Here is a 72089-nt window from a genome sequence, read left to right on the forward strand (position 1 = left end):
CAAAATGGGAATACATGCTTATATTATTTGATATAAGGCTTTATTTGAAGAAACCCTAACATATTTCAGCCCTTGTGAACGCCACCTATACCGCATTTTCTCTCAATTTCCTTCACTAAATTTCAAAGGAAAATCATGGGATTTGGTTTGGATTTTTGGAGATTTTCAATCCTAAAGCATCCTAAGGTAAGATTCTAGCAAAAGAAGTGTGATTAAATTTTTAAGTTTTAAATTTTTATGGTTTTTATATGATCTAGGTCCAAAAGGAAGAGATTTAGAGCAAAAGGGAAGTGATCTCACATATTCAAGGTAAGTAAACCTAGTTTGAACCTTAATTTGAGCAAGACTTGTGTTGAATGAATTATTGCATGTTTGTATGTGATGATATGAGAGAGTTATTGGCTGTTTTTGATGTTTAATGATGTGTAATTTCCAGCCATGAGAAGTAGTGTATGGTTATGTGATGATTTAGTGAAGTTATGGAAGAATTAGTGTTGAAATTTTTGAAGTGTAGAGAATTGTTGAAAATGGATAGGTTTGATGCTATAATTAGTGAGATTTTGGCTCACAATTTGGTTGAATTAGAGAGTTGTGGAAGTGTAGCCAACATGGTAGTTGCATGTGCATATGAAGTGCTTGATGAGAATCCAAAGAGAAATTGCATGCATGAGTTGGCTAAACCCTAATAAAGAAAGGGTTAGAGAAAGGCAAGAATTGAAGTTTGATGATAATCAATGGAATTAGTTGTGTGATGGGTTTTTAATATATTGCATGTTTTCACAGGGGAGAATGATTAGTAAAGGTTAGGGAGTAAGTGGAGGTAAATAGGTATGGAAAAGCCTTAAAGTAGGCATGTTACCATGGTTGCCCTGTCAAATCCATGGCCTTCTGAGTGATTTTTGGGCATCTTACTATCGAACTGGGTTGAGACCTAAACATAAAAGTTGTAGCCCTTTCTTTAAGCTTTAAAATGAGACCAAGACCATAGCAATCCAATGTGTATAACTCGAGATATGCCTTCTTGAATATGATGTGTGTAGAATGATTATCTCAAAAGTGCTTCCACTTTATTAGTTTATTTGTGGTCTAATAATCTATGATTGATTCCAAGTATGAAAATGATGCTTAAAGGGTTGTGAAGCATGTTTGAATGAGTGGTCTTTGTGATTATTTAATGATTGTATGAACATATATATTTGATGTAATGAATGACTATGGAGGCTATGTGTAATATGTTATATATTACCTAAGTATGAGCTTGTGTATGTATAAACAAGCCTAAGGATGATATGTTTCTATGAATTTGTTATACATCCACGAAATTGTCATGATGAAATGATATGTTCATCGATGGAAAGTGTATGTTTTTAAAGAATGCAAGTGTAGAATTTCCGTAGCTTGGAAATTCATGTTGAAATGTGCATAGTATCTCTTTCTATTCTCTTCTACAACATACTATGATATAAGGTTTTTGCAATGGGAAACCCGTGAGTGACAGAGATGCCCACATACACGCCGCCACGAGCGAGCAACATCAGCAGAGAAATAGAGTATTTGTATAGTCCATAAGTAGTGTATGTGGATGAGGACTGTACCCAGTAGAGTATACCTACATGCATGCCGCCACAAGCAAGCAGCCACAGTAGAGAGATACAGTATTTGTACAGTCCGTGAGTAATGCATGTAGATGAGGACTGTACCTAGTCACATGGCTAGGGTTCCAAATCCATGCATCAACCTAGTCTGATCGGCAAACTAGAAAGACGAAAGAAAAGAAAGAGAAACAGAGAGAAAAGAAAGAGATACAACATAAGAGAAACAAAAACAGAAAAGAAAAGAAAGTTCCTTTCTCAGGAAAGTTTATTATTCTGCATATGTATTATGCTACTTACATGATTCAGTATTTTTATGTGCTCGACGATGTACAATTTTATTCATTGTCTTTGCACGTTGGTAAGTAGCAAATCAGAGTATCATAAAAAAATGCAGAATATCAGAAAAGAAAGCAGAATACCAGAAAGGAATGAAGAATATTAGCAAAGAATAAAGTGAGAAAAGGAAAATCAGAACATGAGTAACGGAGGAAGAACAGTCGTGCAGTTTGGTTTACTTACTGAGCAATTAGTGCTCACTTTGTTATTTTACTATTTTACAAGTACTAGATGATTTACGACCGGTGGGACGTCAAGAAGCGGAGGAGTTTGGTGGCACTGTTCAAGATTACCTTGTGCTTACTAAAGTATATCAGTATTTTGTGTATATATTTATATGAATTAAAAATTAGAATTTTTGGATTTTACATTATGTATATATGTTTATAAAAGTTATTTAGTGGATTTTATCTTATATTTCTCAAAGAATTACTAGCTATACAGTGTATTACATCATAGCAATTCCCAATCCAGTGCTGTTTTTGATCTATTGCATATGGATGTTTGGGGTCCATATAGGACCCCAACTCATGGTAATGCTAGGTATTTCCTCATTGTTGTAGATGATCACTCTAGAGTTACTTGGCTTTTCTTAATGCAATTCAAATCTTATTCTTTTGCCACCATACAACATTTCCTTCAAATGGTACAAACTCAATACCATTTAACCCTTAAATGTGTTAGGACTGATAATGGCCTTGAGTTTTTTAACAAGGATTGTCATACTTTATTCACTAGCAAATGCATTATACACCAAAGTTCTTGTGCCTATTCCGTTCAACAAAATGGAGTTGTTGAGAGGAAACATAGACATATCCTGCAAGTAGCTAGGGCCTTAAAATTGCAATCAAATGTTCCAACTCATCTATGGGGATACTGTGTACAAACAATAGTGTACCTTATGAATCGTTTTCCTACATCTGTCCTTCACAGTTTATCACCATTTGCAATTTTTTTTTTTTTGGAAAACCTCCTGTTTTGGATCATTTTAAAGTATTTGGCTATCTGGCTTATGCTACTGTCCTCACTTCTAAGGATAAACTGTCCCCAAGGTCTGTTCCTTGTGTTTTCTTAGGTTATTCTCTAATCCAAAAGGGTTATTTGCTTTACAATTTGTCTGCACCTACTGTTACTGTCTCTCAGGATGTTCTTTTCTATGAATCTATATTCCGCTTTACCTGGTCTCAAACATCACAACTTCTTTTTCTAGTTGACACTTCTTTCCTTGACTTGGAGTCAATTTCATCTCCTGTAATTCCTTCCCATACCGATGTTGTCCAGATCACAGAACCTTCTCCTTCTTTAGTTGCTTAGCCTGCTATACCTTCCCCCACTTCTCCTTTTTTTGATATAAACTCTTTACCTCAGCCTGTTAGGAGATCTATTAGAGTTTCCAAACCTCCCATTTGGACCTTAGACTTTATTTGCCCTTCTCTTTCCAATCCTTCAGCTAACCATATTTCCCACTTTCCTTATCCCATTTCCAACTTTGTTACTTATACACATATTTCACCTACTTACAAAGCCTATTTGTCCCAACAATCATTAGTAGAACCTAATAGTTTTTCTCAGTCTTCTAGGGATCCAAATTGGGTGGCTACTATGTAGCAAGAAATTAAGGCCTTGGAGCTCAATAATATTTGGTCCATAGTCCCTCTCCCTCCTGGAAAAGTTCCTATCAGTTGCAAGTGGGTATACAAACTCAAATACAAGGCTAATGGTTCTTCGGAAAGGCATAAGGCTCGGTTGGTTGCTAAGGGATATACTCAGCAGGCTGGTATAGATTATGCTAAGACTTTTTCCCTGGTTGTAAAAATGGTTACTGTTAAGACCATTTTATCATTGGCTTCCTTGCATGATTGGCCCTTTAATCAACTAGATGTTGACAATGCCTCTCTTCAAAGGGATTTACAAGAGGAAATTTACATGTCTTTGCCTCAAGGATTTGCTCAGCAGGGGTGGGGGGGTAGCACATTGTTTGTAGGCTTCAAAAATCCCTCTATGGATTGAAGCAGACTTCTAGAGCCTAGAACTTTAAGCTTACACAATCTCTTCTTACTGGAGGTTTCAATCAATCTAAGGCAGATTATTCCTTGTTCATTAAGAGGGCAGATTCTTGTATTGTCATACTCTTAGTATATGTTGATGATATAGTACTTACTGGAAACAATGTTAATATGATTAATCAAACCAAGAAAATGTTGCATTCTAATTTTCGATTGAAGGATTTGGGGATGTTGAGATATTTTTTGGGTTTTGAGGTTGCTAGATCTGTCAAGGAAATCAGTTTATACCAAAGGAAATATGCATTAGAGCTCATTTCAGAATCTGGTTTATCTGGTTCTAAGCCTTCTTCAGTCCTTATGGAATCAAATTTGAAGCTCACCTCTACTGCATATGATGCCTTATTTCCCACTACAAATGATCCTCTTCTTTCAGACCCATGTGTTTATCAGAGATTGGTGGGAAAATTGTTGTATTTGTGTATGACTCAACCTGATTTAAGTTACTCTGTCAACTTACTCAATCAGTTTATGCATCATCCTAAAAAGTCTCATATGGGAGCTGCACTTAAGATAGTTAAATATATTAAGTCAGCTCCAGGTTTGGGGTTGTTTTTTCCTACTGAAAACAATTTGAATCTATCGACCTTTTGTGATTCTGATTGGGGCTCTTGCCTCATGACAAAGAAATCGATTACAGGTTATTGTATATTTCTTGGTAAATCTTTGATCTCTTGGAAATCTAATAGACAAGCAACTATGTCTAAATCCTTTTCTGAAGCTGAGTATCAGGTGATGGCTTCTATTGTATGTGAGGTTATGTGGTTGGTGCAATTACTTATAGAACTGGGGTTTCCAAAGTTGATTCCTGTCCCACTTCATTGTGACAATCAGGTTGCGAATCACATTGCCTCAAATCCCATGTTTCATGAAAGGACAAAACATGTTGACATAGACTGCCACATTGTCCGGGAACAGCTCAAACTTGGCTTGATTCAGACTGCTTATGTGCCTTCTTTGGAGCAGCCTGCTGATCTGCTAACCAAAGCTCTTGGCAGCACTCTTCACTCCAAATTGTTACACAAGTTGGGGTTCTTGATGTCTATCACCCTCCAACTTGGGGGGAGGGGGCGCGCCGGGTGGGGGTGTTAATTGTATAAGTTGTACAATTAATTGTGGCTTAGTTTATACAGATAAGTAGTTTGATTAGTTGGGTAGTTAGCTGATTAGTTGACTTTATTGTAACTAGAGTTATTTGTTAACTCAAGCAAGTTGTATGGTTAATGATCGTAGTGTATAAGCAGTCCGCAATAAGAAAAGTAGAACAGTATGTTCCCCAATTTCTTTCTTCTTCATTGCTCTCAATTTCTCCAACAATTAGCTGACCATAACTTACAGGGTCAACTTGATTACTCTCTCTCTCTTTCTCTTAACACCTTAACCTTGAGTTGCAAGAGTATCCTAAGACAAGGAAAACTGATCTATTAGGAGTCTAAGACTACTAAACAGAAAGAATAAACTCATCTTTACATAAAGCAGATCCATTTTCTAAATGGCTGCAGCTCAATATCTTTATTTGTGGGTAGTCTTCAATTTATCATTGTTCTTGGCCTTGGCTAAAGAAGAAAACCAGTTCATCTACCATGGTTTCAACAACTCGAAACTGCAACTGGGTGGCTTGGCAAAGATTCTTCCCAATGGTCTATTGCGGCTCACAAACACTTCTGAGCTTGAAAGCGGTTATGCTTTCTACCCTTCTCCTTTCAAATTCAACTCATCTTCCTCTCAAACCCTTTCGTTTTCCACAACTTTCGTGTTTGCCATGGTTTCAAAAGCAGTTAATTTTGGAGGCAATGGCTTGGCTTTTTTCATCTCACCGTCTATGAACTTCACTGGCGCTGTCGCAGGTGCATATTTGGGGCTCTTCAATCTTACAAACAACGGCCAGCCTACCAACCACATCTTGGCGGTTGAGCTTGATACAGTAGAAAGCCCTGAATTTTATGACATAGATGGAAACCATGTTGGAATTGATGTGAACAGCCTCATCTCTAATCAGTCTGCTACAGCAAGTTACTTTTCCAATAAAGAAGAAAAGAACGAAACTTTGGAGTTAGGAAGTGGAAAACCAAACCAGATTTGGATAGACTATGATGGAACAGAAAAATTATTCAATGTAACAATAGCTCCACTGAAAATTCCAAAACCAAACAGGTCTCTGCTCTCAAAACATCTCGATCTTTCCGAAGTTCTATTGGAGTCTATGTATGTTGGTCTCTCTGCAGCAACTGGTACGCGGATAAGTGATCACTATATTCTCGGATGGAGCTTCAACAAAAGTGGACCAGCACAAAACCTTGATGTTTCAAAGCTTCCTCCTCCTCCTCCACCTGAGAAAACCAGTGAGGGCCTAGATCGAACTATTACTGTTTTGCTTGTGGCAATAGCGGTTGTGCTGATAACAGTTGGTGTAGCTATTTACATTGTGAGGAAGAAGAAATATGAAGAAGTATATGAGGACTGGGAAAAAGAATATGGTCCCCATAGGCTCTCCTATAAGAAGCTCTACAAAGCAACCAAAGGTTTCAAAGAAAAAGAGTTTATTGGTCAAGGAGGTTTTGGACAGGTGTACAGAGGTGTTCTTCCTTCTAATGTACAAATCGCAGTCAAGAGAATCAACCATAACTCAAACGAAGGGATGAAGCAATTTGTGGCCGAGATTGTGAGCATGAGAAGGCTAAGGCATAGGAATTTGGTTCAACTCCGGGGCTATTGCAGGCGTAGGGGGGAACTTCTATTGGTCTATGATTATATGCCTAATGGAAGCCTTGACAAAATCTTATATGTCGATACAAAAGCAAACCTTAATTGGTTTCAGAGATTCCGGATTCTCAGAGGAGTAGCTTCGGGCCTTCTTTATCTCCATGAAGAGTGGGAACAGGTTGTTCTGCATAGAGACATAAAAGCTGCCAACGTTCTTTTAGATGCCGATCTGAACGGAAAGTTAGGAGATTTTGGGCTTGCTAGATTACATGATCATGGTAGCAATGCACAAACCACCAGCCTGGTAGGAACTGTTGGTTATCTGGCTCCAGAGCTGCTTCAGACTGGAAAGGCAACTACTAGCACTGATGTATTTGCTTTTGGAGCTTTTATGCTTGAGGTTGCTTGTGGAAGGAGGCCTATAGAGCCTGGCATGGTAGATTTGGCTGCTTGGGTCATTGATTGCTGGAAAAGAGGAGCAATTCTAGGTGTTAGTGACCCTAGATTGGAAGGTATGTATGTGGAAGAGCAAATGGAGTTGGTTCTTAAACTTGGCCTCCTTTGTTCACACTCTAACCCCGAAACTAGGCCTAGCATGAAGCAGGTGACACAGTATCTGGATGGTGAAGCAAAATTGCCAAGTATAACACCAGAGAGCGCTGTGATAGGGGCAATAACAGCGAGGAATGAAGTTCCTGATATTGTTTTCTCATTTGATTCGTTGCCTGAAAGTACTTCTTCCCACACCTTGTCCAGTGTTGATTCAATCCTAGTGCTGGGCCGCTGAATCAAGAGTTTTATGCAATAGCTGCGTCCTTTGGACATGTTATGGTTGGAGGATACAGAGAATAAAGATTCTGAAATACTCTGTTTCTCTAACTTGTGAATTTGTAAAACTGGTACTACTTGTATCGCTATTGACTTGACTTGTTATTCTGTAAGATAATCTTGTTTTGCTGGCTAATAAACATTGATTCTAGTTTAGTTTAGCTTTTAACAGAAACCCAGAATGTGTATGTCTCCATATCATGATCAAAATAGCAAGCTGTGATATATAACCCATGAAAATGCTGTAGCCACATGGCTTAGAGTCAAGAAATAACTGTGTTGTAGGGTTTAAACAAAGGGCATCAGATTAATTTAAAAAGTTTCCCGCACCAGTCTCCACTTTTTGTCTCTTTTCATATATTATTCATTTAACAATATTTTTCCCTAAACGTGTTGAATGGTGATACCATGCTGGAAATGAAGAAGTTGGCAGAAAAATTTGAACCGCATGTTTTACCGCCGTTTGGTCTCTCACTGTTCATGCAGTTTTTGGGTCACTGTTATGGATTGGTTCAGTGATGTGTTCAGGTGTATTAGGTTTGGTTAAATGTAATTTTACCTATGCCTGTACGTGTATTAGTTGGTGTATTGTGTTTAAATTTGAAATTTGTAATTCCATTAGGTGAAACAGTGACGGGTGTTTTGTATAAGTTTATCCCTGTTTTTTGAATAAAAAACAGAGCATTATTTTCCAGTCTTGGTTCTCTTTCTTTCACCTGTTTCTCTTCTTTGTTTTCATGCAAAGCCAACAAAACGTATTGGTTTATTCAGCCAAGTTAAAAATATAAATCTGAAGTCCAAAATAATGTATATATGTGTAGTTCCAACTTCCAGCAGGGGAGATATTTGCATTAACTTTAGATAATAGAAGGCATTCATCTTTGGAAGTTCAACCTAGAGAGGTAAAGGGTACTTGACTTTCCAAATGTTGACTCGAAACTATAGTTTTAAGAAAAATGCAGCTACAAGAACTTCCATTTTCTTTCATCTAACGCATGTGAGCTAAGTTGGCATTCATTAACTATTATCTGGTGCCGGCAGGTTTTACTTTCAGGTAACACTTCCACGGTTCCACCATGCAACACTCTGTTTCTCTCTATAATCGATGTCTACTTGCATTGTTAACTTCCCTTCTAGGATTTCAAATGAAAACTAATTAAGGGTCATGAGTTTCCGGTATTTTCTTGCAATATTCTGTTTAATATATATATCTTGGGTTTCGGAAAGCCACTACACTGACTAAAAACTTAGCATTTGTCGGAAGATGATCAGTTACTCTCCAATCCTTCTCACAGTGGCCTGTCTACAAACCTCGTCTTTTGGGTTGGGTTTGACACTGTACATGTTGGAGTTGTCGACTACTTCAGCATTAATGGGTAACGGAGACGCACTCGGGGGTCCCGCTGCCCGGTCAGCGGGCGGGTGCCCCGCTCCCCGGTGAGCGGGCGGGGGTCGCGGGGGCAGCGCCCCCGAGCCCGTAGGCGGTTTTGGGCTTTTCCATGTATAACCGCTGTAGGATTCCTTTTAAGTTATTAATTCCTTTTTGGGTTGGGCTTAGGAATAGGAATTCTTGTAAAACTAGGTTTAATCCCTTAAACCTAGTATATAAACATACTTTTCTCTTGTTATGGGAGTGAGAACAATTCATTCATTGTAAACGAGAGAGGTGAGGCATATTGCAAATAATATTGACTCAGCTGGACGTAGCCTACATTGGGTGAATCAGGGTAAATCGCGCGTATTACATTCTTTGTTTACTGTTTGTTTTGTTTAACTATTATTATTTTGTTCCTGTTGCTTCTCTATTTCGTTCAGTACAAAGCCCTGATTTCCTGAAAATGATGCATTAGTTTAATAAAGATGGCAGTTACAAGCTTTGTGGAAATTTTTTATTACTTGTATGTTTGACTTGCCTACATTCTTTAAAAAATGAAAGCTTCATTGCTGGGTTGAGGAGACTATGAAATTTAAGTTGATGCCAGCAATTGTGACAAGTTCCATGGCTCTTGTTATAATATTACAGGTTATATTTATATGACAATGATTGTTGAGTATATGACTACTGCAAATACTGGTTAATATTATCTTCTGCCGGTGAGGTATTGGCAGAAGAAGAAATACGAAGAATTATGTGAAGACTGGGAAAGACATTATGGTCCTCATAGGTTCTCCTATAAGAATCTCTACAAAGCAACCAAAGGTTTCAATGACAAAGAGCTTATTGGAGAAGGAGGATTCGGTAAGGTTTACCGAGGTGTACTTCCTTCTTCCAATGAACAAATTGCAGTCAAGAAAGTCTCCCATGATTCCAAACAAGGGATGTCAGAATTTGTGGCCGAGATAGTCAGCATGGGAAGGCTAAGACATAGGAACTTGGTACAACTCCGTGGCTACTGCAGGAGAAGACAGGAACTTATATTAGTCTATGATTATATGGCTCACGGAAGTCTTGATAAAATGTTATATAGCGATACAAGACCAGGCCTTAATTGGTTTCAGCGATTTCGAATTCTCAGAGGAATAGCTTCTGGCCTTCTCTACCTTCATGAAGATTGGGAGCAAGTTGTTCTGCATAGAGATATAAAGCCTGGTAATATTCTTTTAGATGTTGACTTAAGTGGAAAATTAGGGGATTTCGGCCTTGCTAGGTTCTATGATCATGGTAGCAATCCAAAAACCACAAACCTGATAGGAACTTTGTGTTATCTGGCTCCAGAGCTTCTTAGGATTGGAAAGGCTACTACTGTTAGTGTTTTTGTAAATGCCGGTTGTCCAAAGAAAAGAGAGAGAGTGAATAAAAACTGGACTGCTTTTCATTAGACAGAAAACTGAATATAACATGCTGTTGTTTAATGTTCCAACTACTGTCAGAACTTTCACTTAATCTCAGCTAAACCACTCACTTCCAACAACTTCAAACAACTTCATTACAAAATAAGCTGAGTCAACTAATTCAAAATTAACACTAAAATATAAAAGCTACTGAACTTGGAACAGCACCATGCATGTCCATCCACAGCAGCAAAACAGCTTCAACTTACAACAAATCTTACTTCCAGCACAGCACCAATCTTCAACACTCCACCTTGGTGCTTTGGCTGGAAACACCAAGTTTTAGCCTAAAGGCTTCAAACTTGGATTTGCACAATGCCTTTGTCATTATGTCAGCAACCTGATCTTCCCCTCTATAGTGCACTAAGGTTACTTCCCCACTCTGTTCAGCTTCCCTAACAGCATGATACTTGATCTTAATATGCTTAGTTCTGCCGTGGAGTACAGGATTCTTTGCCATTGCCACAGCTGACTGGTTATCACATAGGATCAGCGTAGGACCACCCTGCACTTGGTGCAAGTCATCCAACATTTTCCTCAGCCACACAGCCTGGTTCACTGCTACTGCAGCAGAGACATATTCAGCTTCAACAGTAGACTGTGCCACGGTCTCTTGCTTCCTTGATAGCCAACTGATTGCACCCTTATTCAGATAAAACACATAACCAGAAGTGCTTCTTGCATCATCCAGGGATCCAGCCCAATCATTGTCAGTGTACCCCAACAATTTCAGACTTTCAACTTTCTTAAAACAGATGCCTAACATGATGGTTTCCTTTACATATCTCAACACACGTTTTGCAGCCTTAAGATGCAATTCACTTGGGTTGCTCATAAACCTTGAGAGATAACTTGCTGTGAACATAAGGTCAGGTCTGGTGGCTGTATAATACAGCAGACTTCCCACTAAGCTTCTTTATTTCCCTTCATTAACCCTCTTTGCACCATCTGTTTTGCTTAATTTCAGGTTGGGAACCAGAGGAGTATTCACTGGTTTGCAATTCTCCATTCCAAACCTTAAGAGAAGCTCGGTTGCATACCTTTGTTGACACACAAAAATCTCTCCATCATCCTGAGTTATCTCCATGTTAAGAAAGTACTTCATCAATCCCAAATCTGTCATTTCAAATTCAGCTTGCATATCTAACTTGAACTGGTCCAATTCATCAGGATTACTCCCTGTCACCAATAAGTCATCAACATAGAGGGAAACCACAACCACTCCTTTCTCAGTTTTCCTAATGTAGAGAGTGTGTTCATTAGGACTTCTAGTGTATCCAAGGCTGCACAAATGATCATTTATTCGGCTGTACTGACAGGCTATTCGCAAGTGTACGAAATCGTGCAAATAGTAAAACTCGAGTAAACGAGTGTCGAATCCCAAGGGAACTACCTACCAAGTACCATACTATTATATTCTATTGCTATTTGATTAAACTGAAGTTTAAGAATGAATTTAATGAAAAAGTAAATAAACTAACAACTAAAAATTAAGTACTGAATAAAAGTAGAACTTGTAAACACTTTGAAGTAAAAATCAATATGACTAAACCTAGGGCACAGATTTCACACCAATTTAATCCTATGCATTGACAATTATTGCTAACCCAATTAAGCTTATTCTAAAAGCCAAACTCTCTAATATTCCACTAACTTTCTCTCGAACAATTAGCGAATTAACCCTTTAGCAACAACCCAAAATATCTCTAAGTTGAATTTAGAAGCTAAGAGATCATTAAGTTCTATGGAATTTACCAGAGCCTCACAGATCGCGGTAACCTATCTCTAGCGTTCCCTCAATCTATGGTTTTATTACCTTGGACAAATTAGGTTTTATCTCTCGATCTCAACCCAACCCATGATATCATTCAACTCTCGGATCCTTAAGAATTGAAAGCATTATGCACAATAATAAAACTTAGAATTAAATCCTTAATAAGAATTAACAACAAATTAAATCAACACATATTCATAAATTGGGCTACATCTTTAGCCCTAGAAAGAGAATTAGTTCATAAATACAGTAATGAAAACCACCATGATATAGAATAACATGAGTTCAAGAACGGAAAATAGAAACACTTCTCTAATTTGTGAACGAGAATCGCAAGAATTCCGATCTTCAAAGTAGTGGCCGTCCTTTTTCCTTCTTCAAATCCCCCTAAAAACTAATTAAAAATCCTTATTTATAGTCTAGGGTTTTCAAGTTACTTAGGAAAAGAATTAAAATCCTTAACCCACTCAAATTCGGATTAGGAGAATGCAATAACCCAAATAGGCCCGAGACCCATCGCTGCGGCGATGAGAAACGATCGCTGTGGCGATCATTCTTTCTGTCCCCAGAGTCCGTGAACTTCAGAATTTGGTAAAGTCATCAACATGAACTTTGTAGCTCTTTGACTAAGCTTTCCAACGCCACCAGAATCGTCAATTTCAGATTACCACAGCTCAAGTTGTGATCAAAACATCGAAGCATGCTCATCTTAAAGGATTTCCAGATTTTACGTTGTAGTTTCGACGAGTCACAACTTTCTCGTTTCAACTCCGATTCTTGCACCGTTTGTTCCTACTTGTCACGAATTCCATCGACATCATTCTTTTTCTTTTAAATATCTGTTTGAACCTTAAAATACTCAAAATACACCCGTGATCCCGTAAAACATATTTATGAAATAATAAATTCAAATTCCAACAATTAAACACCTTTTTTCACAAATAATCCAATTGAATCACTAATAAAATGTATACTACCAGGCTCTAGGGGCCTGCTTCAAGCCATACAAGGCCTTCCTTAGAAGGTACACATAGTCCTCATTTCCCTCAACCTTGTAGCCTTCGGGTTGCTCTACATACAGCTCCTCTGAAATCCATCCAATCAAGAACGCTGACTTGACATCTAGCTGGAAAATTTTCCAGTTGAACTGAGCTGCAAGTGCCAACAACAGCCTGATTGTGTCTTGCATAGCAACCGAGGCAAAGGTTTCTGAAAAATCAATACCTGGTTGCTGTGCAAAACCCTTTACCACCAGCCTTGCTTTGTGCTTGTAGATTGAGCCATCAGGGTTGATTTTTAGTTTGAAAATCCATTTCACCTGAATGACTTTCCTTTTTTCAGGTCTTGGTACCAATTTCCAGGTTTGATTTTTATCAATCATACTCAGTTCTTCCTGCATTGCAGCCCTCCACAATTCAGATTTTGTAGCATCCAAGTAGCATCTTTGTTCCACCACTGTCATATTGCACCTGTCATACATATCAGCCAGAGTTCTAGTTCCTCTAACAGCATGTTCTTCTTCCTCATCTGAATCTGCCTCTTGAATTAGTCCCACACTTCTCTCATTCTGACTTGATTCAGCCTGCACATCAACCCTTTTTTCTTCCCAATTCTAGACTCCACATTCATCAACCTTTATGTCCCTTGTGATTACAATCCTTTTGGACTCAGGAACATAAACTCTATAAGCTTTAGAGTTGCTACTGTAGCCTATAAATATCCCAATTTCTGCCTTGTCATCCAACTTGGACCTTTTGCTGGCTGGGATCATCACATAGGCTATGCTTCCAAATTCTTTTAGGTTCCCTACTGCTGGCTTGACTCCAGTCCGTGCCTCAATTGGTGTTTGATGTTTGACTGCCCTGGTGGGCAGCCTATTCAGCAGGAAAACTGTTGTATTAACAGCTTCTGCCCAGAACATTTTAGGGAGGTTTTTTCTAGCCATCATACACTTGGCCATTTCCATAATGGTTTGGTTTCTTCTTTCATAAACACCATTCTGTTGAGGGGTGTATCGTGCTGTGAACTGCTGCTGTATTCCCGCTAGGCTACAGACTGTCTTGAACTCATTTGAAGTGTACTCTATTCCATTGTCTGTCTTTACTGCTTTGATCAAGGTTCTAGCTTCATTCTCCACTAGCAACTTAAATTGTTTGAACACAGCAGCCACTTCATTTTTCTGCTTCAAGAAATAAACCCAAGCCACCCTTGAGAAATCATCAATGAAGAGTACAAAGTACCTGCTGCCATTTAAAGATTTTGTCTTCATTGGACCACACACATCCGAGTAGATCAATTGCAGCTTGTGACTTGCTCTCCAGGCTTGATCCGAAGGGAATGATGGCCTGCTGAGTTTGCCAAGCTGGCAGGCTCTGCACAAAGTCCTTTTCTCTTCTATCTCGGGCAGGTCCAATACCATGTCCCTTGACTTGAGCTCTTTAATTCCAAGGTAATGAAAATGTCCAAGTCTTCTATGCCATAACTCAAACTCTTCAACCTTGGTGATTAATGCTGAGTTTTCTGGTTTTTTCCAGTCTAGAGGAAAGCTTTTACCAAGCATCCTTACACTCAACAACTCATTTCCCTCACTATCCTTTATTAGGGGTGTTCGGTTCCGGGTACCCTACACTTTTTGAAGGAACCGAAACCGGAACCGGAACCAACGGTTCCTTGAAATTTGGAACCAGAACCGGAACCGACGGTTCCGGTTCCTAGGTACCCAGAACCAGAACCTGTAACAATAGTTTCGGTTCCGGTTCTGGGTACCCTGTAAAATTACATGACCCCCCAAAAGTTTTTAAAATGGCAAAAAAACTTTAAAAAATTACAAATACCCCCCCACCTGGCACTTGTTAACAAAAATAAAATTACAAATTATAAATTCAAAATTACAAACTCCATTACTTTGTAAAGGTAGATTCTCAAAAGTTAAACCAACTTACTTTAAATGTTATGAAATATAAATATAAATGTATTCACATTACTTTTTCTACAAAAGTTTATATTAACTCCCCTAATCTTTAATTTTATTTTATATTAGTCTCGGTTCCTGGTTCCTGGTTCCGGTTCTGGTTCCTAACTATGGGAACCGGAACCGGAACCGCACAGTAACTGTTCCAAAAATTTGGAACCGGAACCTACCCATTGACGACTGGTTCTGGGTAGGAACCAGAACCAAATTCAAGGTACCCGTCGGTTCCGGTTCCAACCGGTTCTTTTGAACACCCCTATCCTTTATAATGCATGAATGGTTTTGGAAATGCAAGGTATAATTTTTCTCTAACATTTGACCTACACTTAGCAAATTTTGTGCAATTTTAGGTACAAATAGAACATTAGAAATAACCTTAGTCCCTGCCTGAGTTTGGACTGCTACATCTCCAATTCCTCTTGCTTCCACATAGTCCCCATTTCCAACCTTAACCTTGGAGCTGTAAGTCCTGTCCAGTCTAACAAAATTCTCCACATTTGCTGCCATGTGGTTAGTACATCCGCTATCTATCAGCTAAACATCTCTGTTGGTCTGCATAGAGTAGCATGAAGCTACAAACAGCTGTTCTGGTTCACTGGTCTGCTGCTGGTCATCTGCACTTTGTGCTTGCTTTGGTGGGTGTGCAGCCTTGTTCCTGCACACTTTTTCAATGTGGCCGAACTGCTTGCATCCCCTGCATTGAATCCCAGGCCTGAACCAGCACTTGCTGTCCTGATGTCCCTTCTTTTTCCAGTGGGAACATGGTGGATAATTTCTTCCTCCACTCTGTTTTCCCCACTGTCCACCAGCTCTCTCTTTTCCTCTCTTATCCCCAACATATTTTCTATTACTTCCCTGCATATTCACTCCCTTTTGAGCAGCCAACATAGCACCTTCATTTGAGTCCTCCTGCCTCATCAACCTTCTTTGTTCTTGGGCCTGCAAGGCATGGACCAATTCAGTGAGGCTGATTTGGGAGAGATCTTTTGAATCTTCTAAGGAAGATATCTTGGACTCAAACCTTTCCGAAAGGCTGACTAACACTTTCTCAACTATCATCTTGTCACTCATCTCAACTCCCAATAATCTGATTTTGTTCACCACACTCATGAGTCTATCTACATACTCTTTAACCTTCTCTACCTCCTGCACTCTCAGCATTTCAAACTCCCTGCGCAGGTTCATGACTTGCATATTACGGGTTGTATCACTTCCCATGAACTCTTCTCTTAGTCTATCCCAAGCTTCCTTTGCAGTTTCACACGCCATTATCCTTGTAAATACAAGGTCTGTTACTACCGAATGTATGTGAGAAAGAGCTCTTGGAGCTTTAGACATTTCCTCTTCATACATTCTCATTTGATTCAAAGTTGGGTTTGGACCAAGTTGTGGTGGCTGTTTCTCCACTTCCACATATTGCCATAGCCCTTGTCCTCTTAGGTAGGCTTTCATTCTAACAGCCCAAATGTGATAGTGGTCCCCATTGAACACTGAAGGTGAGAGAGACGCAGATTGAGAAGCCATGCGTAAAACTGGTTGCAGTTTTTTGAAAAATTTTGTTCTTGCGTAAGGCTGTAGTTTGATGGTGATTTGGGATGAGTTTTTTTGAGTGAACTTGTTAGACGATTGTTGGTTAATAGAGCTCTGATACCATGTTAGTGTTTTTGTAAATGCCGGTTGTCCAAAGAAAAGAGAGAGAGTGAATAAAAACTAGACTGCTTTTCATTAGACAGAAAACTATAACATGCTGTTGTTTAATGTTCCAACTACTGTCAGAACTTTCACTTAATCTTAGCTAAACCACTCACTTCCAACAACTTCAAACAACTTCATTACAAAATAAGCTGAGTCAACTAATTCAAAATTAACACTAAAATATAAAAGCCACTGAACTTGGAACAGCACCATGCACGTCCATCCACAGCAGCAAAACAGCTTCAACTTACAACAAATCTTACTTCCAGCACAGCACCAATCTTCAACAACTACAAGCACAGATGTGTTTGCTTTTGCGGCTTGTATGCTTGAGGCAGCTTGTGGGAGGAAGCCAATGGCTATAGATCCTGAAAACATAAATTTGGTTGACTGGGTTATTGATTGCTGGAAAAGAGGAAATATTCTTGATGCTACTGATCCAAGATTGGAAGGTCTTTACGCAGAGGAGCAAATGGAGTTAGTTCTGAAACTAGGCCTGTTTTGTTCACATCCAAACCCAGCAGCTAGGCCTAGCATGAGGCAGGTGATGCAGTATCTGGATGGTGATGTCATGTTACCACATATAACACCTGATGGCCCTTTGATTGCTGCATTCACCGCGAGTCATTAAGCTTCTAATGTTCCGGTGACTTTTACCGGATTGCTGGAAAGTGGTTCTTCCCACACCACATCAACTGTTGAATCAATTCTCATAGAAGGTCGTTGACTCAACTATCTTTTGGAGTTTCATGTACATGTCTTTCATCTAAAAGGTAACTATTTAGTCCATGATTCATGTAAGCCCAGACTTTAATATGAAAACTGACATTAACAGTAGAAAAGTGCTTGTGCCTAATCAAGGGTCATAAAGCTGCAGAAGACAAAACAAATAACAGAGTTGTAAGTTTAATCCCATATCTATGATCCTTTTTTGTTCATAAAGAATCTATTTTGCCTTGGTTAAGGTCTCATGGTTTCTTTCTTTTTCTCTGTTTTTGTGTTTTCACTTTAAATCTGTACTCGTGGAAAATAATATGAATGAAATTACACATCTCAAGAAGTGGTTTAAGCATCTCATTTGAAGTGACTTTTTCTAACTAAGATCATATACTAACCTCATGATATCATCTTGGAGTTTAGATCTCAGCATCTCAGGATTCACAACACATAATTTCTATCCTCTCAGCTACGCCAGTTCAGTACCCTGCATTTCTGAGGAAAAAAAAAAAAACACCCCCAGTTTAATGGCTAATATAGAATGCAAAGCAAGTGGCCAACACACATGGTTCTACTTAAAGACGACATGCTGCCTTTGTTTAACTGCTGCGAATGATATCTCATTCATTTCTAGGAAGACTTCTTGTGCCTTTGTAAGGATTATTTGTGGTTCATATCTTTGCCCCAAAGAAAGATACTCGATGTAAAGCATCATTGGCCCACTTCCTTCCAAGTCGGAGCTCGCATCCTTCTATACCATATGTCACAATATGTTCTTCCAACTCGAAGCTCCTATCCTTCTATACGACATGTCACACTATAATATATTTTATGCTCAAAAACTGTTTGTTAAAATTCCTTAGACAGAGCTTATTGGGTCCGGGCCTACGCTTGACGTGGCTATCATCAGGAAGCAATTAATTCGTTTCATTGAATGCAAATGCGGGCATCTGTTTGATCATTGAATTTGGAACCGGGGAGAGATGCACTGCACTTTGGGGCTTTAGATATTCTTAGTAATCAACGAACTTGTCATGCATGCCTACTTATTGTGTATATATCATCTCTTTAAAGCACCATTCAATAATGCAGGTGAATGGGCTATAGAAATGTAAATATCTGTTAGTTTTGCATGGAAACGAAAGAGAAAAACTGATGAACAAAAGAGAAATTAGGGACTGCAATAATGCTCAGCTTTTTATTCAAAAAACAAGGGTAAAATATATACACGCCAACGTTACTGTTTCAACTAAAACAATTCAAAATTCAAATTTAAACTTACTACACCTACTAATACACAAGCACGTGAGAAACTAAACTTAACCAAACTTAATACACCTAAACAAGTCACTGAACAAATCAAACACAATGACCAAAAAAACTGCTTCTACATGAATTACAGCAGATCAACAGGCGTTAAACTGCAGTTCAAAATTCTGCCACCTTTCTGCATTTCTAGCATGATATCACCTTTCAACACTCCTCCTTGATATCATTGCTGGAAACACCAAGTCTGAACTGAAGATATTCAAACTTAGCTTGGGACAACGGCTTAGTCAGAATATCAGCGACCTGTTCTTCTCCCTGGCAGTGTATCAACTCAACTTCATGATCTTGCACAGCTTCCCTTACTATGGTATTTTATCTTAATATGTTTGGTACGGCCATGATTAACTGGATTTTTTGCCATAGAAACTGTAGACAGATTGTCACAGAAAATTACAATAGGCTGTCTCTGAGTTTGGTTAAGATCATTNCTTTAAATGCGTACTCATGGAAAATAATATGAATGAAATTACACATCTCAAGCAGTGGTTTAACACCTCATTTGAAGTGACTTGTCCATAATATGAGTTAGCACTTAGAATGCAAAATTTGGAATATCCATTAAGATGTGTAACATTACAATGACTTTTTTCTAACTAATATCATATACTAACCTCATGAGTCATGATACCATCTTGGAGTTTAGATCTCAGCATCTCAGGATTACACAAAATTTCCATCCCCTCAGATACGCCAGTTCAGTACCCCGCATTTTTGAAAGAAAAAAAAAAATCACATCCAGTTTAATGGCTAATATAGAATGCAAAGCCAGTAGCCAACACACATCGTTCTACTAGAAGACAACATGCTGTCTTTGTTTCACTGCTGCGAACGACATCTCATTCATTTCTAGGACGACTTCTTGTGCCTTGTTAAGGACGATTTGTCGTTTATATCTTATTTGACTTGGATTATCGATCTTTGCCCCAAAGAAAGATACTCGGTGCAAAGCATCAATGGCCCACTTGCCTCCAAGTCGGAGCTCGAATCCTTCTAATGTCAGAATATGTTCTTCCAAGTCGAAGCTCGTATCCTTTGATACGACATGTCACACTATAAAACTATTTGTTAAAATTCCTTAGACAAAACTTATTGGGGCCGGGCCTACGCTTGACGTGGCTATCATCAGGAAGCAATGAATTCGTTCCCTTGAATACAAATGTGGGCATCTGTTTGATTATTGAATTTGGAACCATGGAGAGATGCACTTTACTTTTGGGGCTTTAGATATTTTTGGAACCTGTCTTTCATGCCTATTTTTTGTACATCACTTATAGTTGAAGTTTATTTCCTGTGAGTTATTAGTCATTGTACGTTATTTAATTTTACCCGGAAATTTAAGTTGAAGAAACTTCAAATTTTGGTGTCGTAAGTGACTTCTCAGAGGAGAAGCTTCGGGCCTTCTTTATCTCCACGAAGAGTAGGAACAGGTTGTTCTGCATAGAGACATAAAAGCTGCCAACGTTGTTAGATGCCGAACTGAACGGAAAGTCGGGAGATTTTGGGCTTGCTGGATTACATGATCCTGGTAGCAATCCACAAACCACCAGCCTGGTAGGAACTGTTGGTTATCTAGCTCCAGAGCTGCTTAAGACTGGAAAGGCAACTACTAGCACTGATGTATTTCCTTTTGGAGCTTTTATGCTTGAGATTGCTTGTGGAAGGAGGCCTATAGAGCCTGGAATATAGATTTGGCTGATTGGGTCATTGATTGCTGGAAAGAGGAGCAATTCTAGATGTTAGTGACCCTAGCTTTGAATGTATATATGTGGAAGAGCAAATGGAGTTGGTTCTTAAACTTGGTCTCTTTTGTTCAGACTCTTAACCCAGAAACTAGGCCTAGCATGAAGCAGGTGACGTAGTATCTGGATGGTGAAGCAAAATTGCCAAGTATAACACCAGATAGCGCTGTGATAGGCGCAATAACAGCGAGGTATGAAGCTCCTGATATTGTTTTGTCATTTGATTCGTTGCCTGGAAATATTTCTTCCCACACCTTGTCCACTGTTGATTCAATCCTCATGCTGGGCCGCTGAATCTAGAGTTTTATGCAATAGCTGCGTCCTTTGGACATATTATGGTTGGAGGGTAGAGAGAAATATTCAAAGATTCTGAAATACTCTGTTTCTCTAACTTGTGAATTTGTAAAACTGGTATTGACTTGACTTGTTATTCTGTAAGATAATCTTGTTTTGTTGGCTTATACACATCGACTCTAGTTTAGCTTTTAACAGAAACCCAGAATGTGTATGTCTCCATATCATTATAAAAACAGCAAGCTGTGATATATAACCCATGAAAACGCTGTAACTACATGGCTTAGAGTCAAGAAATAACTGTGTTGTAGGGTTTAAACAAAGGCATTAGACTAATTTAGTAAGTTTCCTGCACCAGTCTCGACTTTTTTCATATATTATTCATTTAACAATAGTTGAGTACTTGTATGTTTGACTTGCCTACATTCTTTAAACAATCAAAGCTTCATTGCTGGGTTGAGGAGACTATGAAATTTACGCTGATGTGACAAGTTCAATGGCTCTTGTTATAATATTGCAGGCTATATTTATATATATCAACGATTGTTCAGTATACGACTACCGCAAATACTAGTTAATATTACCTTCTGCGAGTGACTTATTGGCTTTCATCAATTCCTAGAATCATTCAGCAGGCGAAAACAAAAGAATGTTTAACGCCTCCATTCTTATTCTCTTTATATATCTATAAAAATTAGTATTCACTAACTAAACAAACTCCACAGGTTTAAGTATTACCGAGATTCTAAATATCAAATAAAGCATCATGCATAACCAATTAATGCATCATCATACTATATTATCTTCTTTGAACCTGCATTTCACTGGTAACACATTATGCTGATAATGAGGTAAGACACTATATCAGCTTCACTGTGCCACTTGATAAGCTGGGAAAACATTTGAGTCAAAAGTTGTCCTTTTCCTTTCATTATCATTGATCAAATAGATGAAAAGGATTTTTTCCTTAAACAAACAAATGTTACTTCAGGTGTTACCTTGCCGGCTACGTTATGCTCAAATAAATAAAATAAAATAAAATAAACCCTTAATTCGAATCTGTAGGCATATCTTTTAGAGTACGAAAAATAAGTCTTAAGAGTTAGAGATTAGTAAACAAGCAAAACATCTCTCTCTTTGCAAGCACCTCCTTATCTCAATGGCAGCAGCTCTCAGATCACTTCTTTTTTGTATAGTTTTCGATCTCTACTTGATTTCCATGACCTCAGCTCTAGATGAAAACCAGTTCATCTACCATGGCTTCAGCGAATCCAGGCTGCATCTGGATGGCACAGCAGAAATCCTCTCCAATGGTCTACTGCAGTTAACCAACGCTACCAAACTTCAAACCGGCCATGCTTTCTTCCCATCTTCATTCAAATTCAACGTATCATCCCATAAACCTCTTTCTTTTTCAACCAATTTTGTATTTGCCTAATTCCAGATCCTAATAATAAACTTAGTGGCCATGGCATGGCTTTTGTCATCTCACCATCCTTGGACTTAAGCAAAGGTATGACAACCGCATATTTGGGACTCTTCAATTCTTCAAACAATGGCCGGTCAACAAACCACATCTTGGCCGTTGAGCTTGATAATGTAGAAACCGCTGAATTTAATGATATAGATGGAAACCATGTGGGAATTGACGTAAACAACCTGGAGTCTAATGAATCTGCTACAGCAACTTATTTTTCCCATAAAGAAGTGAAGAACATATCCTTGGTGCTAGCAAGTGGAAATCCAATGCAGATATGGATTGACTACGATGAAAGCCTGAAATTACTCCATGTAACACTTGCTCAAATGGGAAACCCAAAACCAAACAGGCCTCTCTTGTCAACACCCATTGATCTTTCTCAAATTCTCTTGGACGCCATGCATGTTGGTTTCTCTGCATCAACTGGTACACGAGTGAATGACAATTATATTCTCGGATGGAGCTTCAACGGGAGTGGGGAAGCTCAAAACCTTGATATTTCCAAGCTTCCTTCACTTCCTGTCAGAGGATCAACAAAACGAATTTTAAAGATTATTGCTTCCCTCATAGCAGCAGTGGATGTGCTTATAGCAATTGGTGGAACAGTTTACATTTTTCAGAAGAAGAAATACGAAGAAGTATTGGAAGACTGGTAAAGACAATATGGTCCTCATAGGCTCTCCTATAAGAATCTCTACAAAGCAACCAAAGGTTTCAATGACAGAGCTTATTGGAGGAGGAGGATTCGGTAAGGTTTACCGAGGTGTACTTCCTTCTTCCAATGAACAAATTGCAGTAAAGAAAATCTCCCATGATTCCAAACAAGGGATGTCAGAATTTGTGGCCGAGATAGTCAGCATGAGAAGGCTAGGACATAGGAACTTGGTACAACTCCGCGGCTACTGCAGGAGAAGACAGGAACTTGTGTTAGTCTATGATTATATGGCTCACGGAAGTCTTGATAAAATGTTATATAGTGATACAAGACCAGGCCTTAACTGGTTTCAGCGATTTCGAATTCTCAGAGGAATAACTTCTGGCCTTCTCTGCCTTCATGAAGATGGGGAGCAAGTTGTTCTACATAGAGATATAAAGCCCGGTAATATTCTTTTAGATGTTGACTTAAGCGGAAAATTAGGGGATTTCGGCCTTGCAAGGTTCTATGATCATGGTAGCAATCCAAAAACCACAAACCTGATAGGAACTTTGGGTTATCCAGCTCCAGAGCTTCTTAGGACTGGAAAGGCTGCTACAAGCACAGATGTGTTTGCTTTTGGGGCTTGTGTGCTTGAGGTAGCTTGTGGGAGGAAGCCTATGGCTATAGATCCTGAAAACCTAATTTTGGTTGATTGGGTCATTGATTGCTGGAAAAGAGGAAAATATTCTTGATGCTACTGATCCAAGATTGGAAGGTCTTTATGCAAGGAGCAAATGGAGTTAGTTCTGAAACTAGGTCTGTTTTGTTCACATCCAAACCCAGCAGCTAGGCCTAGCATGAGGCAGGTGATGCAGTATCTGGATGGTGATGTCATGTTACCACATATAACACCTGATGGCCCTTTGATTGCTGCATTCACCGCGAGTCATTAAGCTTCTAATGTTCCGGTGACTTTTACCGGATTGCTGGAAAGTGGTTCTTCCCACACCACATCAACTGTTGAATCAATTCTCATAGAAGGTCGTTGACTCAACTATCTTTTGGAGTTTCATGTACATGTCTTTCATCTAAAAGGTAACTATTTAGTCCATGATTCATGTAAGCCCAGACTTTAATATGAAAACTGACATTAACAGTAGAAAAGTGCTTGTGCCTAATCAAGGGTCATAAAGCTGCAGAAGACAAAACAAATTATAGAGTTGTAAGTTTAATCCCATATCTATGATCCTTTTTTGTTCATAAATATTCTTTTTTGCCTTGGTTAAGGTCTCATGGTTTCTTTCTTTTTCTCTGTTTTTGTGTTTTCACTTTAAATCTGTACTCGTGGAAAATAATATGAATGAAATTACACATCTCAAGAAGTGGTTTAAGCATCTCATTTGAAGTGACTTTTTCTAACTAAGATCATATACTAACCTCATGATATCATCTTGGAGTTTAGATCTCAGCATCTCAGGATTCACAACACATAATTTCTATCCTCTCAGCTACGCCAGTTCAGTACCCTGCATTTCTGAGGAAAAAAAAAAAAACACCCCCAGTTTAATGGCTAATATAGAATGCAAAGCAAGTGGCCAACACACATGGTTCTACTTAAAGACGACATGCTGCCTTTGTTTAACTGCTGCGAATGATATCTCATTCATTTCTAGGAAGACTTCTTGTGCCTTTGTAAGGATTATTTGTGGTTCATATCTTTGCCCCAAAGAAAGATACTCGATGTAAAGCATCATTGGCCCACTTCCTTCCAAGTCGGAGCTCGCATCCTTCTATACCATATGTCACAATATGTTCTTCCAACTCGAAGCTCCTATCCTTCTATACGACATGTCACACTATAATATATTTTATGCTCAAAAACTGTTTGTTAAAATTCCTTAGACAGAGCTTATTGGGTCCGGGCCTACGCTTGACGTGGCTATCATCAGGAAGCAATTAATTCGTTTCATTGAATGCAAATGCGGGCATCTGTTTGATCATTGAATTTGGAACCGGGGAGAGATGCACTGCACTTTGGGGCTTTAGATATTCTTAGTAATCAACGAACTTGTCATGCATGCCTACTTATTGTGTATATATCATCTCTTTAAAGCACCATTCAATAATGCAGGTGAATGGGCTATAGAAATGTAAATATCTGTTAGTTTTGCATGGAAACGAAAGAGAAAAACTGATGAACAAAAGAGAAATTAGGGACTGCAATAATGCTCAGCTTTTTATTCAAAAAACAAGGGTAAAATATATACACGCCAACGTTACTGTTTCAACTAAAACAATTCAAAATTCAAATTTAAACTTACTACACCTACTAATACACAAGCACGTGAGAAACTAAACTTAACCAAACTTAATACACCTAAACAAGTCACTGAACAAATCAAACACAATGACCAAAAAAACTGCTTCTACATGAATTACAGCAGATCAACAGGCGTTAAACTGCAGTTCAAAATTCTGCCACCTTTCTGCATTTCTAGCATGATATCACCTTTCAACACTCCTCCTTGATATCATTGCTGGAAACACCAAGTCTGAACTGAAGATATTCAAACTTAGCTTGGGACAACGGCTTAGTCAGAATATCAGCGACCTGTTCTTCTCCCTGGCAGTGTATCAACTCAACTTCATGATCTTGCACAGCTTCCCTTACTATGGTATTTTATCTTAATATGTTTGGTACGGCCATGATTAACTGGATTTTTTGCCATAGAAACTGTAGACAGATTGTCACAGAAAATTACAATAGGCTGTCTCTGAGTTTGGTTAAGATCATTTAAAATTTTCCTGAGCCAAATGGCTTGGTTCACGATAGCAGCAACAGAGATGTATTCTGCTTCTGCTGTTGACTGAGCTACCGTTGCCTGCCTTTTGGATAGCCAACACACAGCACCAGAATTTAAGAAAAATACATAGCCGGATGTACTCTTCATGTCATCTATTGATCCAGCCCAGTCATTGTCCAATATCCCACAAGTTGAAAACTTTCAGATTTCCTGAACCACACACCAAGTCCAGGATTACCTTTAATATATCTGAGCACCCTCTTAGCTGCTCTGAAATGATTTACACTTGGATTAGTCATAAATCTGGAGAGGAGACTTGTAGCATACATTAAGTCAGGCCTGGTTGCTGTTAGATACAGCAAACAGCCTATTAAGCTTCTGTACAAACTCTCATCCACCCTGACAGCCCCGTCCTCTTTGCTCAATTTCTGAGTAGCAACCAGAGGTGTATTGACTGGCTTGCATTTATCCATGCCAAATCGTTTAAGAACCTCCACAACATACCTCCTCTGATTGACAAATATCTCACTTGAAGTTTGATTAATTTCCATACCCAGAAAATAAGACATTATCCCGAGATCTGTCATTTCAAACTCACAATTCATTGCTTCCTTAAATTCATCCACCTTACTTGGACTACTGCCGATGATAAGAAGGTCATCAACATATAGTGAAACAATGATCAATTCACCCTCCACGTTTCTTACATATAGTGTATGTTCATTTGGACTTCTCAAGTAACCCAAGCCACTCAAGTATTCATTGATCCTGCTGTACCAGGCTCTAGGAGCCTGTTTTAGGCCATACAAGGCCTTCCTCATAAGATACACTTTATTCTCCTGGCCTTGAACTTGGTACCCATCCGGTTGCTCAACATAGATCTCTTCATTGAGCCATCCATTTAAAAACGCAGACTTGACATCCAGTTGGAATATTTTCCAACCGAATTGAGCCGCAAGAGCAAGTAACAACCTGATTGTGTCAAGCCTTGCTATCAGTGCAAATGTATCATGAAAATCAATTCCATATTGTTGAGCAAACCCCTTGACAACCAACCTTGTTTTGTGCTTATGTACTGAACCATCAGGACTATATTTCTTCTTGAAGATCCAATTGACTTGAATCACATTTCTATCCTTTGGTCTGTCCACAAGCTTCCAAGTCTGATTTTTTTCTATCATTGCCAACTCCTCCTGCATAGCAACTCTCCAAGCTTCAGACTTTGCTGCTTTAGTGAAGTTAGTTGGTTCAAGTGTGGCCAAATTACACCTCTCATAAACCTCAGCCAATGAACGAGTACCTCTAACCGGGAGCTCTTCTTCAGTTTCACTTGCATCTTCTTCAGCAGCTTCATCACCAACCACATCAATCTGCCATGTACTTTCTTTTTTATTAACTTTGTTCTCTTCCCAATTCCAAACACCTTTCTCATCAACCCTTATATCTCTAGTGACATGTATCTTTTTGGTTTCTGGATTATACACTCTACAAGCCTTGAAATTATTACTATATCCAATGAAAATGCCTATAGTTGCTTTGTCATCCAGCTTCTTCCTCTTGGCTGTTGGAACTAATACATAACAGGTGCTGCCAAAGACCCTTAAATGATCCACAGCAGGTTTGATCCCATACCAAGCTTCATAAGGAGTTTGGTTGATCAAGGCTTTTGTGGGAAGCCTATTTAGTAAATAAACCGTAGTGTTTACAGCTTCTGCCCAAAAACTTTTTGGCAGTTTCTTCTCAGCCAACATGCATCTTCCCATCTCGACAACGGTTCTATTCCTTCTCTCACTTACTCCATTCTATTGTGGAGTATAAGGAATGCTGAATTGGTGCTTGATTCCTGCCTCTATGCAGATTGTTTCAAACTCTTTTGATGTGTATTCACTCCCATTGTCACTCATAACCATTTTGATACTCAAACCAGTTTGGTTTTCAACCAATAGCTTAAACCTTTCAAAAACTCCAGCTACTTCATTTTTTAGCTTCAAGAAATACACCCAACACATTCTAGTTTTATCATCAATGAACAATACAAAATAACAACTCCCATTCAAGGAAGGTGTTTGCATAGGGCCACATACGTCTGTGTGAATGAGTTGGAGTTTTTCTGAAGCTCTCCAAGCTTGGTTCATGGGAAAGGATGGTCTGCTCAGCTTGCCAAGATGACATGCATGACACATGGTGTTAACTTCATCAATTTCGGGCAGGTTCAGAACCATCTGTTTGGTCTAAGCTTGCTTGAGACTATGATAGTGATAATGGCCAAAACACGTGTGCCATATTTCAGACTCATCTAGCTTAGCACTATGAGCTCTGAATTCTGAATTTTTCCAGTCAATGGGAAAGCTTTTTTCCATCATTCTAACTCTCATGAGTTCACTACCCTCACTATCTAATATCTTACAAGATTGATCCTGAAAATATAGGACATGTTTTCTCTCTAACATTTGTCCTACACTAAGTAAACTTTGATTTAATTCAGGAACATAAAGCACATCAGAAATCAGCTTAGTACCTGATTGAGTTTGCACAGCCACATCACCTCTCCCTTTAACATCCACAAATTCTCCATTCCCTATCTTGACTTTGGATTGAAATGCCATGTCCAAGCTGGTGAAGCTTTGCAAGTTTGGAGTCATATGACTTGTGCATCCACTATCAATCAACCAGGTTTCATTGCATGATGAGGCAGGCCCGCAGGATGCCACAAATAATTGCTCAGCTTCCTACCCTTGCTGCAAATCTTCAACCATTTGAGCTTGCTGCTAAGAGGATTCCCCTTTATTTTTACAAACTCTCTCTATATGGCCGAATTGTTTGCAGGCTCTACACTGAATTCCTGGTCTGAACCAACACTGTTTTTCTAAGTGTCCCTTCTTCTTGCAGTGGGAATACGGTGGATACTCTTTTATCCCACCATGTTTATTCCACTGAACGTTAGCTTTCTCTTTCCCCTTCTTATCTCCTGCATTTCTCTTATTTCCAGCCTGCACAAACTTCCTTTTATGTGTTGCAACCATAGCACCTTCACCTGAGTCTTCCAGCCTTAAAAGCCTCATTTGTTCTTGAGCTTGTAAAGAATGGACCAGCTCAATTAGAGTTATTTGAGCCTCAAGAGAGGAGATTTTAGCCTCAAACCTTTCAGGTAGGCTTACTAACACTTTCTCCATAATTCTTTTATCCGTCAATTCCACCCCAAGCAATCTAATTTTATTAACCACACTCATTAATCTATCAACGTACTCCCTTACCTTCTCAGTTTCTTGCATTTTCAGTAACTCAAATTCTCTTCTCATGTTCAACACCTACATGCCCCTTGTTGTATCACTACCCGTATTCTCTTCTCTCAACTTATCCCATGCTTCTTTTGGTGTTTCATACGCCATGATCCTTGTGAATACAAGGTCAGTTACTGCTGCATGAATGTGAGAGAGAGCTCTCGGTGCTTTGGTAGCCTCTTCTTCATGCATCCTGATTTGATTCAGGGTGGGATTTGGTCCCAAGGGAGGCAGTTGACAATTCTCTTCCATGTACTGTCACAGACCCTGTCCACGAAGGAATGCTTTCATCTTGACTATCCACATGTGGTATTGATCACCATTAAAGACTAGAGGTGTGAGAGAGACTAGAGGTTGTGCCATTGAAACTGAATATTTTGAGTTTTAACAAAAAGAGTAATGAAAACCGGGGTTGAAAGTGCGAAGAAAGAGGATTAATTATCAGGCTCTCTAAGATCACTTAAAGCTCTGATACCAATTGTTAGTTTTGCATGGAAACGAAAGAGAAAAACTGATGAACAAAAGAGAAATTAGGGACTGCAATAATACTATATTTTTTATTCAAAAAACAAGGGTAAAATATATACACCCCAACGTTACTGTTTCAACTAAAACAATTCAAAATTCAAATTTAAACTTACTACACCTACTAATACACGTACAAGCACATGAGAAACTACACTTAACCAAACTTAATACACCTAAACAAGTCACTGAACAAATCAAACACAATGACCAAAAAAACTGCTTCTGCATGAATTACGGGAGATCAACAGGCGTTAAACTGCGGTTCAAAATTCTGCCACTTTCTGCATTTCCAGCATCATTTCACTTTTCAACAATATCATCTCTTTAATGCATGAAAAGGAATTGAAGTAGACATCCCACATTTCACTTCTACGGTTGTACCTAATTTCTATGCTAAAATATGGCTCTGGTCACACACGCGTTTTAAGAGTTGAATCAAAGTTTGATGCAGACTGCATGCCAACTCAAAGTCAATGGTGACTTAAGATTTCTTGAGTTTGTTTGTATTGAAACTTCAACCGATGGTGAAAACAAAAGAGGTATACTTGCATTATTCAAAGTTTAAATAATAAAACAAATCAGAATCAGAATCCTTAAATCTTGGAAGCACAAGAGTCTTGATCCTATCCGAAAATCTGGATCTTCCTATATACTTAATCCGAATCCAATCCGGATTTTTGGATATCTGGTTTTTTTTGAAGCAGAGCGGATCTGGATTGGATACCGGATATCGGATTTTTTTACACACCCCTACACAAGATGGACAACACAACTTCTTTTTTATCAATCACAAGGAAGAATTTCTACTAGAAGATATTATTATGCTCTTGTTAGTCCTTCATTGAATTCAGCATAATTCACATCATTTTTTTTTTTTTATCTATTAATTTTGAAGGGGAAAACTAGAAAAGGTAATTTGTGAATTTCCTTCTTTGAATATGCCATGATTCTGGCATACAGGATCATTTTAACAGATTACTGCAGTTCAGAGTTCCCATAAGATGGTCTTTTACTATGCCTTTTAAAAAGTTGGGAAGCAGTGAATCTACATTAACTATAACCTTGAATTAATTGACGTCTAGAATAATATATCAGTTCCAACTTTTTCTTGCAACTAAAGGCAAATAAAGTAAACAACATTAAGAACATAAATTGGTTAAGAAGGAGTCATTTTCTTGGGTCATCAGTGTTGGTTCACATGGAACAGCTGGAGAGTGATAAAGGAGAGAAATTTTGCAATGGAAAGGGACGGCTACAACTGTAAAAATGAGTGCTTTGTTTTTATTCATAAAACATGGATAACATATATACAAAACAATCCACAGTTCTTACCTAAACAACCTAATGCAGTGGATGAGATTTTACATATTTGAATTTAAAATAAACTTACAACAAAAATGTCTTAATCTCAACTAAACATGTCACAAAAACATCACAATGATGTATCAAACACAGCAACTTTAACCACTACACCTAAACATAAACCTGAGTTCTTGGCGCCAAAAAGTTGTTTAAAATCCTAACTAAATAATTCCGCATTACCAGCTAATTATCACCATATTCAACACTCCTCCTTGATAATCTTGCTGGAAACACCAAGTTTGAGTTTAAATTCTCAAACTTGGCTTTAGATAAAGCCTTGGCCATAATGTGAACCACCTAGTCTTCACCCCTACAATGGATCAATTTATCCTCTCCATTACTTTCTGCCTCTCTCATAACATGAAACTTAATTTTAATATGCTTGGTTCTGCCATGTAAGATAGGATTTTTTGCCATTGCTACAGCTGACTAATTATTATAGAAAATCATAGTTGGATCCTTCTGAGTTTGCTTCAAATCCACCAAAATTTTCCTAAGCCATATGGCTTGGTTTACGGCAGCAGTAGCATAATTGTATTCTGCTTCTGCTGTGGACTAAGCTATGATTTCTTGTTTTTTGGACGACAAACATATGGCTCCTGAATTCAAGAAGAAGACATAGCCTGAAGTACTTCTCATATCATCAATGCATCTAGCCCAATCATTGTTAGAATGCCCAACAAGCTTAAGGTTTTCAGACTTCTTAAACCATACACCAAGATCAGAACTTCCTTTAATGTACCTCAGCACCCTCTTGGCTACCTTGAGATGAACTTCACTTAGGTTGCTCATGAACCTGGAGAGAAGGCTTGTTGCAAACATTAAGTCATGTCTGGTGGCAATCAAGTACAATAGACAACCAATTAGACTTCTATAAATTCTTCATCAATCTTCACAGCCCCATCATCTTTGCTCAGGTTCAAGTTTACAACCAGTAGAGTGTCTACTGGTCTGCACCTGTCCATGTTGAATTTGTTTAGGATTTCATTAGTATATTTTCTTTGGCTAACAAATATCCCATGTTAAGTTTGGTTGATCTCCATTCCAAGGAAATAGGACATTTCCCCTAAACCAGTCATTTCAAACTCATTGTGCATTGCCATCTTAAACTCCTCCAGCTAAATTGGACTGCTTCCCATGATGAGTAAATAATCTACATATAATGATACAATAATGAACTCCCTTTCCAGCTCTCACACATACAGTGTGTGTTCATTTGGGTTCCTCATATATCCCAAGCTAATCAAATGATCATTGATTCTACTATACCAAGCTCTAGGGGCCTGCTTTAGTCCATATAATGCCTTCCTCAACAAATAAACTTTGTTCTCCTGCCCTTCCACTTCATATCCCTCCGGTTGCTCCACATATATTTCTTCATTGAGCCAACCATTTAGGAATGCAGACTTGACATCTAACTGATAGATTCTCCATTCAAATGGGGCTACAAAGTAAGAAGAAGTCTAATTGTATCATGCCTGGCCACAGGTGCAAATGTATCCGAGAAGTCTACTCCAAATTGCTGAGCAAACCCCTTGACAACCAACCTTGCTTTATGTCTATAAAATGATCCATCATGTTTTTATTTTCTTTTGTAAATTCATTTAACTTGGATTACCTTTCTGGTTGCAAGTTTGTCTACCAATTCCAAGGTGCCATTCTTTTCAATCATGTTTAGCTCCTCCTCCATTGCATTCCTCCAAATAACTGACTTAGCAGCTTCTTTGTAGTATGCAGGTTCAAGTAAGGTTGTATTACACCTTTCATAAACCTCTACTAGAGGTCTAGTACCTCTAACTGGAAAGTCATCATTAGAATCTATCTCCTCTTGATCATCATTTTTGCTCACTGCTGGATCTGTCAACTGCCCCTTTAAGTCTTCTTCAATCTCATTTTTATCCCAGTTCTAAACACCATTTTCATCTACTTTCACATCTCTAGTGATGTGAATTTTCTTAGTTTCTGGAACATAGACTCTGTAGGCCTTGGACTGCTCACTATAGCCAATAAAGATTCCTATCATGGCTTTGTCATCCAACTTGCTTCTCCTAACTGCTGGGATGAGTGCATAACATATACTTCCAAAGATTCTCAGATTTTCAATCATAGGCTTCACTCCATACCAAGCCTCATAGGGAGTTTGATTAAGTAAGGCCTTGGTGGGAAGTCTATTGAGCAAATAAACCCCTGTGTTCACTGCCTCTATCCAAAAGGACTTGGGCAACTTCTTTACAGCAACCATACACCTAGCCATCTCCATAACAATCCTATTTTTTCTCTCACTGACTCCATTTTGCTGTGGAGTATAGGGACTACTAAATTGATGCATAATTCGAACCTGCCTGCAAATTGATTCAAACTCATTTGAAGTGTACTCACTCCCATTATTACTTCTTACTATTTTGATACTAAGACCAGTTTGGTTTTCAACTTGTAGCTTGAATCTTCCAAACACAGTTGCAACTTCATTCTTTTGTTTTAAAAAATAGACCCAGCACATCCTAGACCAATCATCAATTAACAAGGCAAAATAATTGCTCCCATTTAGTGAAGGTGTCTTCATAGGTCCACACACATCTGTGTGGATAAGTTGGAGCTTCTCAGCAGCTCTCCAAGCTTTGTTCACAGGAAATGGCTATCTACTCATCTTGCCTAGTTGATAAGGAGCACATACAACCTTAGCTTCTTTGATTTCTGGTAGGTTACGGACAAGATTTTTGGTCTGAATTTCTCTAAGACCATGATAGTTGAAATGGCCAAATCTTTTATGCCATAACTTAGGCTCATTTACTTCAGCAGTATAGGCTTTAGGTTCTGGTTTTTTCAGCCTAATAGGGAAGCTTTTTCCCATCATTTTAACCTTCATTAGTTCACTACCTTCACAGTCCAGAATCGTGCAAGGTTGGTCCTGGAAATGCAGGACATAATTCCTTTCTAACATTTGTCCTACACTAAGTAAATTGTGACTTATATTTGGCACATACAAGACATTAGGGATCAGTTTAATAATTGACCTTGTCTGCACAGCAACATCTCCTCTCCCTTTGACATCCACAAACTCTCCATTTCCAACTTTAACTTTGGAATGGTATGCCTTGTCCAGGTTGACAAAATCTTACAAGTTTGCTATCTTGTGGTTGGTGCAGCCACTATCTATCAGCCATGCATCATTGTAAACTTGAGCTGCACAGCAAGATGCCATGAACAATTGCTCAGATTCTGAATTTAGCTGCTGATCTTCAACAATCCGGGCTTGCTGTGGTGGCTGGTTTGGCTTGTTTTTGCACACTTTTTCAATGTGGCCATACTATTTAAATGCTCTGCATTGGAGATTTGGTCTATGCCAACACCTTTTTTCAGAGTGGCCCTTCTTCTTGCAGTGAGAATACGGTGGAAACTCCCTCATTCCACCTGATTTGTTCCACTGGTTACTTGTTTCCTCCTTCCATTTCTTATCCCCAGCAAACCTTTTACTGCCTTTAAAGGCTGCCACCATTGCACCCTCACTTGAATCCTCTTGTCTCATTAATCTCCTTTGCTTTTGAGCTTGCAAAGCATGCACCAATTTAGTGAGTGTGACTTGAGACAGATCTTTAGAGTCCTCAAGTGAAGAAATCTTGGACTTAAACTTCTCAGGTAGGCTCACCAAAACTTTCTCCACAATTCTCTTATCTGTCATTTCCTCACCCAACAACCCGATTATATTTACCACATTCATCAACCTATCTACATACTCCTTTACTGATTCTGATTCTTGCATCTTCAACATCTCACACTCCCTCATTAAGTTTAATACATGCATATTCTTGGTTGTATCACTACCACCAAACTCCTCTTTGAGCTTACCCCATGCTTCCTTGGCTGTCTCATACGCCATGATTCTTGTAAAAACAAGTTCTGTTACTGTAACGACTCCATTCTTATAAAAATATGCATAGTAAAAGTACATGTAAAATAACATAAAAAGTTGGGCCCAAAATTTTCCTTTATTAAACATATGTATTCTTTATACAAATATATACAAGATTTGTATCATATGCAAAACTATCAAAATAGGGTGGACAGTGTAGCCATTTCTCTTCATGTGCCGATGTCCATCCGACTGTGTCCTCATCTAGAACCTGCAAAAACATAGGGAACAACTGGATGAGCACAAAACAATGCTCAGTAAGTAAACCCATTTACTCAAATATCCCCGTAACTCTTCCTCTAATTCTTTCCCTAACATTTCTATTGACTCTTTCTCTTATAACTCTTTTATATTAACTTTCTTTCTAGTAAGTCACGGCCCCGTCTGACCGGAGGCACGGCTGGGACTCGCTCCCACTTCCAGTGACTTCTACTCATTCTAGCCGATCGGACTTGGTTATGCATGGATTCGGAACCTTTGGCCATGTGAGTGCATAGAATCTCTCGGGTAAACTCGGGTATAGCCCTCATCCGCATGTACTCTGCGGGCTACACCACTTCTCTCTCTGATACTCTTGCCGCTCTCTCTATGCGGCGTACATGCGGGAATACTCTACCCATACTCACAAGTTCCCCATCGCACAATCTACTCTATTCTCTTATTAAGCACTACTCTAGCTTTTACTCTATAGTGTTCATTCTCTCTTTCTCTATACTCTTAGAGTAGTCTAAATTCAAAAGTCTCTACTCTTTCTCTACTCTCTTTTCTAGTGCATAAATAAAACATAGTTAATGCACATAAATGACTCATACTCATTAATGCATTTATGAAATGCAACTATGACATGTAGCAACAATTAAGGCTTTCTATTCTTACTTATGCTTCTCTTGAGTATTTCATCATACAACTCTTGTGCATAAAAACTCTACTCTAACTCTAACTTTTCTCTTTTCTTTAATCAACCAAATGGGAGAAAACTCCCTCATAAACTCTAAATTTCCTGTCAAAAGAAAAACACTTCCATAAACTTGCTCAAAACTTCCTCCAACTTCTATCAAACTCAACCCAACATCAAGCAAATAAAACACTTCTCATAACTCAATTTATGTGTGTTACTCATTCATAAATACTAATCTCATTCATCTCATTCAACAAATTTAATGAGTACACACATATATATATAACTCTACTCAAAAGAGTTCTTAAATCTCAACTTAGGTTGAATTTACTTACCTTATGGGGAAAAAGCTTCTTTAACACTTCTTCTTTCCTTTGGGAGCTTGCCTTTTCTCTACAACTTAACCAACAACCACAACATGAGACTCTAATCAAAACATAATAAAACTCTCATCTAAAGCAAGAATCCTTACCTTAGGATGCTTTAGATTAAAACCCTACTAAAAGTTACTCAAAAAGGCTCTTGGAAATCCTTGGAAGATTGAAGGAATTTGAGAGAATTTGGAAAAATAAAGGAGGCGGTGGAATGGGAAAAATGAAGAGTTCTCAAAGACTAAACCCCCTTAAATATCTCTTAACAACTCATTCTTCCCATTTTGCCCTTGCTCTTTCTTGGAAATTCCATCCATATCCTTTGATTCCTTACAAACACACCCCTATACTAACATATTCTCCATGAAATTTCCTTACATTTTACTCCCCACTTTTCCTGCTAATTAGGGGGAAAATGGTCAAATAGTTCCCAAGGAAAACATATCTAAAACTTAATAAACTTTTCAACCGGCACGTCGCCGCGGCGACGAATCTTCCTTCGTCGCGGCGAAACTGTCCAGCAGCTTCCCCGTGGCTTCAACACCTCTTCGTCGCAGCGAAGATTATCCTTTGCCCCGGCGAGCCCTGTAACAGCAAAAACCTTCTAAATCAACTCAATTCAAGGCAAAAACTCAACATATCAATACAACCAAAGACCAACCAACCACTATTCATAAAAACCGACTCGAATAAGAGCGAAATAAGAAATATTAGCACGTACCTCAAGTGGGGCGTTACAGTTACAGCTGCATGGATATGAGACAAAGCTCTAGGAGCTTTAGTAGCTTCCTCCTCATAAAGCCTAATCTGATTCAATGTGGGGTTTGGCCCCAATGCAGGTGGCTGCTTGTTTTCTTTAACATACTACCATAAACCTTGTCCCCTCAGGAAGGCTTTCATTTTGACAGCCCACATATGGTATTGCTCACTATTGAAGATTGGAGGAGTAAGAGAAGTTGGGTATTGTGCCATTGTATCAAGCATATTGGAGTTTAACAAAGGTTTCACCGTAACAGAGGTTTAGGAGTTGGACGGAAAGAGATGAATGTATCAAGCCCTTAAGATCAATTACGACTCTGATACCAATTATTGGTTTAGATGAAACAACTGGAAAGTGATAAAGGAGAGAAATTTTGCAATGGAAAGGGACAGCTGCAACTGTAAAAATGAGTGCTCTATTTTCATTCATAAAACATGGATAACACATATACAAAACAATCCAATGTTCTTACCTAAACAACCCAATGCAATGGATGAGATTTTACACATTTGAATTTAAAATAAACTTACAACAAAACATGTCACAAAAACATCACAATGATGTATCAAACACAGCAGCTTCAACCACAGCACCTAAATAGAAACATGAGTTCTTGGCGCCAAAAAGCTGTTTAAAATCCTAACTAAATAATTCTGCATTTCCAGCAAATTATCACCATCTTCAACAATCAGTTGACCATAACTTCCAAGATTGACTTGATTAATCTTACTCTCTTTCTAGATGATAATTAACCTTAACTCTGAAAAGGTATCTTCAGCGTAGGAAAACTAATTTATCAGGATTTTCATATTTGTTATTTCAATGGCTGTAGCTCATAGATCAATTAATTTTTTGGTAATTTTCAATTTATCCTTGTTTTCCTTAGCCTTGGCTTAAGATGAAAACCAATTCATCTATCATGGTTTTAGTGAAACAAAATTGGATTTGGATGGCATCACAAAGATCCACTCCAATAGTCTATTGCAGCTAACCAATACTTCTAAGCTACAGATAGGCCATGCTTTCTACCCTTTTCCATTCAAATTCAACATATCATCCCCTCAATCTCTTTCATTTTCCACAACTTTTGTATTTGGCATAGTTTCAAAAATGCTTAATTTTGGTGGCAATGGCATGTCTTTCTTCATCTCACCATCTAATTAAGAACATGAAGGAAGCTGTTGTTGGTCCATATTTGGGGCTGTTCAATGTATCAAACAATGGCCTGCCTACAAATCATATCCTAGCAGTTGAGCTTGACACTGTACAAAGCCCCGAATTTAATGATATAAATGGAAATCATGAGGGAGTCAATGTGAACAACTTAAAGTCTAATGAATCTGCTGCAGCAACTTATTTTTCCAATAGAGAAGGGAAGAACATAGGCTTACAGTTAGCAGGTAGAGATCCAATTCAGATTTGGATAGACTACAATGGAGCTGAAAAGTTCCTCAATGTAACACTAGCTCCCTTGGGAATCCCAAAACCAAACAGGCCTCTCTTGTCAACACCCATTGATCTTTCTCAAATTCTCTTGGACTCCATGCATGTTGGTCTCTCTGCATCAACTGGTACACGCGTAAGTGACCAGTATATTCTAGGATGGAGCTTTAACAGGAGTGGGCAAGCTTAAAACCTTGATATTTCCAAGCTTCCTCCATCTCCTTCGCCACCCAAAAATGGAAGCAATAAAGCTGGCGTTTCCCTTAGAGCTACTGTAGTTATGCTAATAACAATTGGTGTAGCCGTTTACATTGTGAGGAAAAAGAAATATGAAGAAGTAAATGAAGACTGGGAAAAAGAATATGGTCCTCATAGGATCTCCTATAAGATTCTCTACAAAGCAACCAAAGGTTTCAAAGACAAAGAGCTCATCGAACAAGGAGGTTTGGAAAGGTTTACAGAGGTGTACTTCTTTCTTCTAATTTGCAAATTGCAGTCAAGAGAGTCGCTCATGATTCAGTTGAAGGGATGAGGCAATTTGTGGCTGAGATTGTAAGCATGCGAAGACTAAGGCACAGGAACTTGGTACGACTCCTTGGCTATTGTAGGCGAAAAGGAGAACTATTAGTCTATGATTATATGCCTAATGGAAGCCTTGACAAAATCTTATATGGAAATTTGAAGCCAAACCTTAATTGGTTTCAGAGGTTTCAGATTATCAAAGGAGTAGCTTCTGGCCTTCTTTACCTTCATGAAGAGTGGGAACAAATTGCTCTGCATAGAGACATAAAGCCTACTAATGTTCTTTTAGATGTCGATCTAAATGGGAAGTTGGGAGATTTTGGCCTCGCTAGATTATATGATCAAGGCAACGACCTACAAACCACCAACCTGGTAAGAACCATAGGTTATCTGGCTCCAGAGCTTCTTAAAACTGGAAAAGCAACTACTAGCACAAATGTATTTGCTTTTGGAGCTTTTATGCTCGAGGTTGCTTATGGAAGGAGGCCTATGGCTATGGAGCCTAGTAAAAACGATTTGGCTGATTGGGTCATAGTTTTCTTGAAAAGAGGAGCTATTATTGATACTAGTGACCCTAGATTGGAAGGTATATGTAACCCCCGTACCGTTTTGTGTTCACGTATGTTGTATATAGTTATGCATTCATATGACTTTTGCATGTGTGCTCATATTTTTTTTTTTTTTTAATGTTGGACGAATGAAAAGATTTTGTTTGTTGGTTGTGAATTTCTGATTTGAGTTGAAAAAGAGAAATCCAATCAATTTGGTGGGACTAGTTTGACTGATTGATGAATGGAAGTGTTTTGGTTAACTCAAAGTGTGAAATGGTTTGTGTAGAATGTTTACTCTTGACTTGTTTTGTAATTGTGAAAGTGTAGAAAAAATTCAATCACTTGAGTTATAAAATTAATGTTTGGTGTGTCGTGTGATAATTGGTGGTTGGTTTGGAAAGGGACGACGTTTCCATGTTGGTAATTTGAGTTGAGTTGAAATGTTGTTGGGAATGAGTGAAAAAGTGGGTGAACTGCAAGTTCTTAGAACTTTTTTGGGTCCATGTGAAAAGATTTAATACATTGGGACTATTTTGCAAATTTTGGTGCCGCAGCATAAGAAATTTTTCGCTGAGGCAATGTACATTCTAGAATTTGGACTAAATTGTGAGTTTTTAAAGTTTCTTTGTTATCTTGGGGGTATAAGTGAAAATATTCAATCTCTTGGGACCTTATAATATAGCGATAATGTGGGGGTCCTTTTGTGATAAAAATAGTGCAAAAATTTAGGGGGCAAATTGATATTTGCCACTCACCCAACTTAAATCTAGTTCAATCGGCTGGAAGGAAGAAGAAGAGAAGAAAAGAGAAAGAGATAAAGGAAAAGGAGAAAGAAGAAAGAAGAAAAGGGGAAGGAGGGCGGTTTTGACCCCATCTTCATTAGGAAATCGATTTTTGGGCGTGCTTGATCTATGGGTAAGCTGTTATTTGGGTAAAATTTTATCCTTTTTCCCTAAGTTTATAGTTTAAGCTAATTTCTTCAAAGAATTGGTTCAAATAGAAGGAGGAGAACCAAGTTTTTTGAGGGCTTTCGTTTATTGGGACAAGCTTCACGTGTGTGAGTGGAAAATCCAAAACCCTTACTTTTATTTTTAGCAAAATGTTAAATAAATGGTTTACTCTAGTATTATTAATGTTTTAATTGCTTAAATCCTTTGATTTTTGTTATGGAAATGTGTTTAATACATGATTATCCTTTAGATTTGAGTATTGATATGAGAATGATTGATTTTGAAATCTCTCGGGCAAGAATTATTGATAATACAAAAATTTGGCTAAAATTGTTATTAAGACTTGTATTTTTTTTAGCCTCCTATTGTATATTGTGAATTAATATTATGTTATATGTTTCCTTTTGAATGAAGACATGAGATCTATGGAAAGTTGTAATTTGAAAACATGTATATTGATAATGGTAGTTTCAAACCACCATATATAGTACTCATCCCCCTCATGATATTGATTGGATCCTATACATGCGCATGGTTGGTTATTTTGTCAGCCCAAGTGGGTCGAAGGCCTGAGCGAGGCAGATATCGCTACATTGGATTTATTTTGCCGACCCAAATGGATCGAAGGCCTGAGCGAGGCAAATATCGCTACATTGGATTGTTTTGCCAGCCTAGGTGGGTCGAAGGCTCGAGCGAGGTAGATATCGCTACACAGGATATGATTGTGCTGGCCCGAGTGATGCCTGGTCTCACTGGGTTGAAGGCTTGAGCGGTGACCATTCCCGCCTAGCGGAATGGATTTAGTGGTTCAACCCGCACGATGTTAGATCTTGTCGAGTTGGACGGATTTACCCCTAGGTACTAGTTGGTGAGAGTTCTCACATGTGATTGAGAAATGGTTTGGATATATAAATGTATATCATTTATTTAAAATGGAAATTTATAAATGAAAATGTTATTTGTATATGAAATGTTTTTAGAAATGATATCTTTAGAGAAACATGAGTATTGATTTGTTTACCATAATAGTTTCCAAAAAGAAGTTTTGCAATGAGAGACTTCAACATTTGTTATGAAAGATGGCTTATATTATAAAATTTGTTTATGGAAATGAAATTTCATAAGCATGGATGTTTTTATTATATGAGGAAATGTTCTATTACCTACTAACCCATTCCCCACTCACTGAGCATTTCTAGCTCACCCCTCATTTTCAAATGTTTTTCTTTCCCCCCACTAGGTCAAGAAGGAGATTGTGCAAAGGAGTGAATCTCACCCAAGGTTGGGCCACACAACTTTATTTCATCATATGTTTTATAGTTGTGTTTCATTTTCCGCTACAATGTTTATGTTTCTTCATCATGTATTTATTTCATGTTTTGGATTGTAAAAGATATGCAAAAATCTGATACCATACATTCATTTTGTGAAGGAAAATTAAATTGTATTTTGTTTATTTGCAAATTGCAAATGATGTTTTATATATATATATTGAAGACCGGATCTTTCACATGGCCGACATTGATTGAAATGACTGTTTGAACTCGGACTGATATTCTATTCTATGCATCCTATGCTTTACTAAAAAGAAATTCTTGAATCTCAATCCAGATCTAGATGAACTTACCTATCTTCCGAATCATTCCCTTATTCTATTCACCCAAGGTAAGTGCTCTTTTCTTTCAGAACCTTTCAAGCGTTCTTTCGTGAATGACTCTTAGCGCGCTTACTCAGTCCATCTTCACTCTCAATCCAAAGGAATGTCTGTTTTTCCGTGAACGTCTTGTTAGTCAACTTACAAGCAAGAATCCAATCATGCCAGTCTGACTAAGGTTAAAAGACCGAATTCCTAGATTCATATCTATTCGTCTTAGCCCTTCTTCGGCAATTCAAACCTGACATCCCTTCCATATTGGACGCATCTAAGAGCTTATACTGGACGCATCTAAGAGCTTATCTTGCAAATGGAAGGACAGTGCGATAACAAGCGATTTGTGATCAATAATCAGTGCCCCTTTTAGAAGTCAGGTGTCGGGAATGCAGCAAGCAGTGAGGTTACCCGTTAGGTCAGATGAAAGAGGATTCCCTTGAAGCTAAAAAAAACGATTCCCGGACTTTGAAACTGTCAAATGCTCTTCTTTGTCATTCCCGCTCCATTTAGAAAATGGAGTATGGCAAATTCTCAAGCCTTCGAGCTAAGCTTCTTTTCCTAAGCATTACTTTGTGGGTTCGGCTGCTATGCTAGGCCTTCTTCTGACTGGTAGTTCCGGGCTTCTTATTCTAGTTCTTGGTAAAAAGCCTTCTAACAACGAAAGGATCCGCGCCATTTCCTTTTATAGATATAGAAGGAGTAGAGAAAGAAAGACTGGCGATATCCATTTGAAGAGGAATTGGGTTCGAGGGAATCTCAGGCGATGTTAATCGTCACCGATTCAGAAAGCAAGTCATCGACTCAAATTCAAATAAAAGAATAAGGGGGCAAGGTCTTCTGTCTGGCCCATTGGATGTAGGATTCTTTTTTTTTTTTTTTTTTTTTTTTTTTTTGTGGTAAACAAAAATGAGTGTTTATAAATATTTTAGCTAGAAGAGTTTTATGATGTGTTTAATTCATAAGCAGGTTTGCATAGTTTTCCCACATGGCACGTCTCGGTCACCTGAGTCTCATGGGTGCACCCGGAGCCTATGGGATAGGGAGGGTCGGGACGGGTCGCGTCAGTATATACGTTGAGGAGCAAATGGAATTGGTTTTGAAACTAGGCCTCTATTGTTTAGACTCTGACCTATAAACTAGGCCTAGCATGAAACAAGTGATACTGTATCTGGATAGTGGTGCGATGTTACCTAATACACCACCTGATAGCATTGTCATTGGCGAATTCACAACACGTAATGAACCTCCTGACACTGTTGCGTCATTTCATTCACTGGTGGGAAGTAGTTCTTCTTACACAACGTCAACAAATGATTCAATCCTCGCAGTAAGTCGTTGAATCAAGAATTCTTATGCAATGGTTTGATCTTTGGTCCATTCATGGTTGGAGAGTGGAGAAAAAAAATGCAATGACTAAGTGAGATATTTTGTGCTCATGTAACTTCTGTGCATTTTGATAACTGGTAACATTACTTGTGTTCTAATTAAACTCAACGAAGTATTCTATAAAATAATCTGGTTTTCTGTTTCATAGACATCATTTTTATGTTCTAGTTTGCTATTACTGGAATGCAAATGGCTCCGTATCAATGTTAGAATAGGTAGCTCTTATATAACCATGAAAATACTATGACCCCACAACTGAGAATCAAGAAATATTTGTGTTGTAGTAGTTTTATGCAAAAGGAGTTTGATTAAATTAATAATTTAATGCAAAAAGATTAAATTTTGTCTGAGATCTCTACTCATTATAGTCTGCATATTCGAAATAAACAAACTGTTGGGGATATTCTGCTAATGTAAATGAGATTTGAAGCACAAAGTAATCCATAATTTCCTTATGTTTGATTTTGATATTGTTAGAGTAGATGCCCTAGAGCCAATCAATTATTGTGGAATTGACTCTTTGTAATAATGTTCATTAATCAATAATAAAAGGCATTTTATTCTAATATCGCGTAATATTATATTTCAATGTTATTGATATATGTCCTTAGAATGGTAGAACCGTGACGAGGGTATCAAGTGTTTCAAATCTTGATAGTGAGAACCCTATGAGCACATATGTGGCCATTCTAAACGTCCGTAGCTCCAGTATTATTCTGAAGTAAGGCACAGATAATACGGTAGGCTATCATAGTGTTGAACGACCCTGTCGAAAGGCAGTGACTGATCTCACTTGTCAAGGTTGTTTGGTGACAACTGGTGCAACACATGGGTGCTTGTTGTAGGCAGATATACCGCAGCAAGTTCACTGGACGACCCACCAAGATTCCATATGATGGTAACCCCAGTGTCGAACAAATCCTCTAACGATGGTGGTGCATGTGATCCTTAGACTTGAGATCACCGGAGTGCCTTGTGCACCAATTGGTACAGTTTGACACTAGCCTAACGCAGTTCTATTCAGACTGTCAGTACGGTGGTGATTGGCTATATCAGAAGTGTATCAAGACTATGGTGGTTGACAAAGGATTCATCACTCCCGGGTACGGAGAAGTTATCTCACGGCGCAATTCAGTATATGGCAATGACACTAAAACTTGGCCACAGTGGGATTGAGTTGTTGCTCTATCCAGATTATAATACGTCATTGGTCCAGAAACTGAATATATAATATCGAGAGTAACCGAAGGTTGACACTATTTCTATGTCTCGTCTCGTCGAGATAACGTATGATAAAAGGATCATATTGTACGGTAACCATATCGTTGATAGGTAGCTACTTTGCTGATCCGAATCTATCGGGTGGCCATGATGCCTTCTAGGGCCAGATCTTGGTCTGTGTATTAGTGAGACGATTAATTGGTGTTAATCGCGATACATACACTACCGTATGATGAGGAGCCTATGGTCACACACATAAAATAATTTAAGAGCCAAGAAGAAAGAAGGCGTTTTCGTCTTTGTGGCGAAGGGGTATTTTGGTAATTTCACAGTGCAATTAAATTTGCTAGGTCATAGCCTTTTTATTTATTTGTTAAAATTAAATAAGTGAATTACGGTTGAATGTGTGTTCCACATATTCAAATAAATATCTTATTGTTAAATGTTAATATAATATTAAATATATATAATTGATTTTTAATTGAAATAATGATGAAATAAATAAATATCTAATTTGGGAGTGTTTGGCAATGGGTGTTTGGGTTGGAGCCCAGCCCATTCCATGTGGGAATAGGGCAACTTGGTTTGCTTATAAAAAGAATAGTGTTTGTGTGTTTTTATTATTAATTCATATTTGCCTTTTGAAAGAAAAAAAAAAAAAAACACAACACAGCAGCCTCTTGGAGACTCTCCCACGCCTTTCACCTTTTTGATTGAAAAATCAATACCATTTTCCTTTCACCTTTTGATTGAAAATCAAATACTCATTTTCTTCTTGATTCTTAAGGCCAAGGAGGATCTAGCAAATCCCTCCTTGGTTCTTGTTGATTTTCTTCGTGGACCTCTACGTTCGATCCTACATTGGATCGGTAGCAAACACATTCAAGACAACATTGGTGGAGCCTCCAAACGTGGGTATGAATCTAAACCTTTGATTTATTTTTCTGCAGATTCTTATAAAATATAACTGTAATTTTCTATGCCCTGATTTTGAATGTAAGGAACGATCCATGGTTGTAATTTTTTTGTTTTCAGCTGCGCAACCGGTCTTTCTAACACATAGTATGGGGTTCCTAAAGGTATTATTCACTTTGGGCCATGGACTCACAGATTTTGTTCTGAAAAGGCGCTTATGGATGGTGAGGTGTCTTTGCTATATAAATGACCAAGGTCCTCGTCTTCTAATCGATATAGGACTTTGACACCAAAAAATAAGAAGAAAAAAATAACGAAAATTTCTTCAAGGCAAGAATTGAATATTAATAAATGAATTGACTTATCCTTAAATTATCAATAATGAAATAAGAAATCGAGTTCAAGTGATTTACTTCAAGCCAAAAATTACAAACAAGGAAGAGGAGAGTAGAGGTAAAAGATTTTGAAACAGTTTATTAAAAATTCAAAATTCTAGAAAGTATATTGTTGTGTGTGGTTTTTCCACCAAGCTCGGACTAACGCGAGGATATAGGTCGACCCAGAATGATCTCGGCAACTATGATTGATCGACCCAGCATAAGCTCATCAAGTTGTAGCTCGACCCAGTACAAGCTAGTCGCGGATAATCCGAGGAATTAATCAATCAATCTTCAGATCCCAGATATCGCAAGAACGACTGGATCAACAGTTGTTATTGCGCGATCATAGCGCCCAATCGCAAGGATATCGGGATTATGAATCAAATAATTCGTAATCCCCTTAATTTCGCTCTTTCCTTTATGTAAATCTTGTATATAAACCCCCTAAAACGATGAGGAGGGGGATACGAATTCTGGATAAAAACTACATTGTAAGCTCTCACAACATATACAAAAAATACAGTGGACGTAGGCTGTTAACTTTGTCGAACCACTTTAAAAGTTCTCTTTGTCATTTACTTTCTGGCGTTATCATTCACTCATCGCTGATTACCCATAATCAAGCACACATCAATTCCGATCCCGACAAGGTCGATCGAATCTTGCTGGTTGGTGCAGAATTTGGTATCAACATTTTGGCGCTAGAAGGAGGGCCCCCACCACTATTTCAAAGATCCTGACAAACGTTCACCACGATTTATCTATCCCAAGACCAAAATGGTGTTCACCAGATCAAGAACTACCATCGAAAATAACGAGAACTTGGAAACTGCCCACCAAGAGGTGCAACAGGAGAATGCTAGATGCTGACCACCAGTGCTGCCAACTCAGCCCGTCGCAAACAATCAGGGGGCAAGGACATCAAATCCCGAGAATGGCCAACTGATGGAGATGATCAGAACAATGGTTGCACAGCCGGTGTAACAGAACTTGGCTGAGCGGAAGAACCAACAACTAGTCACCTAGAACCCCGACCAATCGCGCTTCACTAACGTTACCCCAACAGGTATGAATTCTGCAGGTCGATAGTCCGTTTCGTCGCCGCCAGGGGGCGATCAACACTTCCAACCTCACAGACAACTCCTCACGCATGAGCGAGAGTCCCGCGGGCAAACAAACCCTGGGAGGCGATCGGGGAGGCAGCCGTTGAGGGAAAGTAAAGGCGACAGACACCATCGAGAAGCTCGATAGTATCCCCAGCGTCAGCGTGCCAGTTTTAACCCATGTCCAAGACAAGATCGATCTTCGCAGGCTCGCAAAACGTGCCATGTGCGTCAATCTGCCAATGATCGACATTCCGGTTATGACTGACATTGCGAGCAATGCACCGACGAGCATGATAGGATCCACCAACCCAACCATCATGACTCACCTCGTGTATCAACACGTGCATCAAACGAGCTTCGTAAGCGACAGTTTTGCCAACCCACTTGCTCGAGGTACAGCTTAATAGAGCCAACCAGGGGAACCAAAATGAAGACCTGGATCACATGCAAAGGATGCTCGATGATTTAAAAGCTCGCATTAACAACCTGGCGGAAGAAATAGTAAGTTTTCCCTTTACGAGGAAGTTTGCCAGGCCCCACTTCCACAAGGATTTAGGGCACTAGAAAGCAAGTTTGACAGGAGGGGGGACCCTAGAGATCACCTCGACAACTTTAATAACCTGATGGAGCTATACTAGGTCAGTGACTTAGGGAAATGTTCGTGTTTCGCAGTCACATTAGTCGGAGATGCCAAGAGGTGATACAAACAGCTCAAGGCAAACTCCATCAACTCCTGGCAACAATTCTTCGCGCTATATCTATAGCAATTTCAAGCAATGAGACAGTTCGCAATACCGTTTAGCTACTTGAGCAACATTTGCTAAGAGCGAGACGAATCGCTAACCTCGTATTTAACGAGGTTCCAGAACGAGCAGGAAAAAGTCGCTGGTGCCCCCGAAGAATCCATTCGGACTCTCCTAATCGCAGGGATTAGACCTTTATGGAAAGAGCTCTAGAGCGAAGACCATGTGAGCCTAGCCAAATTCTACTAGATGGCCACAAAATACCAACGAGTAGAGAGCTCATTAGCGGCACTAGCCAAGAGCTCGACACGAGGGGCCCCGAACAGGAGACAGGATCGCCTCTCGTATAAGCGTGGGGGTTAAGACCGCAGCGACGAGGATCGTAACAGATTCCTAAAGAAACAGAGAGTAGAAAACCACGGAGACAGACAACCTTTCTCGCAGTATGCAGAGTACACCCCCCTTACTCAAGACATCGCCCACATCTATGAGGTATCCCCAAAGGCGAAGAGGCTGCTCACTCTAGAAAAAATGAGGGGGGCTCCAGGAAGAAGAGATCAATTAAAATATTGCCGGTATCACAGGAATGTCGGGCACAATACGAATGCTTGTCGGGCTCTGAAAGACGCCATCGAGGACCTGATAAGAAGAGGTCATTTGAAATAATTTGTTAAGACAGAACCAGCTCGAGAGAATCCTAGCGAGCAAAGTAACCAGGTCCCAGGCCAGATATAAACCCCGACTCAACATGCTCCGCCAAACCCCAACGAGGTCTTCGTGAATATGATCTACGGAGGACCAAATATAGCGGAAAGCTCGAGGCGAGCCCTCGAGTAATACGTTTGGGAGGTCAAAACGAACTCGGTCCCCTGAATAATGAGTTGCGAACAAAAGCCGCTAAAGTGGCCCAAACAGGAAAGTGAGGTAGTGGGGTTTACAGTCGATGAATGCGAAACATCCCCTCATCACAATCATGAAGCGATTGTAATCGCAGCCAGGATTGGTAACGCAAGAGTATTAAGGGTTATGGTTGACAACGGGAAGGCGACAAATATTATTTTCTTGGGAGCTTTTTTAGGAATGGGATTCACAGAAAGAAACCTGCAAGTGTGCTCTTCGCCACTCTGTGGGTTCACCAGGGACAATCTGGTTCCCAAAGGTACTATCGACCTTCATGTAACTCTGGGGCCGAACCAAAGGTCATAACTGTGATGGCCGAATTCCTGGTGTTGGACTGCCCGACCACGTATAAAGTCATCCTTGGAAGGTCAATCCTAGATGATTTAAGTGCGATCACGTCGGTGTGCTACCAAGCAATGAGATTTCTAACTCCCGGAGGAGTCGCGACAATCAAGAGTTGCACCAAAGAATCACGGGAATGTTATAATCAGGTCATAAATGTCGCACAGAAATAGCCACACCCAAAGACCATGATCATCGCAGAATCCAAGCCAAACCTCTAACCGCTAGAAGACACCATAGATCCTCGTAGCCACAAAGAGGGACCAACCGAGAAGCTGATAGGAATAAGTGTTAGCGAGGAGGATCCCACTCGCATACTGAAGATCAGCAGCAGCTTAAGGAGAGTGATGGCCGATAATCTGGTCGAGTTCCTAATGAAAAACCTCGACGTATTCGCATGGGTGCACGCTAATATGGTTGGGATCAGCCCCGAGGTGATATGTCATAGGTTAAACCCCGACAGAGAGGTTCAACCCATAAGACAAAAAAGAAGGGTCATGGATGTAGAGCGCTCTCAAGCGCTTAAAGATGAAGTCAACAAACTCCTAGAAATTAACTTCAGCAGGGAAGTCAGGTACCCGGACTAGTTCGCCAACCTAGTCCTAGTCAAGAAGCCGAATGGAAAGTGGCGGACTTGCGTCACCTTCACAGATCTAAACAAAGTCTATCTGAAAGACAGCTTTCCGCTACCACGGATTGACTAGCTTGTAGATGCGACGGCGGGAAACGCATTACTTAGCTTTATGGACGCGTACTCGAGATATAACCAGATCCCAATGTACCAGCCCAACGAAAAGCATACTTCTTTTATTACTGACTTTAGAATTTATTGTTACAGGGTTATGCCATTTGGCCTCAAGAACGCTGACGTGACCTACCAACGCTTGGTGAACAAGATATTCGCCATCTTTGTCTAAAGAAATGCGTTGAGAAAGGTCAGATGTATAGAACTTTTCAACGAGACAGTGCTTTTTCAACTCTCTCAAAATGGAATCTATTCCAAACATATATGCCATTGTTCCTTACTTCGACAGGGTACAAATATCTAAATTTGATATTTTTAGATACTTTTTCATACCTATTGTCGGTACTAAGTAGCAGTCAAAAATTTTTATCCATTTTTCATGATATTATGCATGGATCAGATATATCATGGCGAATTCTTCAGAAAAATTCCTTAGAAGTATACATTGACGCATGCTCATCAAATCAAAGGTTGCCGAAAGTCATATTGAGCACTTGAGGGAAATGTTCAACATCCTCAGAAAATATCAAATGAACCTCAATCCATTGAAATGTGCTTTCGGAGTGAGCTCCGGAAAATTCCTAGGCTTCCTTGTAAACCAATGGGGAATAGAAGCGAACCCGGAGAAGATTTAGGCCTTGCTCGACATGAAAAGCTCAACTAGCATTAAATAGGTATAGAGTCTGACTCGATGTGTGGCCGCGCTCAGTATGTTCGTTTCCCGAGCCACAGACAGGTGTTTACTGGAAACACCACTTTCCTAATTATATTAGGACTCTATTTTATTTTTAATTAATCAAATTTGGATAAATGTTATTTTAGGATAAAGCTTAGAATATTTTTAAGAGATTGAGTAGGATTCAAAGACTTGAATTGGATATTTTTAAGAGGGGGAGAGAGATCAGATTGGAGGAGACTACACACGCCTCTCATTTCTGTTCTTCTTCTTCTCCTTTTGAGTTTTGATGGCCATGAGCAGCTAAATTTTCATAACTTGGTCGAAGGAAACAGAGGCTTGGGAATCAATAAAACTGTGAGATCTAATCTGTTTTTAGTGTTCAATATATGCTTTGAGTATTGGATGTTCTTTTATGCCTATTTTCATGATTGTGTCATTTAATTACTAGGAGACCTACTAGTTTATTATTTGTTGCAATCTATTGCTAAATTAGATATCAAATCCGTAGTTGTTTGATCCCTCTAATTTGTGAGTAACTAAGATTTAAGAATTTGTTGCATCAAGAATTATTAAATCTTAAGAAGAACACTCAACTAAATTAAATACAACCGCTTGTGTTTGTGTTGTTCAGCTTCATCGATCTCTCTAGTTCTTAAGGCTGCTACTAGATTAAACCTTTAGCGCTTGTCTTGGGTTGTTTAGTAGTAAGATTAATTAGATCGTTTGTTTCCTAATTAACTGCAACTAAGGAGATATAGGAAAATAGTTCCAACTGTGAATATTCAAAGTATGAATTGATATATATTTGCATCGATGATTAGTTGTAAAATTTCGATTGTGGATGTTGACTTAGACCAAGGTTTGTTCTTTTGATTGATTTCGATAATTTGATTTGAATTGTCCCTTAGTTGTTTTTTTTTTCCTGAAATTGTTTTCGTTATACTCAAACCCCCCCATCCTTGTTCACGTAGCATAAAACTAGGCTAGACACTCTCCGTGGGAACGATCCTTACTCACACTACTATATGTATTCTTAGATTTTAATTTTGGTTGCCTGCGACAGCACACCAACCATCGACTTACAACTGATCCTAGCCCTTCGTTCATTGAGCACTCTCAGCCCTTAGACGTGGCCACGTGTCGACCATCCACGAGGTGCGACGAACCGTCGGATTGATTACAATGATAACTGTCGCCGCATGACGCCTCAACTTCACGCGTGAACAACTATTATCGCCCACGCGCAACGAAACGTAACTGACAAAGGCTGCCACATTTAATGCGACACGACCACGTAGAAATTACATTTATACCCTGACTTTTTATATTCTAAGTTTTGATAGGTGGCACAGATAATAATTTCCAAGTGTAAAGAACGTCGACCAAACGTAAGCTTGGCCGTGGAAGCCCGATCGAGCATGCACTCAGAGACTCACTGTTGAAGCCGAGCTTGGAGTCAAATCGAGCGATAGTCTTCGAAGCTTGAAACGAGCATCGAACACTAGGGGGCAGATGTTGTGTGTGGGTTTTCTGACAAGCTCAGGCTAACGCGAGGATATAGCTCGACCTAGAATGATCTCGGCAACTATGATTGATCAACCCAACATAAGCTCGTTGAGTCGTAGCTAGACCCAGCACAAGCTAGTCACGGACAATCCGAGGAATTAATCAATCAATCCCTAGATTACTTCAGATCCCGGATATCGCGGGAACGATTGGATCAACAGTTGACGTTGCGCGATCATAGCGCCCAATCACAAGGATATCAGGATTATGATTAAAATCATTCGTAATCCCCTTGATTTCGCTCTTTCCTTTATGTAAATCTAGTATATAAACCCTATAAAACGATGAGGAGGGGGATACGAATTCTGGATTAAAAATTACATTGTAAGCTCTCACAACATATACAAAAAACACAGTGGACGTAGGCTGTTAACTTCACCAAACCACTTTAAAAGTTCTCTTTGTCATTTACTTTTTGGTGTTATCATTCATTCATCGCTGATTACCTGTAATCACGCACACATCAGTTTCTATCCCGACAAGGTTGATCGAATCTCGCTAGTTGGTGCAGAATTCTGTATCAACATCTATAAAACTAATTTATTAAATAAATCGTAAAAGAAAAAAAATATAATTAAATTAAATAAATAGATGGTCATTTAGAATTACAGTATCTTTAAAAGTTTTAAAAAGTAGAAAAACTTGTAGAAAATTTTAATATAAATAGTACTTTTTTGTAACTTATATATATATATATATATATATATTAATTAAAAATAATAATAATAGGGTTTGCAAGAGTTTTGGTGGGTTTTTGAATAACTACGCTCAAAATCAAATTCACAAAACTAATCGGACCATAATCCGCCCTAAGAGTAAGAGGGCGATGGAGGTTCATGAACAAATAAGTATGGGCTAGCCCGCAATCTTGGTAATCGCAAGCCTGCCAGGCGAGGCCCAAGCCACGATGTGGCCATTTTGCGGTCAAGTGCAGCGTTACCAGCCACAAACTAGCCCGTCTGAATTTGATTTTCTTTCTTTCTTTTTTTTTTAATTTTTAATTTCTTTTTAATTAGGGTTTAAAGCAAGAAATTGTTTAAGACTTGTTTCCTCATATATAAAATGAAAGAAATGACAAAATACCTTTTAATCATCGAAGTTAACGTCTAAATTTGAAAACAGGGGCTAAAATACATTGCATTACATAGGGGGTCGAAATTATTCAGCATTTTTATAAAGTTAAATAGGNACCTCATCTCAATTCAGTGTACAAAGAGCAGAAACTATAACTAAATTACTGAAACAAATCTATTAGTTCACAATTATTTACCATCTCTCCCTCAATAAGTTTCCAGCCACAAATAATTTAATTGCAAGTGACCTCTTCCATGCCTAAAGAAATCTGTAGAAATTCCTGTTACAATACGTGTAACCAATTACAGATAAATTTTACAACATATAATCGTATTGCTAAAGGCAACTAACCAGCATCCTTAATTGAAAGTACGTCTTTAATATCATCTTACCTTGCTTTGGACGAATTTTGTTCATAAGCTATCAGTCTTTTCTTAGTATGCTACAACTTACAACACAAGCAGTTCATGACATGTTCCACCAGCTAAACAAAGGCATTTATGGTGCAAAAGACTGAATATTCGGATGGGCACCAGCCTGATAAAGAGCAAGGCGGCACATAGCTTCAGTAAACAAATCCCTTAAGTCGGGATATTGGGGCATCACAGAGCGAGCTGCCCCCTCCAGGGCATTCAATGCTCTTGCTTGTTCAAGAGCCTTACTATCACCAGCATTCAGTGCAAGGTGACATAACAATACAAGCCCATTCATTTGTGCTCGATCATTTACCTTCAACAACCTCATCAAAGGCGGCACCCCATCAAACTCAATAATTGCCTTTGAATGCTCCACACGATTAAAATTATCATGAGACACAAATTTTCCCAAAGCAATAGCTGCTTCTGTTGCCACATCCACATCCTTATTACCAAGCAACGCAACCAAAGGACTAACCATTCGCCTTTCCTTTGCTGGAAAAGTTTTCGCCAGGTACCCAATTGACCTAATGGCAGGAATTCGCAGCATTGCATCGCTTTCTTCCTGAACAACTCTCAAAAGTTGATCTAAAACAGCCTTTGCAGCAGGAGAATTGGTCTTGAAAGCCCCACGTCTAAGCTCAGCATTAAACTCTGCCACTGCAGTAATCTCCATAACCGTCATCAAACAATTAAACTGCAAATCCCCTTTTTCCCTCTCAATAATCTTAGCTAAACAAAGTAACCCTTTTGTCTCAGTAATTTTCCTACAACAAGCTAAACTTCCTTTAGATAGTTTCCACAAAGCCTCAGCACAAGCAATTTGAACCTTAATCTTCGTTTCCGGGGTCTCTACTTCTCTCTCCTTCTTATGTTGCCCACTGTGACTACTCCCATCTGAATTTGACCCAGAACGATGATTATATTTATGTGCTGAATTCACAGTCATTTGTTTATTCATTTGAACAATTGAGTGAATACTAGTTTTAACAGGTTGCTGTTTAGGTAATTCCAACACTATATCCAGGCATAACAAAGAAATTAAAGGCCTTGTAACATTCACTCTGACAAACTCCTCTTGTGCAACTGAATCAAGCTCCGCAATTCTCGCCACCAAATTCGCAACCACAATCTGAACTTTCATCGAACATTCTCCTAAAACTCCTACAATTATAGGAATCCCTAAAACACTAACAATTACTCTCACCGTCTCCTGGTCGCTAGCGAGATTGAACAGCGCATTCACCGCCGCGATTTGCGCCTCAGCTGACGTGCTTTCTTTGAGAAGCTTTAGTAACGGCAAAATTCCGCCTTCTTCAACTATCATCTTTTTGTTACGATTGTTGTCACGCGCCAGAGAGGCGAGTTCGTTAGCGGCGTCGATTCGGGCCTTAATATCGCCCACGTGGATGGCGGAAATAAACGCCCAGACCCAGGCGAGTATGGGGTCGTTACTGGCAATAGGCGGGAGAGAGAGGTTGGTTTCGTCGGAGTCAAGGATAGTCAAAAGCCAACGCATGTCGCCGATGGAAGATTCTAGAAGGTTGAAGACTTTTCTGAAGTCAGCAGTAGTGGAGATGGAGAAGACGTGGCGGAGGATGCCTGAGTGCTTACACTTGCGAACAAGGGTTAAAGCACGGTCAAGGTTATTGGTGACGTCAGCAGCGACGTGGCGGATAGGGCGTTCGTAGATGGATTGATTGGAGGTGGTTGGGGTGGCTAGGCGGACGCAGGAGCGGAGCATTTGGGAGAGACGTTCAACTTGTTTTGCAAGTTCCGCGCACTCTGATTTGAAAGATTCAGCTTCTTGTGCCGATTTTATGACACGATCGGCTACTAAAATTGGATTGATAAGTTCTTCTTTAAGAGATTTTTCTTCTTCGGTAGCCAAAGCCATTTCTTGGTGAAATGAAATGGAGATGTTGTTGTGATAAATTTAAGAGGAAAAGTCGTAATTTTGAAGTTGAAGTTTGGCAGCTTGCTTTTGGTTTGTGCAGTTCATCAGAGTTGAGTGGACCTAAACGCAGTGAACAGTGTTGACCGAACCAGCTTGGAAACTGCCGAAACAAACCTAGAATTAGGATATTGAATAAAGAATTAAAGAATCCTTGAGATATTAGTAATTACTATTGACTGTGGTAATATTTTTAAAATGAGATATTAAGATAACAAAAGGACACGTAAAGTTGTAAATGGAGAATATTAAGTGTAATTAAATATTTTAAAACGGTACTAAAGTAACATATTACCACGACCAGGAAGAAGTATTGGATTCTCTTTCGGATAGGTCCTAAAAGGAGAAGCAAGGCTGCAATGCTAACAAGTGACTATTATTGAATTCACTTAACCCGATAGTACCAATTTTGGGAACATCCAATGCCAAAGTCATTGAACGGGTAAGTTGTCAATCCCTAAAACGAACTATGTAATGTACTTTATCGTTGGGTTACAGGCGGACATTTTAACAAAGGTTTATATTGTATCAGTCTACTCTTGTGTGATTCTTGTTGACGCATATATTCCGGGGGTGAAGTGTGATAACATGTGATCGGGTTTACGCAATGGAAAAACACAGTTTTAAAACAAATAAAACCAATCATATGCTTTAATCCCAAATCTAGGTACAAATTATAATGTTTACAAGTTTTGTATTACAACAATATGATAAATCTATTGAAGGATTCAGAATGCTTACACATGTTTGGAGGCTCCTCTGAATATCTCTTATTACGCTCACAAACACTGTTCACGGCACTGTTCACCGGCAACTGTTCATCGACATTGTTCATGTGATTCTTCGCTAATCAATCCAAAGTAGGATCGCACTCACGATAATCCACACGAAGATAATCCGCAAAACCCTTGATTATTTTGCTAGAACAATCAAGAGCTTCAAGAATCAAGAAAGAAGAACAAGAAAAATATTCTTCTTCACTCAAGAGTGTAACTTGAGAGAGAGAGATAGAGTGGCTAGGGTTTTTTATTATTGAATAATCCTTGTTTCTTTTAATTTTAAGTTGCACTTATATAGTGCAACAATGAAAACCCTATTCCACTTAGAAATAGTCATGGGCTCCAACCCTAATTCACCCTTGCAACCAAACACACCCTTTATGGTATTTTAATTAATTAATTATTATTGTAATTAAAATCAATTAATATATAATAATATATTAACATTTAATTAATAATAATAATTCATTTAAATACATACATAGATATATTTGAATATAATCTCACTAATTTAATTTTAATATTAAAATTAAATACAGGCAACAACCTCAGCAAATTTAATTGCATTGTGAGATTACCAAAATACCATTTTGTCTTGAAAGATGAAAATACCATTCTCACAAATTGATTCTTAAATTATCTTCTAAGTGTATGACCTGTANAGTGCAACAATGAAAACCCTATTCCACTTAGAAATAGTCATGGGCTCCAACCCTAATTCACCCTTGCAACCAAACACACCCTTTATGGTATTTTAATTAATTAATTATTATTGTAATTAAAATCAATTAATATATAATAATATATTAACATTTAATTAATAATAATAATTCATTTAAATACATACATAGATATATTTGAATATAATCTCACTAATTTAATTTTAATATTAAAATTAAATACAGGCAACAACCTCAGCAAATTTAATTGCATTGTGAGATTACCAAAATACCATTTTGTCTTGAAAGATGAAAATACCATTCTCACAAATTGATTCTTAAATTATCTTCTAAGTGTATGACCTGTAGGCTCCTCATCATATCGGCAGTGTGTAGTATCGCGATTAACATCAATTAATCGTCTCACTACACACAGACCAAGACTGGCCCCTAGCAACGCATCATGGCCACTAGATAAATTCAGATTCAGCAAAACCGCAGCCTGTCAATGGTATGGTTATTGTGCAATCCAATCCTTTCATCATCTGTTATCTCATCGAAACTGAGGTACATAAATAGTGTCAACCTTAAATATCCTCGACATGTTTGTATTTAGTTAATGGACCAATGACCGGAATAATAAATTGGATTGAACATCAACTCAATCCCATTGTGTCCACAAATTTAGTGTCATTGCCATTTACTGAATTATCTAGTGAGATAACTTCTCCCGTACCCAGGAGTGATGAATCCTTTGTTGATCCACCATAGTCTCGATACACTTCTCAATGTAGCCAATCACTACCGTGTTGATAGCTCTAAATAGAACTACATTGCGCTAGTGTCAAACTACACCAATTGGTGCACAAGGCGTTCCAGTGATCTCAAGTCTAAGGATCACATACACCACCATCCGTTAGAGGATTTATTCTATAGACACTGGGGTTACCATCCATATGGAATCCTCTGGTGGGTTTGTCCCGTAAACTTGCCTTTAGTAAACACCCATGCGTTGCACCAGGTTGTCGGCAAATAACCTTGACAAGTGAGATCAGTCACTGCCTTTCGATAGGGTCGTTCAACACTATGATAGCCTTACCGTATTATCTGTGTCCTTGGTTAGAATAATACTAGGGCTATGGACGTTTCTAGAATGGCCACTGTATGTGATCATAGGGTTCTCACTATCAAGATTTGAAACACTTGATACCCTCTTCACGGTTCTACCATCCTAAGGACACATATCAATACATATAATATTATTTACGTGATATAGTAGAATATGCCTTTTATTGATAAATAAACATTTATTACAGAGTCAATTTTACAATAATTGATTGGCTCTAGGACACTTACTCTAACAGAAACCACATCAAGTTCAGTAATGAACTTCTTAATCCAAACCGCCTATACGGCTGCATTAAACAATGTGTTATACTTAGCATCAATAGTATAATCCACTACAATACTTAACTTCGAGCTCTTATAGCTCACTGTAGCTCTATTGAGACAAAATATAAACTCGGATTGTAAGCAAAAGTCATATTTATCTGTTTGGAGATTAGCATCACTGTATCTTCTTACAGTGAGCTCATCTTCCCCTCCATAATCCAAGATCATATCCTTAGCCCCTTTTCAGGTATTTAAGGATGTCCATGGACACTTATCCGGTGTCACTCACTTGGATCTGATTGATATCTTCTACAAGTGCTAAATGCACATAAGACATCAATCTGAGTACATAACACATTGCTCACTAAGATTCTATTGATATCTTCTGCAAGTGCTTAATGCACATAAGATATCAGTTCGAGCATGCAATCACAGCATCTCTCTCTTGGATTCGATTGATATCCCCTATAGGTGCTTTATGCACATGAGACATCAATCTAAGCATACAAGATAGATCCACTTGTTGAAGCATGTGGGATCCTCTTCATTCTATCTTCCTTAATGTGTGGTTTACGACACATATCCTTAGAGAGATAGACATTATGTGCCATCGGAAGAGATCCTTTCTTGGATTCTTCCACATTGAATCTCTTCAGTACCTTGTCTATGTACTCTGACTTGGGCTAAGCAAACTTCCTGATCTATTACGATAGATCTTCATTCCAAGAATGTAAGTTGCTTCTCATAAGTCCTTTATGTAGAATCACTTGGATAACCAAGTGTTTACCGACGGCAAGTTTGGTATATCATTCCCGATCAGAAGTATGTCATCGACATACAACACTAAGAATGTCACTGCGCTCCCAACAACCATTTTGAAACACAGGTCTCATCTTCGTTCTTGATGAAACCAAAGTATTTTATTGCTTCATCAAAACGAATGTTCCAGCTCCTTGAAGCTTACTTGAGTCCATAAATGGACCTCTGCAACTTGCATATCCTTTCAGCTTGTCCATCAAGAATGAAACCATCGGGATGTGCCATATACACATTCTCTTCAAGATTTCCATTCAGAAAAGCATCATTGACATCCATTTGCCAAATCTCATAATCATGATATGTAGCAATCGTAAGCATAATCCGGATGGGTTTAATCATGGCAACCAGCAAAAGGTTTCTTCATAGTCAATACCATGAATTTATTTGAAACCTTTAGCAACCAGTTGTGCCTTATAAGTATGCACTTTGCCATCCATGTCAGTCTTCCTCTTGAAGACTCATTTACACCCTATGGGTTTTACCCCTTCAGGTGAATTCACCAAAAACCATGACTGGTTCTAGTACATGGAGTCCATATCAGATTTTATGGCTTTAAGCCATTTAACAAAATATGGATCCGATACAGATTCATTGTAGGTTCTGGGTTCATTGTCTTGATAGACCAGTACGTCACCATGTTGAGTCACGAGATAATCGTATCTCTCTAGCTCATGGCGTACTCTCCCAGATCTACATAGCTCTTGTGTTACCTAAGGTAGTTCACTTTGATCCACAAGTTATGGAGTAACCTCTTCTTAATGTTCAACCACTTCCTATGGCACATCATCCCGTCTTTCGTCTAATGTACCTTGTGGTACTAGAACTTCATCGAGTTCTACTTTTCTCCCATTAGTACTTCTTAGGAAAAAATTCTTTTTCTTGGAAGACACCAGTATGAGCAACAAAAGGTTTTGTGCTCTTCTGGACGGTAGAAATAGTATCATTTAGTCTCCTCAAGATACCCCACAAATACACTTTCACAGGATTTCAAGCCCAGCTTGTTCGAAGTCAATTTCTTGACATAAGTTTCGCAATCCCAAATCCTTAGATAAGACAAGTTAGGCTTTCACTCACTCTATTATTCATACGGAGCCTTATCTATAGACCTTGGCGGTACATGGTCTAGTGTGTGAGTCATAGTCTCTAGGGCATTACCCCATAATTATATGGGTAAATCACAAAAACCTCATCATAGACCTAACTCCCACATTCCTTCAGGTATTACTCAACTTGCCACATTATTATGAAACAATTACATAGAATATTATTTATACTAAAAGATAACAATCCATTAGTAAAACAATATTCTTACTTGTCCAAAGTGGACACAAAAAAATTATTTCTAGAAACTTAACAAATATCATAACAATCCACAAGTTCCAAGTAACAAGCCCGTAGGCAAAATTAGACAATAAGATCCTACAACTAATGCAGCATCATGTGCTATATCTCCAACTAGTAGGTTTACCTCTCCCTCGGTGAGCAATCTACTCTATCGTAGTCCCTGCACATTAGAACAAATGTGAGTACCACATCCTATGTCAATGACTCAAGATATTGACGAGAGAAGTTAATCTCAATCTAGAACATACCTGACGAAGAAGTAACATTTTTCTTCCTTTTTGCTATAAAAGCCTTGCAGTGTTTCCTCTAGTGGCTGGGTTCCCATAGTAAGGACAAACGCCATTTCTATCTATAGCAGTTCCTTCCAACGACTTCTGAGCCCTTACCTTCTCACTTGAGTTGGCTTCAACCAACGTCAATGTTTCTAACATTCTCATGCCTGACTCAGTAGCATTCAACATATCCAAAAGCTTGGAAAGGGTATTCTTCTTATCATCCTCAATGAAGTCATAAACAAATTGAAAGTAAGAATCTAGCAAAGATTGTAATATTAGGTCTATTGCTAAACCTTCATTAAGTCTGTATCCCAAAATCTCAAGCTTGTTCATATACTCAATCAACTTGAGTATATGATCGCCAATTTTGGTACCCTCTTCCATCCTACATCTGAATAATGATTGAGACACCATATGCTTCTAATTTTTTTTGAAGAATAGAAGGCAAGTCCATTCTCTAGCACTACTATAGCAGTAATGGTGTCATTGATGCAAGCACAATGTATCAAGTCATTTTTGCTTTCGCATCATATGTATGCTCCACATATACATACCCAGTCTCATGGATAGAATTATCAGCAGGCTCTGGTGACTAAGCCTGCTCAATGGTGTATAATCTATCGCTTGATTGAAGTATATCGTTTATACTTTTATATCAGTCAACGAAATTCTCACCATTCCATTTCTCTCTCAGTTTGATGATTTGTCGCAGTGATGTTGGAATCATTTTGCTCAATTAAGTGAAACTACAAGTGCAGAATAAAGCAAAATTATTATCATGTTTATTTTTATTTAATAAGGCATTTTATTAAATAATTGCTCCCACTATTTTTCTCAAGCCAATAGCCCTCACTATTAACTCGAGAAAACCCGTTGGCTTTCCTAGTGGACTGAGATCCCATCTAGCCCATTTCAAACCTTTGCTTTGATGAACAAGCCAAAATGGGTTGATTAGGTAGGCCAACAAACTTACTCCACACCAGTTGATAGCTCCCACTACCAACCTCAAATGTGAAGCAAGCCAACAAGCCAATCACACAATCCAACAACCTAGCCGTCATCCTCAAGTGTGATTCCTAGTATTAGTAGAGTGGACACTACATGTCGCTATGTACATATAACGAGTGTACTTCTCCACTATGTATATGACGTGTTTATCAACCTTTGCTTTGGCGAACAAGCAAAACTGTCATTTTAAGTCAACCCATCACCATTAAAAAAAACTCCAATGAATTTTAACCTCCCATTAGTAGAAGTGTACCCTTTGCTTTGGCAAACAAGGTTCCGACAAACAGTGGTTTGATTTAAACCATGGTGATGAAGGCATACGTGACTTAATATACTTAAGTTGAGGGTTTTCATTTAATGTCTCACCAGATTATTATCTTTGTTAGAATGTCATTGTTTGGCATGTTATTGAACATAAAACCTTAGCATGCATTCTAAACAAAATAAAATGTGTCGGTACATGGCCCTCTAAAACTGATTTCCTCGAGCCTAGAGGAATCGGTGGGTCAACCTAGGGGTTTAAAAGTAAATCTTGGGTCTTCAAGTTATTCCTCTTCATAGCTCCTTCGTTTCTTCTTCAACATAATTACAAAGTATTTTTTTTTTATAATAAAAAAATCTTATTCTAATTTACATCGATAAAATAGAAACCTCGCGTTACATACGAGGGGAGTGAGATGAGAAGAAGAAATACATGAAGATATAAGAGAGAAAGAGAGAGAGAGAGAGAGAGAGAGAGAGAGAGAGGCAAGACATGTATGTCCTATTTCTTTATAAAATTACAAGTAAACCCAAAATTACAAAAACATACCAAAGGTCTAAGGCTCATGTACTGAGCAAGCACCATGCAATTTCAAACAAGAACATTGCATACATCCAAAATTAACATTTTGAATTTGAGTGGGTGGAATTATTAAATTACCCTTCTTATATGTGTAGAATTATTATTGGCTTTATAGGTTCAAAAACTGCAATTTGGCCCCCTATGCGAAAAACAGAAAAGCAAAATGGAACAATAGCTTTCTCGCTGCGGCAAAGTTCATACACACATGGTTGTTGCGGCGAAGTTTTATTTCACCGCAGCAAACACCATAAACTTCCATAAAACACAAAACGTTCCAAAGAGATTCATGTCGCGGCAAAGTTTTATTTCACCGCGGCTAGATCTACTTTTTCGGTAGTTCGCCGCAGCGAAGGTTTATTTCGCTAGGCCAGATTCACTTTTTGCATCTCGTCGCGGCGAAGTGTTATTTCGTGTGGCTAACGCTGCAAAACAGTGAATCGCACAGTAACCTTTTTTGCAGTTTATTCACGTAACGATATGGATCGAAATCAAATCGAATGCACAAGCATTCGACCAGGACATCAACCAACCAATAAGTCACTCATCAACACATCATTAGTCAATTGATCAATTAAACCAATCAATACACAAAATCCACCATATTCATGAAAACATATTATGCAAAAACATGTTATCAAACATAATGATTAAACAAAATAATCTGATACCACTGTTAGCATGTGATCGGGTTTACGCAGCGGAAAAACACAATTTTAAAACAAATAAAACCGATCATATGCTTTAATCCCATATCTGGGTACAGATTATAATGTTTACAAGTTTTGCATTACAACAATATGATATATCCATTCAAGGATTCAAAATGCTTACACACGTTTGGAGGCTCCTCCGAATATCTCTGATTATGCTCACTAACACTGTTCACAGCATTGTTCATTGGCTACTGTTCACAGACACTGTTCATCCACACTGTTCTCGGGATTCTTCGCTAATCAATCCAAAGTAGGATCGCACTCACGATAATCCACACGAAGACAATCTTCAGAACCCTTGATTATTTTGCTAGAACAATCAATGGGCTTCAAGAATCAAGAAAGAAGAACAAGAAAAATATTCTTCTTCACTCCAGAGTGTAACGTGAGAGAAAGAGAGAGAGGTAGGGTGGCTAGGGTTTTTGATTATTGAATAATTCTTGTTTCTTTTAATTTTAAGTTGCACTTATATAGTGCAACAATTAAAACTCTATTCCACTTAGGAATAGACATGGGCTCCAACCTTAATTCACCCTTGCAACCAAACACACCCTTTATAGTATTTTAATTAATTAATTATTATTATAATTAAGATCAATTAATATATAATAATATATTAACATTTAATTAATAATAATAATTCATTTAAATATATACATAGATATATTTAAATATAATCTCACTAATTTAATTTTGATATTAAAATTAAATACAGGCAACAACCTCAACAAATTTAATTGCACTGTGAGATTAACAAAATACCCTTTCATCTTGAAAGACGAAAATACCCTCCTCACAAATTGATTCTTAAATTATCTTCTAAGTGCGTGACTCGTAGGCTCCTCATCATATCGGCAGTGTGTATTATCGCGATTAACATCAATTAATCGTTTCACTACACACAGACCAAGATTGGCCCCTAGCAAGGCATCATGGTCACCCGATAGATTCGAATTCAGTGAAACCGCAGCCTGTCAACGGTATGGTTACCGTGCAATCTAATCTTTTCATCATCTGTTATCTCATGAGACTAAGGTACATAAATAGTGTCAACCTCACATATTCTCGACATGTTTATATTCAGTTAATGGACCAATGACCGAAATAATAAATTGGATTGAGTATCAACTCAATCCCAATGTGGCCATAGATTTAGTGTCATTGCCATTTACTGAATTACCCAGTGAGATAACTTCTCCCGTACCGAGGAATGATAAATCTTTTGTCGATCCACCATGGTCTCGATACACTTCTCAATGTAGCCAATCACTACCGTATTGATAGCTCTGAATAGAACTACATTGGGCTAGTGTCAAACTACACCAATTGGTGCACAAGGCGCTCCGGTAATCTCAAGTCTAAGGATCACATGAACCACCATCCGTTAAAGGATTTATTCCATAGACGCTGGGGTTACCATCCATATGGAATCCTCCGGTGGGTCTGTCTAGTGAACATGCCTCTAGCAAACACCCATGCGTTACACTAGGTTGTTGGCAAACAACCTTGACAAGTGAGATCAGTCACTGCCTTTCGATAAGGTCGTTCAACGCTATGATAGTCATTATTTGTGTCCTTGGTCATAATAATACTAGGGCTACAAACGTTTCTAGAATGGCCAACATATGTGGTCATAGGGTTCTCACTATCAAGATTTGAAACACTTAACACCCTCGTCAGAGTTCTACCATCATAAGGACATATATCATTACATATAACTATGATTTACACGATATAGAAGAATATGTCTTTTATTGATAAACATTTATTACAGAGTCAATCTTACAATAATTGATTGGCTCTAGGGCACCTACTCTAACAGAGTGCAGGACGGACAATTTCAAAGCGGACTCCCCATTCTTTAGATAGAGAAGATCACCAAGATTTCGTGATCCGCTATCGAACTTATTCCAATTCCAATATCTCGAATCGAATCGATATATCAATATTACTAAAATTTTTATTTAATAAAAGTAAGAATGGGTCAATTGGGTGCTAGTTACAACTTGGAAGTCTAAGGTCCCGAATTCAGATATTGACAAATTGCCCTTCTCCGTTCAAAGTGACTCAAAGACCTACTATTGCAAATTTACTCAACGAGTAAACGACATGTTCCCACCCAAGGGTTCACGAAATGGTAAGTTCTCATCCTTGGCTTCATGAATTTTAGATTTCTACTTTGAAATTAATAGAAAATCGTTTAATGTAAAGGTGAAAAGGTAAAGTGGTCATTTCAGATTTTCACTTTTAAATTAATAGAAAATCGTTTAATGTAAAGGTGAAAAAGTAAATTGGTCATTTGCACGGTATTAAATCTGAAATAAAAATAAAAATTTCAATATAACTCTTCACATCTCAAATTTCTCTCACAAGCACCCTCTCTCTAAAACTATTTCTCTTATGTCGCTTCTCTCTACCTCCCTCAGCCACAACCTCCCATTTCTCTCCCTAACAAGCAACCACACTCCTCTCTCCCTCTCTAACCCACAATCGCCAACCCTCTCACAATCGCTAGCCACTATGGCCTACTTGGCTCCTGTAACTCCTCAATCTCATGGTGAGCCGTGACAGCACGAGGCAAACACACGGGTGTGCCTGCCTGCATGCGCGAGTGAGTTCATTGGGCATGCACGCGGTGTGTTGGGCGTTGGGCGCACACGTAGTGTGCTGTGTTTTGGCTGGAGGGGGTTGGGTGAGGTGTTTATTTGAACAGGTGGTGGATGTGTTCTGGAGAGAAGAGGTTGTGTTGATGGGGGTTTTCCGATGACTAGTGTTCTGACAACAATCACAATAATGCACAACAACACAACCAAAGGTGAAGGAGGATGGGGGTTTTCAAGTAGATTAGGGTCACAAAACACAATTGTTGTGTGGCGACGGGCACAATTTGCGAACGGCAAAAGGTGACTGGGGATAATCGATGGGGTAATGGGTTTTGATGAGGAAATGATGTGGGTTCAAGTGGTGGTGGTGATAGGGGTGGTTTTCGATGTCAAAATTGACTAGAATTAGGCCAAAAAGATGGGAAAATGCACGAAGGAGTAGTTGGATTCTTAAATTGTTTTAGTTTTTGGATCTAGGGTGTTTTGATTTCGAAGTATGAATTTTCAATCTAGGTTTGATGTTGGTCATGGCAGCTTCAGTGATAGTTGATAGAGTTTCTAACGGTAATGGTGGTGATAGTGGTATTGGCTGGGCGGTTGGAAACCAGGATGATGTGAAGGTTAAAGAAAAGGGTGTTATTGAAATAAATTTAAAAGTAAGATGGTTATTTCTAATTCTATTAGTTTGGGGGTTATAAAGTAATTTATTAATTTATTTATCAAGGACTGTATGATAATAACATTCTTTACACCTGTTATAGTATTAATTTAATGGTAAATCGTTATAGTATTAATTTAATGGTGGGAATCTGAAATTTATGAAACAGAGTGAAAACTTGCCTTTTCACCAAACCCGGGGTGGGAATATGTTGTCTACTCTTACTCATCGATGAAACTATGCTTCACTATCACTTATGTTCCCACTTCTCACATACAACATTTTTTGGGTATGTGGAATTATAAATATTTATTTACTGTAATCCTGCCGATAATGAAGTCTTGTTTTTAAGCAAAATCAATGATCACAACAGAAATCTACCAGNAATTCCAAAACAGATTTTATTACTTTGGAGCTAATAGACGAAGAAGAAGACATTGACGGGTGAGTTTTGGTATAAGCGGTCATTTTGCCAACAACTTCATTCATTGCGATTTTGAATTCTACTGTGTGGGATCATGTTTTTTTACATTATATTTACTTATGTTTAATAAAATCTTATCGTATAATTCTACCGTATAACAACAGTACTCAGAAAACTTTCTTACTTCATTAGTTCATGAATTCATGAACGAGTTTAGTTATTATCGACTAACTAAACTATATATATATTATTTTATTTTATTATATCTAAGAGGGGTTATTGTTACTAAGTCTATAATTTAAAAATATTTAATAATTTCGGAAATTAGTTACTTAAACTAAATTACCTTTTAAGGACATACACTATTAGAATATCCCTAAAGATTACTAAGGGCTTAATCATATAAAAGTCAAATTAATCAATTTCGGCCACATGAAAGCATATCCTTTTTTATGCGGGACATTAATAGACATAAATACAATAAAATCTCTTTATAATGATACTTTATATAGAAATAAACTCTACATAGTCATAAAAAATTATAGTCCCAATTTGAGATAGTTATAAATAAGAATAAACTCTAGAGTGTAATAAGTTATAATTTTTCTAATTTCTGTTTTAAGAAAAGTTGCCTCCACATAGTAATAATTATTTGTATATTACCAAAAAATATATGTTATATTACATTAAAGATTTAAGACAAAATAAAATATTTATTTAAAGTTGTTTAGGACAATGATTAATATTTTAGAGTTGTTATACATCTTTTACCTTGCTAGAATGTAATAACTTGCTAGCATTAACACCTTCTTATTGAAACCAAGATATTTTTAGCTTCTCAAGCATGTTTAGAGCTTCATGGCATGAAACTTTTTGTATTTCCCTACTATCATCTTTATGATTATTTTCTCTATCTTCTTGTTTAACTATACCAATGATTTCTTCTTTGGTTAAAACATACACAATTTGTCGTTCACTTAGATGATCGAGAAAGATATTAATATCTATTCGATTAGTGTAGTGAAATTGTCAAATCTAATCACTCAATTTTGCAATGACTCTTTTATTTTCTTGTCAAATCTGTTCACTCAATTTTGTAATGACTCTTTTATTTTTCTCGTCCACTTCATTTGTAACTTGCAATTCATCGAAACCAGGGGTCCTAATTTTGCAATGCTTAAAACCATTGGCAATTCTTTGTGGTTTCACATCAATTGATTATGCATTAATTGCATTTATAGTTTCATCAATGACACTTATCTTTGCTGGTTCTAAAACACAGTCTTCTATCTATTTCAAAAGTAGGCAATTGAAGCGTTAAATTGAAATCTTAATACTACTCCTAATACTATATTACTAAAACATGAATTAAAAAATAAGAAATCAAAACTATAATTTTTGTAACTATACCTTCATTAAGTTATAACCTCCTTATAGTAATAAAATTAGTTAGTCCCACCATTATGACTATAGAGAGGTTTTACTGTAATAGAATTTGGACCACATCGAAAAACCGGGTTGCATAAATTAATCATTTAACCATAGTACATTGTCATATAATGTAGGCATACCCCAATTCAAATTGGGTATAGAATTCATGTGTTGTGCGTTATTGGATAAAAGAGGGATTCATTTTCGTCCACATGGTTTGGGTATACGAATAATTAAATATAAGTTAGTATTTCTATGGCTCTGTTTGAATGAACTATTCTATGCCTTGTTGAATCACTTTAATGTCTGATTAGCGTATAAAATACCATAATTATCAAGTATAAGTCAATTTGGGCATGTTTTGGATGAAGAATGAATTTCATTTTCGTTCATGTGGTTTTAGTATACTAAAAATTAAATATAAAACCGATATTTTTATAAATTCTAATTGAATAAATTATTCTCATCTCCTTGAATCACTTCAATGGTTGAGTTAGGGCATGAAGTAACCTAACTATCAAGTGTAGGTCAATTTGTGTGTGATTCATGTTTTGTATATTATTGGATAAAATAGGGAATTCTTTTTCTAACACGTGGTTTCAGTATACGGTATAAGAACAATTAAATGTAAGTTAGTATTTTTGTAATAAACTCTATTCGAGTAAACTATTCTCATCTTCTTGAATTTCAATGGTTTGATTCATGTTTTGTGTAACTTAACTATCAAGTGTAAGTATTGGAAGGAGGTTGTGGAAAGCTTGAAACCAATTCCTACAATGATGAATATAAGCGCAATTTAAATTCCTAGGGAGTTATACATTTAGGTATTGATAAGATCATTTACTATTTCTTGAAGCTCGATCTCTCCCCTGGATCAACCATATAGCCAAGAGAAACCATGAATCAGAATAGAAGAGCTTGCCCCACCTATGAGTATATATTTCATAATAGCTTCATTAGATCCTACGTCTTTCTTGGTATATTCATATATTAGGTAAGAGCATAAACTGAAAAATCATATTTTCGTCCACGTGATTTCGTTATATTAACAATTAAGGATATTTATTTGAAGTACTCGTATTTCGATCTTTTAACTCAATATATCGTTAATTGACTTAGACATTATATTGAAATTATGAAAATACTATTGTAAAGAATAATGAGAAATGTATTATAAAAACAATAAAATGTAATATGTTAATGGTTCTAATTTACATTACTATTGTTTGTGTACACATTTTTCATTTTTTTTGAAGGATATTTTCATAATTTTAATAGAGTAAACAACATTTTCCCACCCTAGGTTTGGTGAATCTGCAAGTTCCCACCTTTGGTTTCATAAATTGCAAATTCCTGTCCTTAAATTACTAGATAACTATTTAATCTAAAAGTTAAAAGGGTAAAATGGTCATTTCAAAGATGAAAATTTCAAAATAACCCATCACTTCTCAAATTCACTCCACCGAAAAATTTTAAAATAACCCTTGACTTTTTAAATTCACCCCATCGACAATTTCAGGCCATTCCGGCCTATTCCCGGTGCAGTCGACCTCTCCCGACACCACCATTACAATCCCCTCAACCCCTACATTAAAGCCCTTAACATCCCTGCTTGATTGAACCCCCTCAATTACCGGCCGCTGCTCTTAGTTTCAATCAATGTTTCATTCAAATTATGGTAGGTCTTGGCACTAGAAACCACCCCCAATACCACTAATAGCATCACCGGCTTCCCCCCCATCAAAACCCCCAACATCGCCAACCGCAATTGGCCGTCGATTGTCGCCGCCTCTCCCTTAGATTTTCGCATTTTGTCGCACATTTCCAGCCCAATTCTGCACCTCGTCGAGGTGCAATTAGGTGGAAAGTTGGGGGTTTTGGTGAGGAGGATAAGGGGATGCTGATGGTGGTGTCGGAGAGGTCCAATGGCACTAGAATCAAGATGGATTCTTGGCTTGACCGGAATCCCTGGGGGTTATTTGAGAGAAATCTGAGATGTAAAGATTATTTTGAGAGAAAAGTAACCGTGCTAAATTAAGGGTGGGAATCTGCAATTTATGACACAGGGATGGGAACTTGCAAATTCGCCAAACCGCGGGTGGGAAAATGTTGTTTACTCATTTTAATATAATTTCACAAAGTCCTACTCTAGTAAGTTGTATTTTGTGACGCTATTTGAATTAGCCAACGCCAAACGTACCCTCGTCTCTAGGGGTATGCTGAAATTTATGGTAGAACCAGAGCCGATCCTAACATGGTAGGTTTTGGTTCTTAAGAATTAGAATCAAGCCTCCCCAATTCCGGTTCTGGTTCGGTTCGTAAATTGTAGGAATTGCGAATCGAAAACAGAACCTAGGTTTGGGTACCTTGTTAGGAACCGGTGTGGATCCGGGACTCAAAAATTTCGTTAAAATATGGGAGCGTTTTGTAATTGTACATATAAAAAAAGAAATCTGATTTAGGGTTTGTTATTTTATAATTTTAGGAAAAATTTTAGAAAGTATATTCCCTCCGTCGACTACAGCTTGCTGTTTGTCAATCTTCAGTGCCATTCTCTCCCATTCGTCGGTCTCTAGTGCCATTCTCTCCTGTTATTCGAATCTCCGATGCCTCTTTGTTATTGGGCGTCGCAAGTCTTGTTCTCTGTTCTTCCTCCCTAATTCTATCGAGACTTTAATTTGCACTTCAACAGGTTTGCCACGAATTCTTTTCGCTTTATATTTCTTTTTTAGTTTTTGATTTCTTGGCTAGATTTGTTGGCGTAATGATTGTGAATTTGTGAGAGAGAGATTTCACTGTACTTTCGTATTCTATTTCCTGTTATCTTTGAATATTGTACATTGATTTGATTTCTTGAAAATTGAAAGAAACGGTTGGACTAAGTTTAGGAAAACCATGATTTAATTTCTTGTTTGTACTGTATTTTTTGGGTCATTGAATTTTAAGAATACATTCAAATTATAATTATTTATTTATTAACGTCGCAAATTTATGTTTCTGGGTAGTGAGTATTTAACAACAAATTAATTTTCATAGTGATTTGTAAACTTAGAACAACATTGATCATGCAACTCTATGGAGTAGTATTCATGGAGTTTTGACTGTAACACTTATGTTGGATTCGAGATATAAATTGGATATAGATTCGTATAAACTTAAGCCAAATTATAAGAAGGTATTTATAACCTTTATAATTTCATGATATAAATACAATAATTGGTCGTAATTGGTGGGTCACATGCCTTTATTTCTTTAATTAGACAATTTGCACCTACTTACTTAACCAACAAATCAAATCAAGTGTATGAGTTCACATAGTTTTAAATTGATGCAATGAAAATTAATGACTATGTATGTGTGTGTGTGACTGACTTTTCTTGTTTTGGACTGCATTTTTTATACATGTATATCTAATTAGAAGTTGTGCAAGTTAATGTGTTGTGATTTAATTTCTCTTTCACATAAAGTTAATAGTGCATAATATCTTCATTTCTATGTTTACAGGAACAATGTCTTTAAATAGCGATGACAGTTTCGAGATGCCTTATATTCGTATAGAGGTGACATCAACTCTTTGGGGATTTACTAAGCCACTTATCAAGTCTTATATGTGGCAACATTTTCAAAAGATTGTTAATGAGATGTTGTTATGTTATTTATATTTAAAATGTTATGTAATTTTAAATTTA

General features: G+C 38.1%; 4 protein-coding genes and 2 pseudogenes across 4 annotated transcripts; 5 read left to right on the forward strand and 1 right to left on the reverse strand.

Annotated features, from left to right (window-relative positions):
• Positions 1-3746: 3746 nt before the first annotated feature.
• On the forward strand, positions 3747-5086 carry LOC116128878 (uncharacterized mitochondrial protein AtMg00810-like). Its single transcript, XM_031414647.1, has 2 exons — positions 3747-3897; positions 3996-5086. The coding sequence occupies exons 1-2, from the start codon at positions 3747-3749 to the stop codon at positions 5084-5086; spliced, it is 1242 nt and encodes a 413-aa protein (XP_031270507.1).
• A 210-nt stretch (positions 5087-5296) lies between these two features.
• On the forward strand, positions 5297-7791 carry LOC116128838 (L-type lectin-domain containing receptor kinase I.8-like). The gene has a single exon (XM_031414604.1). It carries the CDS (start codon positions 5487-5489, stop codon positions 7482-7484), a length of 1998 nt encoding a protein of 665 aa, XP_031270464.1. The 5' UTR covers positions 5297-5486; the 3' UTR covers positions 7485-7791.
• Positions 7792-9385: 1594 nt separating this feature from the next.
• LOC116128879 (L-type lectin-domain containing receptor kinase IV.2-like) lies at positions 9386-17811 on the forward strand. Its single transcript, XM_031414648.1, has 3 exons — positions 9386-9423; positions 9625-10270; positions 17072-17811. Exons 1-3 carry the CDS (start codon positions 9386-9388, stop codon positions 17426-17428), a joined length of 1041 nt encoding a protein of 346 aa, XP_031270508.1. The 3' UTR covers positions 17429-17811.
• A 4181-nt stretch (positions 17812-21992) lies between these two features.
• On the forward strand, positions 21993-24184 carry LOC116128773 (annotated as a pseudogene).
• A 13545-nt stretch (positions 24185-37729) lies between these two features.
• Positions 37730-41142, forward strand: LOC116128880 (annotated as a pseudogene).
• A 12437-nt stretch (positions 41143-53579) lies between these two features.
• LOC116128881 lies at positions 53580-55394 on the reverse strand. The gene has a single exon (XM_031414649.1). It carries the CDS (start codon positions 55392-55394, stop codon positions 53580-53582), a length of 1815 nt encoding a protein of 604 aa, XP_031270509.1.
• Positions 55395-72089: the final 16695 nt, after the last annotated feature.

Source organism: Pistacia vera, unplaced genomic scaffold (genome assembly GCF_008641045.1).
Source record: "Pistacia vera cultivar Batoury unplaced genomic scaffold, PisVer_v2 Contig204, whole genome shotgun sequence".
Lineage (NCBI taxonomy): Eukaryota > Viridiplantae > Streptophyta > Magnoliopsida > Sapindales > Anacardiaceae > Pistacia > Pistacia vera.

Excerpts from the sequence above, each read along its gene's own strand:
- LOC116128881 (XM_031414649.1), bottom strand. The coding sequence starts at position 55,394 with ATGGCTTTGGCTACCGAAGAAGAAAAATCTCTTAAAGAAGAACTTATC.
- LOC116128879 (XM_031414648.1), top strand. The coding sequence starts at position 9,386 with ATGGCAGTTACAAGCTTTGTGGAAATTTTTTATTACTT. Across the intron at positions 9,424-9,624 it reads GTGGAAATTTTTTATTACTT|GTATTGGCAGAAGAAGAAAT; the intron begins GTATGTTTGACT and ends TCTGCCGGTGAG. Across the intron at positions 10,271-17,071 it reads GGATTGGAAAGGCTACTACT|CACCAATCTTCAACAACTAC; the intron begins GTTAGTGTTTTT and ends CTTCCAGCACAG.
- LOC116128878 (XM_031414647.1), top strand. The coding sequence starts at position 3,747 with ATGGTTACTGTTAAGACCATTTTATCATTGGCTTCCTTGCATGATTGG. Across the intron at positions 3,898-3,995 it reads TGCTCAGCAGGGGTGGGGGG|GTTTCAATCAATCTAAGGCA; the intron begins GTAGCACATTGT and ends TTCTTACTGGAG.
- LOC116128838 (XM_031414604.1), top strand. The coding sequence starts at position 5,487 with ATGGCTGCAGCTCAATATCTTTATTTGTGGGTAGTCTTCAATTTATCA.